The sequence below is a fragment of the Eschrichtius robustus genome, chromosome X, assembly GCF_028021215.1.
Source record: "Eschrichtius robustus isolate mEscRob2 chromosome X, mEscRob2.pri, whole genome shotgun sequence".
NCBI classification, from domain to species: domain Eukaryota; kingdom Metazoa; phylum Chordata; class Mammalia; order Artiodactyla; family Eschrichtiidae; genus Eschrichtius; species Eschrichtius robustus.
Genome location: NC_090845.1, coordinates 32,580,089 through 32,652,177, shown reverse-complemented (window position 1 = coordinate 32,652,177; position 72,089 = coordinate 32,580,089). Strand labels below are relative to the sequence as shown.

General features: G+C 37.2%; 1 protein-coding gene across 1 annotated transcript; it reads left to right on the top strand.

Annotated features, from left to right (window-relative positions):
• The first annotated feature begins 18,589 nt into the window (after positions 1–18,589).
• TMEM47 (transmembrane protein 47) lies at positions 18,590–48,245 on the top strand. Its single transcript, XM_068533051.1, has 3 exons — positions 18,590–18,901; positions 34,260–34,400; positions 44,853–48,245. The coding sequence occupies exons 1-3, from the start codon at positions 18,676–18,678 to the stop codon at positions 45,029–45,031; spliced, it is 546 nt and encodes a 181-aa protein (XP_068389152.1). The 5' UTR covers positions 18,590–18,675; the 3' UTR covers positions 45,032–48,245.
• The last annotated feature ends 23,844 nt before the right edge of the window (positions 48,246–72,089 follow it).

The following is a 72,089-nucleotide window of genomic DNA, read 5'->3' as shown; positions in this document are numbered from 1 at the left end:
AATTAAATGGAAAATTACAAAACCTCTATCACATTGGGAGACTTTGACACATCTGTAGTAACTAATGGATTAAAGAGATAACAACTTAGCAAGAATACAGAAGATTTGCATATCACAATAAATAAGTTTGATCTAAAGAATGTATATGTAACATTGTATACAATGACTGAAAAATACATGTTTTCTGCAAGAACTTGAGGAACATTATGAAAATTGACCACATTCTAATCTACGAAGTGAATGGCAATACATTTTTTTGTCTTCTTGCTTCCTTTTTGTTCCTATCCAATCTATTCTCAACTCTACCCCAATGATCCTTGTGAAAACCTAACCTGGATGAGTCATACCTCTGTTCAAATTTCTCCAGTGGCTTCACATCATGCTACAAGTGAAAGCTGAAATCCATAGTCATTACAGTAGTCCACAAGGCCTACACACCTACCCTTCCAAGCTGGCTTTGTTTCTCCAATCTCATCTCCTCCCCTCTCCCTCAGTGTGCTCCAGTTACACTGGCTGTTCCATTAATACAGTAAGCCTGATTCAACCTCTGAACTGTACACTGGTTGTTTCTTCTGTCAGGATCCTTCCTGAAGATCTCTGAACACTCACTCCTTCATCTCCTTTAGGTTATTTTACAGATATTACTTTTTTACTGAGGCCTCCAACACCCTATCCATAACTCATTCTTTTTCCCTCTTCCCTACTTTATTTTTCCTCTAAATCATTTCATGCCATCTAAAACATTACTTATTTTTTTACCTGCCTCCCTTGACTAGAATGTAAATTCCTAGGGTGCATAGTTTTTATTCTGCTTTATTTATCGCTATATGACTAATGACTAGAGCAGTTCCTGGTATTTTTGTGACAAATACTGGTAGGGTGAATAAAGAATGAAGGAATTTGGAGATTTAAAAGCACTTTTTTATGTAACCTTTGAGTCAGAAAAAAAATCATAATAAAATTATAAAATATTTCAACATAAATGACCAAAATCACACATATCAAAACTGTAGAATATAGCCAAAGTGGTACTTAGAGGAACTTTATAGCCTTCAGTATGTATATTCAAAAAGAAGAATCATTTAAAAATAATTAACCAGGCATCCAACCTAAGAATAAAAAAAGAACAACATAATAAACCTCCCCAAAATAGCAGGGAATAAATAATAAAGAACATAAATAAATAAAATAGGAACGAAAGAGGCCAACAAAGCCCCACAAAACAATTATTTGAAAAGACTAATAACTTGCACAAATCTCTGATCATATTAACAAATAAAACAAAATAGAGAAGGCAAAATGGACAATATTAGGAGTGAAAGAGATGACACAACTACAGATACTACAGTGATTAAAAAGATAAAATCATGTTCTGAATAATTTTGTTAATAAATTTAAAATATTAGATGAAATGGGAAAAAAGTTTTAGAAATATGCAACCTACCTAAACTGGTACAATTAGACAAATAGAAAGCCATTAAAATACAAAATCAATAGTTTAAGTTATCCTACCAGAAAACACACTAGAATCAGATGGCTTTGCAGGGAAGTTCCAGAAAATGTGAAATAACAAAGAATTCCAACAATAAATCAAATTTTCCAGTAGAGAAAAAGAAGGAATATTTCCTCCAACTCATTTGGTGATGACATAATAACCTTTATAGCAATTTTTAAAATAGTGTATTAAAAAGTTACAGAACTGGGATCCTTGGAGAAATGGCTGATTCTAGGACTGGGGCTGAAAACGTACACAATAAGCCTGGAGCAACTTTTAGTGCCAGAAAGAAAGCGTTTAAAAAAACAAAATGAAACAAAACAAAATAGTTCAATGGTTTGGGTACGTCAAAGAAACATAGGAGGCAACATTTGAGTAACAAAATAAATAACATAGCATTGAGTTGTAACCCAAAATATAAAATAAGTATCCATGAGTCCATAGTGATATTAATAAATAAATAAATAATTAAATGAACAAATAATTAGGGAATTCCCTGATGGTCCAGTAGTTAGGACTCGGCACTTTCAATGCCATGGGCCCGGGTTCAGTCCCTGGTCGGGGAACTAATATCCTGCAAGCCTTGTGGTGTGGCCAAAAAAAAAAAGTAAAGGGAGAAGAAACAAGTCTCTTGTGCAGAAGAATTCCAAATAATTTATGTAAATCCTCCTCCCTTAAGGAGAGAGAGCATAAGTCTCCACTCCTTAATTGTGAACTGTGCATAATAACTTCCTTCCAAAGAGTATACTGTGAAAAGTTACAGGAACAAATCATGAATACAGATGCACTACTCATGAACAAACAACAACCTGAATATAGTCTTGTTGAAAAAAACCCCATCATTACCAAATTGGTATTATCCAGGAATTATTTTAATATTACTAAAAATACTAGTAAAATTTACTACATTAAGAGACTATAGGAGAGAAAAAACACATGATCATATTAATAGATCAATAAAACACATTTGATAGAATTCAACATCCTCTCCTAATAAGAATTTTTAGAGAACTAGAAATAATAGGAAATCATTAACCTCTATCATTAACTATGGAAGGCAGATCAGCAGTTGCCAAGGCCTAGGTGACAGGGGCTGGGGTGGGGTTGGGGTGAGGAGGGATTGACTGCAAAGGAACATGAAGGGACATACTGGGGTGATGGAAGTGTTTTATATCATGATGATGGTGGAGGTTACACAACTATATGCATTAGTCAAAAATAAAATTAGTGTTTTCATGTTCTTTGGATAAATACTCAGAAGTGGGATAGTTGGAGATATATGCATGCCTATGTTCATTGCAGCATTATTTACAATTGCCAAGGTATGGAAACAACCTAAGTGTCCATCAACAGGTGAATGGATAAAGAAGAGAAGATGTAGTATATATACACAATGGAATACTTCTCAAGGATACAAAAAGATGAAATCTTGCCATTTGCAACAACATGGATGGACCTTGAGGGTATTATGCTATGTGAAATGTCAGACGGAGAAAAACAAATAGTGTATGATTTCACTCATATGTGAAATATAAAAACAAACAAACAAACCAAAAAAATAAAATAAATGAACAAAGCAAACACATAGATACAGAGAACAGAGTAGTAGTTATCAGAGGGGAAGAGAGAGAGTATGAAATGGATAAAGGGGGTCAACTGTATGGTGAAGGATGGAAACTAAATTTTTGGTGGTGAGCACGCTGTAGTATATACAGAAGTAGAAATATAATGTTGTACACATGGAACATGTAATGTTATAAACCAATGTTACTTCAGTAAAAAATGAATTTAAAAAATCATTAAGTTGCACACTTAAAATTGGTGAACTTACTTTATGTATATTTTACTTCAAAAAGCTGACAAAACTAGAAAAGGAACTATTAACTTGATAAAGGACATCTACAAAAACGAAAACTGACAAAAATTATAAAACTTCTTGTGTGTTAACTCTTATTTTATCTCCTGCTGCAGCAACCACTACCATGCTGCCTTTAATGACTTTGTTTAACAGTTACTTTCAGGAGCTCCCTCTCCTGGGGCTGCATCCTCTACCTCTCCCTTCCTGGAACCCATGCTGGCCAGGGTTACCTGCATGAGCCCACTTGCACTTATGCATGCAAAACCTAAAAATACAGAGTAGTTAACACCCAATGTCCCATCTTGGACAACAGGGTAAAAAAAAAAAAAAAAGTATCAATCAGCGCTTCCCTCCTTCTTCCCACAGCTGAACAGTTTTGAGATGTTTTTCCTAGATCTCTTCAGAAATTTCAAGTGTTCATGAAGAGATGGAGCAACAGAAAATATATTTCATTTTCAGTTTGCAAACTGGCCCCTGTACACGAAGGGCAAGGAGAGACCAAAGGGGTTGACCACTCCATATTGTTAGGTGGCTTGTCTTGGGTGGATGCAAGATGAGCAGATCTCTGCACCCAACCACCAGAATCTTCAAAGTCTATATAGAAGCCTTAACAGGGTTTAGTCACATATACCATCCAGATGGTCTCAACAATACATTACTCTCTCAAGGCTGCGTCCTTGGAACAGCTCCTAGCGTGGGAATGGTGGGTGTAATTCCAAGGACAGGGGGGTGGGTGAGGAGCCTTTCATTAACCGGGTCCAGCTTGCAGGTCAACTGGTGATCACGTCCAGTTTTTAATGCAGACATTAACGCACTGCTGGTGGAAGTATAAATCCAATAACGGTAAACAAGTGCATACTTGATGACCCACAATTCCACTCCTTAGCACGTAACACTTGCACATAGGCCTTAAGCAATGCTTGCAGAGTATTCTGAGCAGCACTGTTCTTAAAGGCATATGAATCAGTCCAAATGGTCTTCCACAGAAGAACAAACAAATATTCATTCACTGTATAAATATGCAGTGGAACATTATGCAAGAGAAAAAAATGAAAGTATAGTAGCTGCATGCATTGGCATTTATGAAGTTCAAAAAAGAGTCACAGAAAAAGACATGCTATAGGATTTTATTCATATAGCACTAAATGTGATAAAGCTAAATACTAAATTGCTTATGTGGTGAAAGTATAAAGTAAAAGCAAGAGAATAAATAAGAGAAATTTTTAGACCATGTGCACATCTAGGTTGAAGAAAGGAAGGGGAGATCAGTGAGGAGCATACGCGGGGCTCTGAGCTGCTAATATTCTATTCTAATATGGTTAACAAGCACTCATTAATTTGTTATTGGTTAAATTGATATACCTCCCTTTTGTAAATACGCTGTATTTCATAATAAAAAATGTGATTGTGAAGAAAAACAGCTTTAGGGTTGGCGGTTTGCTCAGAGGTAGACTCTGTCAGATGTAGACTTGCTTCTCTAGAGTAGAGGAAATCATTAACAGTATTTATGGTCATTTGGACATAACCCCTTCTAGGGACCTAACTACACTGTGCTCCAATACCCATCACCGCCTCACCCATGCTCAGTAGTGTCTCCACAAAGTTAGAACAGTGTACACAAGCCCAGTGGAAACTGAAAAATATGTTTTCAGCTGAGAAATAACCCACGCCCTTCAGGCCATGGGAGAGCCTGTGAAAGCTCCCTCCTAAACAGTGAGAGGCCTTGGATGCCTTGTGCCTCTCCCCTCTCCATCGTGAACCTCCTAAATATCATCTTATTCCCTCAGTTCCACTGGCTGCCACATCCCTGGATTTTACTTCTTGGTCTGGCACTTTTAGGGTTGAAAATCTGTTTATGTGGTCTACCTGGCTTCTCCCCAGGATGCAGGTTCATATATTAATCCTTTATCTGCATTCCTTGCACTGCCCATGAACAAGTAATGCTCCAGCCCAGGGCCAGAACCTGCCCTGCTCTTTCATGAGGGAGAAAGGGGCAGCATGTATCGGCTTTAGCTTAGCTCTTTTAACTGCATATTCACATCATTTTTGTGATGCAAAAAACAACTAACCTGGATGGAGCTGAGTGCAAATATTGGTCCAACTGCAATATCAAAACTATAAAGTTAGTATTAAAGCTATAAAGAATTTTTCTAGGATATGTACCTCTAAGTGAAATTATTGGATGAACCAAAAGCAAGAAAATAACTTTAAATTAAATGCGGAAATTATAATGCTTTTTTGTACAAATCAGAATTTCTCTAAATCTGTAGCTTTTTACATTTGGAAATAAATGGATATTAAATAAATGTATTTCTTGTCTTGAAAAGATAGCTAGATCATTTTATAGTCAATCTAACAATTTTTCCTAAAATGGGGTTTAATGTTTATGACCTTTTTCAATAGGTTGGGATGTAAACAAGGTCATATCTCTTTTATTTTTCAAATTGATTGCTTAAAACCTCACATGTTCTTACTAGCAGTATGTCGAATTTTTCCTTTTTGAGGGCTTTAGCTTGCATTAACCAAGGAAAAGAGAATTTACTTGGTCAATTCTTCTTCCAGAATCTATGCACACAGAGGGCTAGAGAGTCTGGTTCTAATACCATGGTGTTGTCATATGGAGTCACAGCTGGACCTTGGTTCTCTGAGGTCTGATGGTTCCTTGTCCACTGCTGAGGTGAGGCCTTTGGTGGTTTGGATCCTTTGTGGGACAAAGGAGTACCCTGGTCTAGGGTTTTAACTTTATCATTCTGTGTGTATGTATGTGTGTACACATGTGTATGTATCTTTAATGTTGCACTCACATTCTCAGCCCTTGTTCTTCCAAGTAAAATGGTACCTCCTCATAAAGGAGCACCTGTTTATGAATCTAGTGATATAGGTCCAAGACATTTCCTTTGAATAAGACTCCTTATTAGAAGTCTCCTAACATCTTTCATAAATAAATGCTTATCTGGGTTTTGTTTTTGCTTTTATTTTAAGTACAAAGAGAACTTAGACACTTAGGACTTATTCCAGAGTTGGACTGCAGCTAGATTTTTGTCTAATTATTTCAAACTTTTCACCATTGCTTCTCCCACAGTTAATTTGACAATTACTAAAACATGGGCAAGCACCATAAACAGATATCATAACAAACAAATAATTCCTAGTAAACACTCATCTCCACAGTGAGTGGGGCTACAATAGATTAGCCTAGTAGCCCTGAGTCTTGAGTATGCCCTGGGCATCAGTTGGCCTGCTTTACCCAGACAGTGGAGAGTGTTAGTTAATTTGGTTAGTTAGTTGGTTGTATAGAAATAGGTTTCTTACATGAGATCATGATACATTAAAATGACATACAGGGAATTCCCTGGTGGTCCAGTGGTTAGGACTCAGTGCTTTCACTGCCGAGGGCCAGGGTTCGATCCCTGGTCAGAGAACAAGATCCCACAAGCTGTGCAGGGTATGACCAAGAAAAAAAAGACATATAAAGTATGACGGTACAAAAGATATCTGAACTAGGAGATACTGTGTCCCTATATAATATCTTTCACTTAAGATGACATCACTCATCCCTGGTTAACACAATAGTCTTACAAATTTTTGGTCTGTATTAGTATTCAGATCATGCTTTGCACAAAGTGACCTTGGTGTGTGTTTTTTACAAATACTGCTTAGTCTGAAAGACTAAATTTCAAGGTGGAGAAAAAGGTGACTAGCAATGCCAGAGGAAGAAAAAGGGTGGGGTGGGGGGATGTCAGTCCTGAGTCGAAGTCTTCTAGCAGGGATAGAACAAAAGGCAATTAGCAGTGCTTGTCAACTCTTGTTCCTTCAGTATACCATAGCTTTAGGCCTCCTTGTAAAAAAATCATTAGTTGGGAATAATGCAGCGATCTTGATGTTCTATCAATTTCATATGACAGAAGAGAAAAATTTCAGCTTTACTACTTAACTGCATGGCCTTAGGTAAGTAACTCAAACCTTACGCAACTCAGTTACCTCACCTGAAAAGCGGCACTGGCACCTTCCTCTTTGTGTGGCTGTATTCATTTAAGAAATTTTAAAAGCATGGGTAAAACACCTAGAAAATGCTAGAAGTTGATAGGTGCTCAAAAATTATAATTAATAATAATATTAATAAAATGATGTGCAATGAAATCTGATTTGGAGCTACTTACATTTCTCACACACCAGGTTATTAATACTCATGTGTCACAACTTTCAAGTCTCTGACAGTCCTTGACCAGTCATCTGAGTGATGCCCACAGTATTTTCTCTCTTTCCCAACCTTCTAGCCAAACTTGACAGCACATCATAACAGGGTCTTATAATGGAACTCTCCTTCCCTCAAATTTAGATGAGACACCAAATAGAAAAGATATTGACATGCCAGAGTGAAGGTGACAGAGACTCCCTCTTCCCATTACTGAATTTACAAAGAAAAGAGTAGGATCAGTTCCATCTCTTGAACCCCTCAGCCTGATCAGCAGCATAAAAATAGACCTAGAATAGAAGCAGCACCCCTTTATAGAAGAGTGGCTTTATACGTCCAACCTACAAAGAATTAATGCTAAATGAAGTTTGGAGCTTTGATTAATATATCGCAGCTGGACTTTCTTTTTTTTAGGCCACACTGTGCTGCATGTGGGATCTTAGTTCCCCAACCAGGGATCAAACCCATGGCCCCTGCACTGGGAGTCTTAACCACTGGATCGCCAGGGAAGTCCCACAGCTGGACATTCTAATCGCTGAATCAAGATTATATTTGCCACCTAAATTGACATGGGACTCCCTATTACATGAAAGTGAACAGACACCTATGAGCTCTATAAGAGTTTTCAACAAAGAGTGGAGGAAGATTACTCTGCACTAAAAATGTTTAAAGGGACGTTGGAGGAAAGAAAAAAAAATGTTGCCTTTTATTCCTTCCAATGTTTTTATAGTGGTAAAATACACATAACATAAAATTTACCATTTTAACCATTTATGAGTGTATGGTTCAGTGGAATTAAATTCATTCATAATGATGTGCTACCATCACCACTATCAATCTCCAGAACTCTTGTAAAACTGAAACTCTAAATCCATTAAACAGTAACTCCCCATGCCTCCCTTCCTCCCAGCCCCTGGCAACCACTATTCTACTTTCTGTAAGTTGCCTTTTGAATCATATTTTTTTCAAACAGACTTAAATTGTGGAATCATTTTCAACTCTTCACTCTTTAGTATCACATACCTTGGTTGTTTCCAAACAGGCTTTGCATGTTTTTCTATATAATGCTTTTCCAAACTTTTTCTTCTTATGGAGTCGTTGTCAAATACATTATTGAAAGTATAGTCAACTCTAACTAAATCTAGAGAAATTTCTCTATTTCTGATCTCTTTCCATTTAAAGCACCATTAATGATTACCACCAACACTAACCTCGTTTATGTACACAATTTACTATCTTAACATTTGTTCTGATACTACCCAGAAGGGATGATGGGAAGGCAAGAAACCCCTTACAAGACCAAACATTGCAGCATTAGCGGATATGATGAGAAACTTGGACATAGTTGGAAAACCATTTGAAAGCGTGAAGGGAAAATGGAGTGGTGAAAAAGCCGCTTCAATAGTAAAGAAGTCTGGCTGAGAGCAGGGATCAAAGACAGAGTGAACATTTTGCACTACAGATTCAGCAATCCTATGTCTGGATCTTGCAGGGCACTCTTGATTTTTAATATTTTGCCTTGTTGTTCCTTTAGAACACTTAGTTGGTCAGACCTTGTGTCATAAATTTGGGTTTGATGACATGTTGATTGGCATGGATTTGGCTTGGTAATGGCAAAACCAGCCCCATATTCAGTAAAACAGCAGTAGGAATATTATCCCAAAATATGCAGACAGTTTTCAGTTTGGGGAAATTGCTCACACCCAAGTGAAATTTGACTGTACTTCAGCGAAAGAAGGTTCTACATATTTCCTGGGGAGAGACAAGGATATTCACCAGTATTTGATGTCATACAAATAATTGAGTATGGGCTGTGTGTGCTGTGTTGTGCTGTGTGTGTGTGTGTGTGTGTGTGTGTGTGTTTCAGACAATTTGATTTACTGCTTGCTTATTAAAAAAAAAAAATAAAGCCAGAATGTGGATCATGTGATAGACTAAATATGACAACAGCAGAAAAAGAAATAAAAAGAGATAAGATTTTTAAAATGGGAAAAGGTAAATCATGTACACATACTTTAGAAATGCCTTTTGATTGTTTTAACCACTTTCTCTATTTTTCTCACTGGACTTAGGGAAAGGGAGTAAACACCAAAAAACATCGGGAAAACACCATGAGTTTAAAAGAATATGAAAAATGAAAGTAGAATTAAGAAGCATGGCATAACTGAAGGGATTTTGCAGCAAGTCTATCAATATTTAAAATCACACCCTTTAAAATAATTTCTATTTTAGTTTTGCTGACTCCAAAGAACAACTTTAACGTATTTACTTTTTCTTACATTATTTGATCCTGTACTCAGAAACTTGCACAAAGAATGAAAACCAGATTTGGGTTTTCTCCTAAAAAGAAGCCTGTTTCTAAGAGAGAAATGTACTCCAGGAAAGGCCTGAGAAACAGCAGCACACACTAATTCAGTCAATGAAAAAATGTGTTAAAAAAGATTTAAAAACCCGAAGCACAGAAAACACACACAAAATATGTGCTCTCCCTCCTGGACACACACAAAGCATTAAAATGTATGACCAAAGAAATGTCCAGAGATTGATATGAGAGTGACAGTGAATTGGTAAAAAGGTTCAAAACATGTTGAGAAGAATTGCAAAAGATATTGAATAGAATATATTAGAAAAATGTACTTCTCTGAATGTGTTTAAGAATCTGCCTTATCTGTCTGGCTTTATCAAAATTGGAGATATCTTGTCAAGAAATAATAAAGGGTTATCAGAAATCACAGCTTCACTTAGTTCACTGTAGGGTGATGGTGTCATAACATAGAATGGTGGCGTCAATCACCCCAATTCTATGCCAGCTATGAAAAATTGGTCCCTACAAGGGTTACTAGCCTGTCCTTTCCATCTTAATTGTCAACTCTAATAATCAGTAACTTTTATTTATCTTCTATTTTTTCTCCTGACCTGCCAACTATTCATATATAATTGAGCTTTTATAATTTTTAAAGTAAATTTCATTTGTCTTTCACTTTAGTTTTCTCTTCATCATACTGAAAAATCCTGCATCCATTCACTCCACACATCATGTCCCCTGGATAAACTTTCCCAAATGACATCTTTAGCTTACTCTCGCCTCCACAGGCAGTTTATGTTCTCAACACTGTTCACTGGCACACCACTTTTTGTTTGTCAATTCAGCAATTAAGAATAGTATATGTGAGTTTCCCGAATCTAATAACTGGGTTGGCTAAAGATAAGGAATTTAAAAAGAGTCTGGAGATCAAATGTCAAAGTGGCCTGAGTTTGAAACCACGACAATGCAGCTTCATCCTCTTACTTTACCTACACATATCATTTCCAGGCCTGTGACTCTCTGCATTTGATGGTCTTTATCAGTGTCCTGCTGTATTTTGTTCTACGATGCTCTTTCAGATGACTAGGATAATTGAACTTTTGCCTTTTACTTCTTGATCCCTAGTAGTTTATTTATGTACTGTGAAGTTGCAATAAATGTCTCAAAGTGAATTCAGAAAAAGCCAGGGGTCACTCTTAGCGTTCCTCAGTCTTAAAAGTTGCTTTTTAATGTGCACTTGAAGAAGCATCATCATTTGTCTTCATCAGTCAGTTAACACATCTTCAGACTCTTGGGACTACACTGAGAATGACAGCTCTCAGAAGCAGGTGAAAAAACAACAAAAAAAGGTGGTTTAGAACTATTGAATCAAGAAAACCCTGATGACCCTTATGGAGTAATCATTGCCAATGGGATGAAAATCAGCGACAATTAGAGCCTGCTGAGAAGCGGACATGAAAGAAACTCCATTCTCCTGGTCACCACATAATGCATTGAAGAGTAAGGAAGAAAATGGTGATTTTTAAAAATTCTCTTAGCAGCTGCTTTCATGCAGCTACCTGCAGTAGAGGTTGAGCCCCAAGAGACCTGAGAAGATGATGTAGATCAGGCGCTTCCCAAACTTTAATTTGTACACTAATCACTATGGATCCCACTAAACTACAGATTCTGATTCAGTTAGTCCAGGGAGAGATCAGGAATCTGCATTTCTAGCAAATTCTGAGGTGACTCCAGTACTGCTGGCATCTGTGGACCACACTTCGAGTGGCAAGGATTTAGAGCCATTGGAATGAGCAGATGGAGAGAGAAGGAAGGGATGGGACTGAGAGTGAGAGAAGAGAGGACAGATGCAGGTTCTGATGAGACAAGCAAGATATGGAAGGCTTTCCTCTTTACAGTGTAGCACCCTTTCCTCATGACTCCTTAAGTCATCAGAAAAGTTTCATAAATTCAAAACTATACGGTGCTACTTGATGTGTTTTTTGTTTTTCCTGGAAATTTGGTGAGGGCTGACATTTGCACCTAGGTTGGTTAGGGGTAGAATTGAGCATTTGACTAGATGCAGAACCAGATACAGAGAAGAACAGAAGCAGCAAGGATTTGGGAAAGGATTTTGGATTCTGAAGGATCATGAAATTATAGAGTCAAACAAAGTTTACCTAAATCTCCTAGGGACCAGAAGGCCTTAGCTGACATCTGGCTTATGCTAATATAATAATTACGATTAGTGCTTACCATATGCCAGACATTACACATTATATAGATTACCTCATCAATCCTCACAACAACTCGATGACATAGGTATCACCCTATTTTATAAAGAAGGGATCTGAGGTTAATGGCAAGCCCAAATCCATATACTCAGTAGGTTCCAGAGTGATTATCTTAACATTGGTCTGGCTGAATCAAAATAATTCCCATTCTTGTTTACCAAAGACCAGAAAGCTTGAAAGGAAAGAGGGGAAAATGTGAAACAGGTAAAGGAAAAGTTGAAAAAAATGATTCAGGGAATGACAAAAAGCTCTGATCTTCATATTGCTCTGATATTTCTACCAATATCTGTTTGGACCTGAATGAACTGACATTTTGAATTTTGACAGACTACTGATGAATCATGCAGTACTCACTAACTTTACCGACAAATTTTAAAAGGTGAAATCTAGAGGTGAGAGTTACACTGGAATACAATTCCTAAGAGCATCTTTTCTCCACTAGCCTCAATCCCCCAGCATTGCTGACATTTAAGACCACCTTTTGGAAATTCCAGAGAGAAATAGCTTAGCTGCCTTCTTCTACTTGGAAGTGTGAATATCAGTTGCTCCAGGTACCCTCCTTTCTACTTAATCCTTTTTTAATTTCAGCCTTTCCTTCAATTAACTTTGAGCCATTGCTATACTTGAGATGTATGAATTGGGGTTAATTTTTTTCCATCGTGAGTGTGAGTGCTTCAGGCCTCAAAACAGAGAAGGGATCTACACTTACTAATGAAAGAGAACTTTCTTACACTACAGAGTCCCTATCAGGAGAGCGCTTGTAAGGGCTTCCAGTTACAACAATTTTGAGATCATCTATGTTACAAAAAATAAACACATGGGAGAGGATAAAACAGTGCCAACCATCATGGGTGAAACTATTTTTGAGATGAAAAACTGACACTGTTGCAGTCTAATTTGGGAGGGGAGGTTCTAAGCAGGCACCTCTTAGAATTTTTCCATCAAGTCACAGCTGTCTTCATTTAAATGTCCAAGAGTAAAAGGTCTCTATGAAAACCCAGCAAGAAGTGCACAAAGATGGCTTTAGACTGAAATCTAAAGTCACAGAGAAAGCTTAGCTAATGGCTCCAAAGAGAGCAATGGAAAATGTGAACAACTTCCCATGATGATTCCTAATGATGATGATCCATCTCTACTCTAACTTCCCTTGACTTGTGTTTAAGTCAAACCCAAGTCATGATTCAACACTAGTCCCCTTCGAGCTTCACCAAGCAAAATCTAAACCTGGTCATCCTACCCCATTATTTTTGAGGCTTCCATTGTTCCAATTTTGACTTAGTCCGCAAGTGTGGGGCACACCAGGAGAGATGTAGAAATGATGTATCCTGATGATGATGGCCAAGGATAACTGAAATGCCACCAGGATGAGACTATGTGGGTAGGCATGCATTTGCTTCAGGGTAACCGAAAGTTTCAATTTATAGTTGTAGAAACAAAGAAACCAGAAGTTTAAAAATGCAGTCATATACTCCAATAAAATGTTTTTTAAAAATGCAGTCATGAAGTACTAGAAGTGCTTATACTTGGTCATTTCTCCACAAAGCTCTAAGTGAATACAAATAAAATATAAATATGGAGGAAAACTTGTGCCATAATTGATTTTGTTAAGAAAATAGAAGCTTGAAAAAGAGACGGAAGAGGCATTTAGAATTAATCCCACTGGGACTATTCTGATTTTCCCTGTATTTCTAATTCCCGGGCATCTGACATACTTCTTTCATTACAATAAATATATTTACTTTAAAACTAATCATCCTTCAACTCCAGTGGCCTCTTGTGTTTTCCCTTTCATGATTTATTTCCTTTCTCTGTGGGCAAGTAAATTATTATGGTCATAGGTGCTATTATGAAATAAGAAGTAACTTGAAGTCAAAACTCACACATAATGTGAAACAATGAATGTGCTCTTATTGACTTAAATCTAACAGATTCAATATTATACATTTTTAAATCATAAAAGACATTAGAAAATGATTGAATATAGTTATTTGGATGTGGAATTCTTCATTTTCATCAATATTCTTTTTTTAAAAGAGCAGAAGTTGTAATTATTAGTCACAATTATTTGTGATAACTCTAAGCCAAGAATTTTGCGACAACAGAAGAAATCTCAATAATGCAATACAGAACACACCATAACCTGGAACTCTCTTGGACCTTATTAATTATCATAAATAGCAGGCAGGACTTATTATATCATGGTTTCACTCACATCAGAATCCTTCTAGCATGGACCTTGAGAATGGAATTATAGTAAAGAGAGTAAACCACTGAAGTAGTCTTTGTTTCTAATTTCTAAACTATTTTGCCAACATTATTATCTGTTACACTGGACAAACAGCTGGTGGATATTTCTAATCTTTTAACGGTTGCTTCATAATTTTCCCCTCCATTCTATTTCTTCCTCTCTATAGCAAACTAGTGCCTGCTGTAGGAAGACCTTTCCAGCAGCTGGAAAGAGAAGCATGACTTAAAATTGCAGAGCCAAATTGCCTTGTCCCTGATGGATAAAGCTTACTTTATATGGATGGTGACCTGGATTCAGAAAAACTGGATGACCCCTCCCCACTGCCTACCTAAAGAAGGGGCACAGGATTGACATTGACCAGAGGCTGCTGTGACAGTGACAAGTTTGGTGACTTGAACAGTGTATGAGATTTGCTGGGCTCATTCCTGAAAACAGTACATCATTTCTCCCTTCCTAACTGATTACATCCCTTCTGAGTTATCCCAAAGGACTGAACCTTAGTAGTTGTACCTTTCAACTGCTAAGCAAATGCAGAGATGGTGCCCTTGCTGACAGGCTGTGAGCAATGTGACATTTACTCCTCCTTATTCTCTCAAGACACATTCAAAGTCTGGACCGTGCTCCCCCCCCCCCCATCTCTTCCATATCCTCTACCTCCCACCATGACACTTCCCTACTTTTCTGAATAAACTTCCCAATCTCTTCCATCTGACTTCACCTCTCACATTGCTGCCCTGTTTTTTTGGCCTGACTGATGCAAGCCTGAGGCAGATCTCTTCCTTTACTTCGGAGTCTGGGAATGACTCCTTCCTGCCTTTCCCTGGCTATACAACTCAGGCAGAGTTCCACGTCAGAGTTCTATGACTCCAATTCTCACGGAGCTCCTATACCGTGGGATAGAATTTGGGTCCTTAGCCTTTGCCCCCGTGAGGTCCAGGGATAGGGGTGACCATGGTGATATGGTGCCCAGGCTAGGTTCAGGTGAAAGAGGGGGTGTCTGGCCTTTGTGTGGCACCATAATGAAGGGCCAAAAAGTCATCACTTCTAAGAGATCTCTAGTAAATTCGCCTAAGCAAGGGACTCTTTCTTCACAGTTCAATGTAGGCCCATATCATTTCTCAGTTATGGGTCTTTTTTTTTTTTTTTAACTTATTTGGCTGCGCTGGTCTTAGTTGCGGCAGGCAGGATCTTCATTGCCGTGTGTGGGATCTTCGTTGAGGCGTGCGGAATCTAGTTCCCTGACCAGGGAACCAACCTGGGCCCCTTGCATTCGGGTGTGGAGTCTTAACCACTGGACCACCAGGGAAGTCCCTCAGATATGGGTCTTTTTCAATTCTTGTTTCTACTCCCCTCCTACACACACACACACACACACACACACACACACACACACACCCCTTAGCTGTCACCTCCCATCCTACTTCTGGCCAGATACCTTTTTTGTTTTTTGGTAGGTTTTCATTCAATGTTAACTATGGTTAGAATCTCTGCTCCACCGTTTCCCTTTTTAGAGTAAATGCACGTCCACCATCCCTTATATGAAACCTCTGGGGCCAGCTGTATTGAGGAACTTTTTCAGATTGTTGAATGATGCTATGGTTCATATGTTGTAAATTAGACAACACCCAACAGGGTTTGTGGCTCCATATTTATTCACACTAAGTGGGATAAACCAAAACCATAAATAGCCTCACATCAGTTTGTAATTGTTTTTTGTTTTTTTGTTTGTTTGCTTTTACCAAATGAGTTTGCTACAAACTTATGAAAAGAAAAACAAAAAACAAAAAAAACCCTTCTGTCCTGAGAGCTTTTTGTATTTTTAAAATGAGGATTAAGGATTGGTGATCTGTATTATGCGGTGCAAATTCTAGACATATTAAAAGAGGAATGGAGTATTTTAGGAGAATTTGGCTTTTTTTTTTTTGTTAACAATGCCTTATTTTTCTAATTTTTGAGACAGTACAGAGACAATTTTATAGGTGGTACAATGAAGGATGGAGTTGTTCAAGTAAGCAGTTTAGTACAAGCCGGAAAAACGAAGCAAAGGGAGGGTGGGGCCGGAGGAGGAAGGAAGCCCAAACTAGACGGAACGAAGATAAAGAAAATACTGGCAGACTGGGACTGGAACTTATTAAAGGGCAAGTGATAGAACTTGGAGAAAAAAAAAAAAAGATAACTTTGAGGGCATAGTCAAGAAATATTCTTAAATATTATTTTCAAATGTACCTTATAAATCCACGAACACATATCCAGGTAAAAGAAAGATATCCCAAGCCTGGTCCTCCCTATTAATCGTCCTGGTTTATAACTTTGCAGTGTTCCATTAGGAACTGTTTTCAAGGATAAGCACGTAAGCTTCTTTCTCCTTGGAAGGTTGGGAGGCCAAGAATCCTGTTGGAAGTTAGAGGTTCCGGAGCTCAGAGTGCTCTAGCATTCTTTGTTAAGTGCGGTAAATATCACGATGGAGAGGTAGGGGAACAAATGTAAGAAAACCATGGGTTTTTATTTCACATTGGGTTGGTTCTTATTCTCGTCATTTGACACTAACTCAACTGTTTCTTGCATTCAAAATGTTGCTTCTGTCAAAATGTAGTCAGCCCTATGGAAAGATGGGATTAGAAGAAAAGAAACTGTTATCCGCAAAAAGTATGAACTCCTGCAGCGTTGAGGATGGTGTTTCATTAAAAGAGAGAAGGCATTTCTTCCATTCTTCAGATCTTAACCACTATTTCTGGGTTTCTCCCCAACTTTTTCAGACAGTGAAAGATCTGGGAACACCCCTACCCCCAATGAACTATCAATAAGTTGTTTCTTTTATAGGAAAAAGGGAAAGTAGTCAAAGAGATACAGGAGACAGATAACCTACCAATCACAAGCTGAACTAAAGTCAGTTACAAATTGCAAATTCAATTTCAATGGGAGTTTATTCCTCATGTACAGGGGGAAAAAATAGAGCGTCTCCTTAAAAACAGAGACAAGGACGAACTGGGCTTAATCCTTAGCCCCAAGCACACAGTAAATATGCGTAGATTCATTACTTAAAGATATGCCACTTTTCCTATGCCAGGCCCTGGGCTAGGTCTTCGGGGCACAGGAAAAGGTTAATGCCATGGAGGGATTCAGATCCCACTTGGCATAATGTAAAGCCGAATGAATAAAGGTTTTAAACAACGTGCAAAGAACACAGCAGCGGGGAAGCAAGTAAGGTTTACATCACATTTTGTGGGAGCTCTCATTCCCATTTTAGCTCCTGCGTTCTTTCGTTTCACGCCGCCCTTCCTAGGGGGCGCAAAAGGAGGCGAGCCCAGAGAATAGAAGCCGCAGTAGGCCGGCGGCGGGGAAAGTTAGGAAATAGGGAAAACTGGCGGGAGGGGGCGGGGGGGAAGAGATCGCGTCCAAGACTGGGTCCATCCTGAGTTTGAAAAGAGAACAAAATGCCTTTTGTCACTTTTCTCCACCTTCTTCCAAATCCCCCCGGGATGAGAAATTGGCGGGGCGGGAGGGGGTGTGTTACATCGCTGAGAGAGAACCTCTCTTTGCTCCAATGGCCACAGCCCAAGAAACCTAGGAATCTACAGCTGACGCCTTCTAGAAAAGGACCCACCCCAGCTCGCTAAGAAAAGGAAATCCACGTGACGGGAGGAGGTGGGGGCGGGAAGCCAGGCGACCCCGGAGCGAGCGCGGCCAGGGGCGGGGCCGGGGGCCGGGGACCGGGCAGCTTCGAGGAATTGCCCCGCGCAGCGGTTCGGGGGCGAAGGGCTCGCATGGGGCTCTGTGCGCGCAGAACACTAGGGTAGAGGATTCGCTGCGCGCGCACAGCGCACGCGGGGCAGAGAGAGAGCGGACCCACTCCGCGCGCACCGGGCAGGGGCGGGGCGGGCGCAAGCCTCTCGCGCCGGGAGCTTGGAGCCAGGAGCCGGAGCCTGACGTCGGCCCGGGTGCTGACCGCTGCCCCTCCCCGCTCGGCACCGCCTCCCGCCGCGGGGGAGGGGCCGGGGCGGAGCGAGCGAGCGGGGCGGCGCCGGGGCGGAGCGGGCGCGGGCAGAGCGCTGCGCGGGGCCGGCGACGAAGGTCCACGGCGGGATCGGCGTCGCTGCGGCTGCCCACGACCCGGTCCCCGGCCGGCCGCCCCGCAGATCCACCTTCGTGGTGCGGCGGAAAGCGCGTGGATCCCCGAGGGAGCGAGTCCCCGCGCGCGGCGGCTCGGCTGCTTCCCTCCGTGGGAGGTCGGGCTCCCGGCTCTCCGGACCCGCCTGGCGTCCTCGTCTCCGGCGGGGCGGGCCGGCTGCGGCGCCCGGGACATGGCTTCGGCGGGCAGCGGCATGGAGGAGGTGCGCGTGTCGGTGCTGACCCCGCTGAAGCTGGTCGGGCTGGTGTGCATCTTCCTGGCACTGTGTCTGGACCTGGGGGCCGTGCTGAGCCCGGCCTGGGTCACGGCCGACCACCAGTACTACCTGTCCCTGTGGGAGTCCTGCCGGAAACCCGCCAGCTTGGACATCTGGCACTGCGAGTCCACACTCAGCAGCGGTGAGGGCCCGGCGCGCCGCGACCCCTGCCTCCCGCCCCGGACCGCCCCGCGCCCCGCTGCCTGGACAGCTACCGCCTCTACCCGCCTCCCCTTCTGCCTTGTGTGTCCCCCACCCTAGTCCGCCCCCTCCATCCTGGCCCTTCGCGGATCCTCGGGCTCCAGCCAACTCCCTGATCTCCACCCCTCACCTCTCCCCAGTCCCGGTCGCCAAACCCAGTGCAATGTCCCACGCCCTCTCTTCCCGTGGCCATTCCTCGGGCTCTGGAGTAACACGTATGCTATTTTGGGTAATTGTTATCATTTAAGGCTAGAACCATGTGGCTGGTTGAAAATGCAACGCCTTCCACACCCGCGTTAAAAAAGACACAAGCAAAAGCGCCCCAACTCCCACCAGGATGCTGTGGGTTCTCTCTGCCTTCCCCACTTCTCTCTCAAGAAGGAATTTGCCGGAGTTCACCTCTGAGTGCCTCCGTTTCTGCCTGTTCTACTCCACTTTACCTGGGTTTTCCCGTGAGTTTCGGTTTGGATTTTAGTTCCTTAAATTTTTGAGGGATGTGAAGAGTTGGGAGAGGGACAGGCTTTAATTTCCTTGCCTTTTTTGGTGACACCGTCCTTGGTTGAGAGTTGCTCTTCTTTCTTTCCCACTCCAAATGCCTCTTCAGTCCTCCAGATCTTTCTTGCTCTTCTGCATGAGGTACTCACAGATGCCTGGAAAGTTGTGGCTTATTCAGCCAGCACTGGAAACAGCAAAGGGATGGGGTGGAGGACGGAGAATAAGGTAGTCACGGAGGGCCTTTACCGTTTTACTCTCTCCTTGAGCCCGGGTTGCCTTCCCCTGCCCTCCCAATGTTACGCCCTTAACAGAAATTTGACAACTTCCGATTTCTTGCTGCAAACCCCTATTCCTCGCTGATCTTGATTCTTCAGCTGCTGGTGTCAGTGCAGAGAAAGGGGAATAAAAGGCAGAGGACCAGGCTGTGATTTTACACACTTACACGCGGACCCCTGAGAAACTCATTAAATTCCTTCGTGACAGTTTCCTGTCTTCTCTGGGACTATTTATAAAGCTTTACTGGAAACGTGTCAAGTTCCAGGCAAGTTGAAATAGGACAAAGAGCCACAAAAATCAGATTTGCTTTTGTCTTTGGTTTCTTGTTATAAGAGAAATTAGTGCACTTGGTTTAGTTTCTTCCATAAATTTGTCTGTTTACAAAAGGCTTTTTCTTTGATATTACCTCAAAATGTCCATTGAAGGATTTCGTCTTTGTTTCTTAATTTACTGTGGAGGGGACTGGTTGGCAGCGGGAGGTCAACATTTAGGTCTTTTAATTCTTTCAGAGTTGGTTGTTTACAACTAAAGATAAAATAAATTGGTAAAATGCCTTTCTTCAGTAACCAGGGGATCCAAATAAACTTTGGAGAAAATATGCTTTCTTTCCCCTCTCCAATAGAAATGGAAATTTATGTAGGAATGCCAGCTCCAGCATGTCTCCTTAGCAACGTGAATCTTTTGCCCCTTTCTCACTGTCTCCTGAAATAATAGCCCCCTGATTGCATAAAGACTTTTCAGATAGGTAGGAGAAACAAGCTTCAACTCCCATTTTCTTTTCAGGCCCGTATCCTTTTCTCTGGGCCAGGAATGTGGGGAATGGGGAGAAGCCAGCTCGAGTTTGTGGCGCGTCTGCAGTGTTTGCTAATCTTCCCTTCATTGCCTCCATACCCATTTATCTCTGCTATTTTCCTCTCTAAGCAAGGAAATAGGGAGACAAAAGCTTAATGCAAATATAGTTGTAATAGGACCCTGCAAGGTAAAAATCGGAGGCTGGTACAGCTTCTGATTTTTTCCTCTAAACCCGTTATTCAACCCTCTTGCTGAAACTCATACTGCAGCATTTATTTCTTGTTGCGTTCCTGAAAATTATATAGTTTTCATCCTAGAAAAAGTATACTTCAGAAGCAAATTGGGCTGGTGGAAATGGTTTTGTTGGAGGCTATCTGGAACAAGTTCTTGACTTTCTTTATGTAGTAGCAGTTCGTTTTTCCTCCCCAAGGTGGTGGTGGACGGGGAGGATGCAGGAGGAAAGGAAACAAAATCTGGAAAATCGCTCATCTCCCCACTTTACAAAGTCTATTTTCTTACAGTGTTCGGTGCACTTGAAGCTTCTGTGCACCAGTATTCTGAAACAAGGGGGAAGCTTGAAGTGAAACGAGCAATGTTTTCCTTGCCCGTTCCAAAGGGCAGGCAGCTTTTCTCAGTCTGTTTGCTGTGTTGAATAGCAGAAAGCAGGGAGGGAAATGTCTTCTCTGAAGATTTTAAGAGATCCACTTCTTTGTCTCTCGAAATGAATTACTTCAGGAGGAACCACCAAGGACAGTTTTACTGAAGGCCCTTTACCAGCATCTTCAGGGCTTAATTAAAAACCTTTGTCTTAATTAGAATTGAAACTGCCGTGAAGAGGCAAGCTTGTAAATACAGAAGGGAAATTTCAGGAATGTTTCTACCGATGACGATATGTCCTACTTAGGCCCAGTTCCTACGGAAACTTTCCCCTCAGCCATTATTTTTAAAGCCGCATTTTAATTTTGGTACCAAATGTGCATCGTTTGCCGCTTATAACCTGTTTTATGGTTTTAAGCAAAAGCAGAACCATTCCTTTTGTGTCCTGGTGTATTGCAGGTTGCGTCAGCACTTCTAGTACGAACCAGTAATCCGGGTGTCAGTCAACCGTAATGCTTTTCTCCGGTGTCCCAATTCAGTGTATGGGGGACTATCCAGGCATTCATCTTTAAGCTGTAAATTTCCCAAAAAGACAAATGAGAAAATGGCTAATAGACTGTCATTCGCGGTGGAAACCGGAAAAAAATAAATAAATAAAGTATGCTTGTTAGGAAGTTTAGAATAGGTAGTACTCACATGGCTGCTGGCCACAGAATTTCTAAGGATGATTTTGGCAGCCTTTTAATACGTCTTAAATATTATTTTTAAATGATAGTAATGTTTTAGACTTTTGCTTAGTCGCATTTAGTTTTGATAACTTTTTTCCTAGAATATAATTATAGGGTTTCACAGCCATAGCAATTATAAGAGAATCCTTAGTACAAATAGGATTACTCAAGTGTATACAGAAAGCTGACACCCTAAACTTGACTCAAACGTACTGTATAACCTCTAGGGTAATTTTATGCTTCTTCTTTAAAATTTATAAATATGTAGCTATTTCACATAAATCAGATTGCTTTTTTGACGTCTGTGTTATTTACTGACTAAGCAAAATGTAAGGGTGTGCAGATGGCCAAATGAACACAATTTACTGAGAGTAATTTTGGAATATAACAAGTGGCATTTATCCATCTTTCCATCCACAAAATACTTGATTAAATAGTTGGTTGCTTTTTCAAGGAATATTAACATTCGCGCACTGTCCTAAAAATAGCTGCATTTGTAATGAGTCACTGGCAGTTTTGAAATGGCAGTGCGCTGTAGGCTAATAACAGGTGAATATTATTATTTTCAGTTGACAAGGGGTTCTTTTAAGAGTGCTTTGTATGTAGCTCATTTTTTAAAAACTGTGATATAAAAATCCACTTTAAAAGGCATTATAAGAAAACCTGTCTTGGGTGGTAGTTTAAGATAAACAGAACTGCCTAAACACCTGCAAATCTTAGAAAATCTGAGATACAGGGATTCTGAGTTCAGATGTGTATCATCTGTGCATATTTTGAATCCATATCTTAATTGGGAAACGTAATTTCATTGGAAAACTTTGCAATGTGATTTACTCCAGGGAAAGTTCAGCTTGTTGCTTGAAATTAGTTGATATTGATGCATGTTTACAAATAGCTCAGCAAGCCTGGAGGTCACAACAGTTATACTCTATTCTGGCTTCCTAAAAAAGAACAGAAGTAGAACAAATGGAATTTTATTTAACCTATACAGCGTAGACTGGTAGAAAATTATTCAAAGAGCAGCACTTAGCACCAAAACTTTCTTGATTAATAATCCAGAGAAAACCCAGTATAACATTTCAAGATCTTGATGATGATTTCCTTTTAAGGTCTCCTAAGACTCTGAAGTTCCCCAGATTGACTTTTACAAAGGACATTTTAATTTGTGGGCAGATATAATTCCTCTTTTGTTCACATTTGTAGAATGATTGTAATCTCCAGGGAGCCATTTAGATCAATCTTTGTCAGCTAAGGGATTTGATGAGTATGTGAGAAGCCTGGCCTTTCATAAAACCTTTCAAAACAAAACCAAAACAAACAAAAGCATATCTCAAGCAATAGATTTTGCCCGCTGTCAGGAATAAATTTGAAGAATCACTTTCAGTTTTCTGTTTAATACTAAGCCCACTTAGTGAGACCGCAAAGTACTACTGGATATATTAGTGAAAAGGATTGTAGGTGCTCCAAAATAAGTCCCTGGATTATATTACCTAAATATCACAGTAAACTTCTTTATGAACTCTGATAAATTATAACATAATCTTCTAGGAGGGCAGAGTAGTGTTGTGAAGAATATATGAGGCTTTGGATTCAAACTGCCCTGAACTTGACCACTTACCAATCATATGACCTCATACAGTTACTGTCGTCAGATGATTTGTCATGAAGATTAAATATGCAAACATACCTGCTCATTAGGGTTGCGTTTCTTCCTTATATATTCAGAGAAGCAAACCCAAAATGATAATTTTTTTCAATAATTGAGGGCTTTTTCCTCCTTAAGTGGTAAACTTTTTTTTGCATTGAATGAAGTATGTTGTTAGTCTCAAATTTAAATTTTGATATGTACTTCCCTGCATTTAACAGTGCTCTTGGTAAATCATGATCACAAAATTATTGTCTAATAGCTACCTTTTATTCAGTACTATTCCGGGCCAGACATCTCTATTATTCCCAGTGTTGAATAAACTTGCAGTTTAGCTAATGTTATCTCCATATATTATTGAGGAGACCAGGTATTTTTGTAAGTTTACCAAGTTCTCAATCAGTGGTGGGGACAGGTTTTCTCCAAGAGTGTTCCAGTTATTAATGCTGGAAAACAAACCACCCCCAAAGTTAGTGGTGTCAAATGACAGTTATTTTATTATGCTCATGACTTTTGTGGGTCAGGAATTCAGATAGGGCATAATGAGGATGGCTTGTCTCTGCTCCAGGATGTCTGGAGCTGGAGCTGAGGGTGATTTGAATGGCTGGAAACTAGAACATCTGGAACTGCAGGATCCTCTTCCAAATGGTTTCACGGGGTTAGACTTATTGTTGGGAATGGCTGGGAGGCTGGACTCAGCTGGGACTGGCCTTTCTCGCATGGTGGTCTCAGCGTAGTTGGACTTCTTACAGGATGAGTAGTTTTGCTGAGAGCAAGGGTTCAAAGAGAATCAGTCTCTGTCTGAACCAGCCTGGGAAATCACAGAGGAGCCATATGTATAGTCCAGATTCCAGGGGAGGAGAACTGGGCTTTGCTTCTTGATGGAGCAGTGGCAAGGTCACATTGTAGAAGAGCATGTAGGATAGGAAATGCTCTTGGGCCACATTTGCAAGTATAGTCTGACACTGGAGTCTAGCCAGAAATCTGCATTCTTTCTTTATTGCCTCTGAAGAACCAAGACAACTACATAGCTTCTTTCTTTAAGAACTTTGAATCAATTGTATAAATAACATTTGGCTGGGGCAAAAACTGCCCTCAACCAACACATGGCTTTAATGATTAGTTGCTTGTATGGGGCTACTCTAGATTTGGAATCAAATGAGCTCAAAAACTTAACCTGTCTACAAATAGAGAACGTTTTTCTCTCTATATATTCAACCTTAGGTCATTTTTGGTTTATAGTCTCAAATGATCAAGGATCAAACTGATTAAGAATCTGAACTCTTAATTTGCTACTTCATGTTTCATGATAAAATTTTAGCCTTTCTTAGAAGGTTTTGTATGAGTCTGACGACATGGTTTGTACATGAACACTAAAATGTAACAATTCCATACCGGAGCCAAGTTTTGTAGTGCTAGAAAGGTATGAGAGTTGCAGGGATGTTTTTTGTTTGCTTGTATTTTCATTATTTTAATAACATGATTCTTCTCTTGATAATTGCCCATATGGTGAATCACAGAATCACAGCACATTTGGAGTAGAAAAGATTTTAAAAAATAATCCTGCCCGATTAAATTTATTGCATGGACAAGAAAAATAAGGCAAGACAGAATATTAAAGACTCAATAGAGAGATTGTACTTAGCCATAGTATTTTTGCAGGGCGGGTTTTCAGAATTTCCAGTAATATTGCAGATAACTATCTCTTGGTATTTGAAGGATTGTTGAATACTATCATGTATGGAACTTTGGATGAAGAAGTTAAGGACTACATGTGAAACAGCTGTCTACTTTTTAGAAGATTATTTATCATCCAAGATTTGATTTCCCATAGAATTTAAAGAGTCTTCAAATAGACTCATTTATGATGATAAGTCCATTAAGTTTTAGATGTTTATTATCATCAAATTTTACATTGTTACCGTGGCTAGTCCTTAAAAATCAACAAAAACTTCTTTTTCTTTAAGTTTCTCTATGATAGGGTTCTTTAAAACAACTGCTTGATTTTAAGTTGAAAAACACTTCCAAAAGTCTGTGGAAGCCAGCCATGTAAGTTTCTTAAATTGATTATATGCATATAAATTTCACTGGATCAACTTATGACTGCATTCTGGCTTTATTTTTTTAAAAAAGATCCATTTATTTATCAAGAGACTGATTTTTCCTATCAACTTATTCCTGCATTCTGGGGGACTTCCCTGGTGACACAGTGGTTAAGAATCCGCCTGCCAATGCAGGGGACACAGGTTCAAGCCCTGGTCCGGGAAGATCCCACATGCCACGGAGCAACTAAGCCCGTGCACCACAACTGCTGAGCCTGCGTGCCACAACTACTGAAGCCCATGCGCCCTAGAGCCCGCATGCCACAACTACTGAGCCCATGTGCTGCAACTACTGAAGCCTGCGCGCCTAGAGCCCGTGCTCCACAACAAGAGAAGCCACCACAATGAGAAGCCCGCACACTGCAATGAAGAGTAGCCCCCACTCGCCGCAACTAGAGAAAGCCCACAAGCAGCAATGGATTCCCAACACAGCCAAAAAATAAATAAAGATTAAAACAAAAACAAAAAAAAACTTATTATTGCATTCTGGCTTTATTTATTTTTTTTAAAGATACACTTATTTATCATGAGACAGATTTTTCCTTAAGCAGAATTTCATCCTCACATGTCAAAGGCATGGACAGTTAAATCTTACCAGTCTTTTCAAAGTATTGGATCATCTCCCTTGAAAATTAGACAAGGACACCTTCCTTACCCTTTTTTGCTCCTATATTTGTTTGGGATTTTGAGACATTAGTAGACCATCAATTTTCTGTTCTATTGTAGTCTTGCCTTTGGCACCAAAGACTCCCATTAATAAAACAAAACAAAACAAAACAAACAATAACCCCTACAAAAATGAAGCATCCATGGTTTCCAGAAAACCAGGAAAAAAATATCTAGATCATTTTTATCTCTACCAGCTTATTAACTGTTGTGAGATTTAAAATGATAGTTTTAATGAGCCATGTTTCAAGATAAAGTCACAAATATTGATTGATTTTACAAAATATATGCGTATTAGGCAAAAAGATGTTAAAAAAATAGAAGTTGGGACTCCGATTCACATATTCTCTATGCATGAAAAGGCACCCCCTCAAAAGGACTCAAATTTCCATCAGAAGGAGTTTTATTTCTGTCATGTTTTATGGTCCTGAAACCAAATGTTCATCATAATGCATAGTGCTTTGTGAAGGCAACCTGGAGTCTTTTCCTAGCACTAGTAGGTGACTTAAAGAGAGATAGAAATGTCCCGGGAGGGTCTTTTCTATCTTCTCCTGTGTATCCAAGTAGTTAACTTCATTGAAACATATTCATTGATTTCCTAGCAGGGAGTAAGCATTGTCCTGGTACAAAGTCAGCTAGTCATTCTGGTGGTGAGAGCAAGGTGATGAAGGAAAGTTTCTTTTAAACAAATTAATGAAATAATACAAATGTACGAAGTACTATAAAAGAGGAAATAAATATAAATTCACCTTCTGCAGGTGGGTAGAAGAAGGGCTCTCATCTAAAGAAGCTTGCTAACAGGGAACTGGTGGGGGCACTAGCTTGCCAAATTTATCCCTCCATATTTACTGGGGGGTGTTTTAATTCTGATCGTGGGTGACTGGCTGGCTGTCTTCCATCTGCTCTTTGATTATTATTAGCTACGCTAAACCCATCACAAAAGCTTTTTAGTTGCTTAGAGGCAGGTCACCCACTCCTAGTCTTGGCATGGGTTTTCTTCTTCTCGTTTTTCCAAATAACCAAGATTTCCAAATTGTAACCTTCTTAGGTTTTTTCCAAAGAGTGGAGAAGGAACAATGTTTGATGTAACAAACATCACAAATCTATATATGTACTATGATTAGGAATTACTATTGAGAAATACCAGTACCCATTACATAATACTAGTTACCATCAAATGCTAACGAAATCTTTCTAATAGAATACTTGGTAAGAAACAGCAGCCATTAGCAGCGATGGTGTCTTTCTTTTTTGTCTAAATACTGAAACATACTTTAATAGTAGGGCTTTGGCTAAGCAGTGTATACAATGGTTTTATTTGGGAAAAAAACCACTATGTTATGGTGTTTAGATGATAAATTACATGTCCACCAAATTTTCTGTGATAGAATTCTGTGAAGCAGCTAAAGTGCCCCTTTATTTGTAAAGAAAAAAGTATGTGTATTCTTCAAACATCAACACAAAACAACTCAAAAGTCTTGAACAAAATTGTCATGGCTTGAAAATTAATAACCTGTTCGGCACTCTTGGACCACCAGAATTTTCCAAAATTTTGGTAAAATTGACCTGCACTTTGGTCATTAAAATTGTTGCATTATGTATTTGGATGGTTACCTGAGGTCATTTATGTGCTTAAAATCGGGTTGGCGCTGTATTTCTGACACATTTTTTATCCATAAATGGTCCTAAAGAGTGAGACTTAAATCATATTGTTGCCAGCTTAACATGGGTTTTAAAGTAGGTGCTTCTCTGACATTCCACTTGACTTTGTGCAGCTCGGTGCACACAGTGTCTATACTATTTGTCATTTTATGAAAGACGTAGTTGTTTGCCATAAATATTTGTTTGCATGTGAATGTTAGTTTTGATATTAGTTGTTTGAAAAAAGAGATGGTCATTTTAATTATTGAAGTTAGAATCCGGATTCTTCTTTTGGCTGCCTTTGTTTGTGTCTGTATCCCATGGAACAGTGGAAAATTAACGCAATGCTGATGGATTTAGGTCAGGATGCAACTTAGCCAAGAAAACAAAGTTTAAACTCACTCAGAAATGGTTCCGATTTTCCATTTCATCTGCCACATGCAGAGTAACTTTAAGGAGAACTTGTGGATGGCTTGTGAGATAGCGTCAAGATGACAGAAAAGATTACTCTTCTAGGTTGAGTAGTGAATGATTTTGATTGCAGTTATGGATATCATTTTGGTTAATATTCTTCTGGAGAATTCAAAGGTAAAAATATAAGTGCCTGTCTGGCACATTTCAGTGTGATTATAAAAGTTATTAAAAGCAATATTTTACTTTCTGATGAGAATTATAGGAATAGTGAGAATCGTGCATTAAAATATTAGAATACACTCGGGGAAGTACCACCCACTCCTGCTGTGGGAGTTGAATTTATAAGGTTAAAAATGTGTTTCTTCATTGCTTTTTAATTATATCTAATTTCCTAGAAGAAGTGACAATTGTGTGCTCAAGGATTTACATACAGTAGAACTAATCTCAGCGTATAAACAATACCTACAGAGGTAAATAAATTAGCCAGTGTCTGATGAGTTAAAGGTTTTGAAATGAGACGGGTGGAGGAAAGCTTTAGGCACTGGTGTGGTACACTGAGCTTGGCTCAAAAGTGTGGAAAATGTATCATCATTTAGATTTTGCTTTTCCTGAAAATCGGAAGTAAATTTTGACCGTGAATTCCCCAAGGGAATGTGAATTCTCCAATTTGGCAGTTATAATGTGGCCCATAGAATTTTCATAATGCAGTAGCAATTTCAGGCCAGTCTCATGTATTAGATTGTAAAGTAAGTCAGAACAGTTCTGCAGAATACTAAAGCATTTATAGACATTGGAAACTCTGGCACCCGCTAATAAAAATACTTTGAAAGAGGATTTGAATTTAGTTCCTGAGTTGCACATTAATGTTGGACTTGATGTTTTGACGTATGGACTGCCCAATTTTTGTTCTGTAGCTGCGGGGGAAAGCATAACATTGTGTGTTTGTCTTTTATATATATATATATATTTTTTTTTAAATTATTTTTTTCCTTTTTTCTTTTATCTTTTTTCTGTTAGAGAAAGCTGTCATAGGGAAGCACATACTTATCTTTAGCCTTGGCTTTTGTAGGTGCAGTTCCAATGCATCTGGTGTGTCACTGTGTCAGTTTTGCCAAAATACTCTTAAGTGGAACCTGACATATACTATGCCAGCCTCATTTCAGGTTTCATTTCCAGATCCAAAACATCCCTCCCAGCCCATTTGAGACCTAACCAGTTTATGGACCAAGGTTGTACATTATTTCCTCCAAACCTATTATCACTTGTTCTCTCAGGTCTTAGAAACCAAACTCAGATTTCAAATCAGGTGGCCCAACATTGAACAATGACCAATTTTAATTGTGCAGAGCACTGCAATGTGTAAAACAGAACCATGGCCACTGATGTTCTGCAGAGCTGGTTTACGTTCACTGCTCCACTACAGTATCAGTATATCATTTATAGAAATGTATAAAACTAATGCCGAGTAATAAATCTCTAAGGACTCTTAACACTTCATCTGATTAAATACTGTGAGGGCTATAAAATAGGGGAACTAAGATTGATATAGAAATTAACCAATTATGAGAACTTAAATGATTTTTTTTTGAAGAAATGGAGCTGAAAATTGAGAATTTTATGACATTTTGTTTTGCAAACACTGAATATGGGATAGCAAGTATTTGTGGCATGCAAACCTTCTAATGGAAAAAACGATTCGTGTATAGTTTTCCAGTCATTTATTATAGTATTAATGTAAAATTGCCCGAGTCCTGTAGTATATAACAAAATATTTTATATGTATATATTCTTGTTAAATCTACATTTGGTAGATAAGTAAATACATATCCTTGTAAACATGTATCCCAGCCTATTATTTTAATGGCCATTAGTGGGTATCTGTAAAAGTATTTTTGACTTGTTTATTCCCCCATCTCCTAGTCTTGTTCAGTAAGAAAGAGGAAAATGGTATCAGACCTATCTACATAGTCCCTGACTTTAACTCATCTGTGAGGCAGGTCCTAATATTTGGACAGTGGATTCTGTTGCTGTTTACTGAAAGAGACACAATGCCACGTGCACTGTTCTCAGCTCCAATATGCCTAGTGCTGAACCTTGAAAACTACCCTGAGCCTCCTTGACTATGGTAGCCATTTCAAACCGCTTTTTCAGCTTACTGATTGATGTTCAACTGGTCAGCGAGTTAAAGCTTTGGTCCTGGGCAACCTGCCCAAGTGAATCATTCCAAATGGATATAATGACAACAATCCCCAAACTTGGCACCGTCCACCAGAGATATAGCCTCAATACTTCAGTCTAAGCCCCAGCTTCTGGCCAGGACAGTGGCAGACATATGTGGCCCAATTCTAGTCTCTTGGAAAATAAAATGGCTTTTCTGTTTGAGCAGGCAGAGCTATGGTTGTGGACCAAAGGGAAGGGTAGCAATATCATAACTGTGGAGATGCTGGTGATTGGTGCTCCTTTTTGACTTTATGTCTAAAGTGACTTTCTCATTAGCCACAGCCTCAATACTTAAAATTAAATATAGGACATATAGAAGAAAATCAGAACTGGTTGTATTCATCTACTTTTTAGAACTATTTCCTTTGCTACAAGAGGTTCCCCTCCTAATTAGGTTCTAGTCCCTTTTAATACTTGTTATTCTCCTGTAGCTTCTATTGCATTTTATTGGTTTTCGGTATGAAATAAAGTATTACTATTTTAAGGAAATTCAACATGTGAAATTAGGAGTTTTTTGCAGTTTTCCGTTGTTATGCTGGATATGCATCACTTTGCACTCCTGTATTACTCATTAATCAAATTGACTTCATTATGAAATTATTATTGTCTGAGAGGCCTTTACCTAAACGAAAGTTCAACATTTTAAAATGGTACGTGAGGACTTCCTTGCGGGGCACAGTATTTAAGAATCCTCCTGCCAATGCAGGGGACACGGGTTTGATCCCTGGTCTGGGAAGATCCCACATGCCACGGAGCAACTAAGCCCGTGCGCCACAACTACTGAGCCTGCGTGCCACAACTACTGAGCCTGCGTGCCACAACTACTGAGGCCCATGCGCCTAGAGCCCGTGCTCCACAACAAGAGAAGCCACTGCAATGAGAAGCCTGCACACTGCAACGAAGAGTAGCCCCCACTCACAGCAATGAAGACCCAATGCAGCCAAAAATAAATCAGTCAATAAATTTTTAAAAACACATTAAATAAATAAATAAATAAATAAAAATGGTACATGAGGTATAGACCAGGGGTCAGCAAACTATTGCCTGACAGCCCACCACTTGTTTTTGTAGATAAAGTTTTATTGGGATACAACCATGCTCCTTTTATTTACATACTGCCTAGGGCTGTTTTCACACCACACGGCAGAGTTGAGTAGTTGCAACAGAGACCATGACCCACAAAGCCGAAAATATTTTAATATCTGGCCCTTTAGAGGGAAAGTTTGCCAATTTTTTTCTTAGTCTTGTTCTTTACAAAATGCAAATAAATACATATATTTTAGCTATTCTTTGAGGATATTTAAAGTAGAGAAAAGTGATCAAAATTCCTGTTTTATTTTGGATTGAAAAGTAGAAATAGTCAAATGTATGGCATTTTATGCCTTTTGGGCTATGTGAAAGAGCTTATTGGAAAAAAGCAATCTATTGTGCTTTTATTTTTAAGATATTTTTAAAGTGAGTGAATAAGTTGTATCTTGATTTAAACAAAATTGATACTTTCAAAATTCTTATTTATTTAAAATAAATTGGAGTAAGTTGCTAAAAGCAATAATCATTTTATGAAAGTAATACTCCAAAAAGAAAATGTCCAGCATTGGCTCTTAAAGCCTCTAGGAATTTGATTGATGTCTGGATGGATTGATTTTATTATTATTATTTTTTGTACCTCAAACATTTAGATATAATGAAAATTTGATTTATTATTCAGAAATTTCAACTTATAACTTTTCAGAAGGATTCTTATTATGTTAAAGTGTAATAAAATTGTGCTATGCATAAACTTTTTCAAAAACATTTAGAGACTTCCAACCGTAAGGATTGTTCTTTTGTTTTTTTAATTCAAAGCTACATGCTTTTATGGAACAACAACAACAAAAAAACCCATAGTATGGCTATCCTTTTAAACTCTAGTTGAAAGCCAGATATACTTTTGTTTGAAGTTATATTGCTTTGTTACAAATAGATGGCATAAAAAAATGCTCTCCACTTTTTTGTGATTCATCTTTATATTTTAAGGAGTATGGATTTGTTCTGTTTTCTCCCTTGTTTGTTTGTTTCTTGAATGCTGTGTGAGTTCTAGTTCAGTGCCAGCTGTATTTCCAGAATTTATTAGGAGGATAGGATGTGGAAGAGGATGTTTGAGGCAGGGTTATACAAGTGTAAATAAAAGAAGAAAATCTTAGGGCATTGTAGGTTCCTCTACTTGTCCCTTATCCTGCAGTGGTAAAGAGTGCACTTTGGGAGCTCTCTGGAGGGATAATTTCAGAGTGCAGCATCAAAATATCATGCGTTCTTTTTTTTTTTTTTTTTTTTTCATGAGTTCTTGACTTTGGATAGACTGCATTGCAATTTAACCATGGGTTAAAGTCTATTTTTATTTCTTGCACATACATTAAAGTGAGGACCAGAAGAGGCAGCCTGGGACTTCCAAACAAAACCCACGAAAGAATGTTCTCCACAGTATCATTTTCTGTGATGCTTCCTAAGCTGGACGGTGCTTTTATATATTCACTTTACTTCTTAGAGAACATTCTACTCTTGTAAAATGGAAAATGGGCCAGTTTTGTGTCATACTCTTTCTAAATCTTTATTTTATAAGAAATAACAAATATATTTCAGCGAGGTTTCGGTTTCATTCAGGGCATGGGAGACTCAAAGTATCTGTACAGAGGCCTGCACATAGTAAGTGGTCAGTATATGCTTACTGTTAACGTGTGTGAATGAAGAAAGGAGCCAAGGAGCCACTTAGAGTCCATTCTGGCACCCTGGGAATACTTACTTTCAGAAACCATCCCTATGGTGGTAAATACAACAGTAAGATTAGAATGAAAGGAAAGAGAAGAGGAAAAAACAAACAACAAATCTTCCTGATGCTAATTTGCTGGGGGAGTTGTTTTAGTTGGGGGGGGGAGAGAAAGGCAATTTAAAAAGTTGAGGTTTTTGTGTGTGTGTGTGCAAAGGAAGGCTTTCTAAGAAAGCACAGCAATTAAAAAACGAAGTATGTACTACAGCCACATGCAACAACATGGTTGAATATCAGAGACATAAAAGTCAGACAGAAAATAAATACAGACTTAAAAGCCAGACATCAAAGAATTGATACCATTTATATAAAGTTTAAGAAAAGGCAAATCGAATACATAAATAATGTTTGTTCGTAGCCTGGGTAGGAAGGTAATTATTGACTGGGGAGGGGCACGAGGGAACTTTCTGGGTGATAGAAATGTTCTCTATCTTAATCTGGGCGGTAGTTACGTGGGTGTGTAAATATACATGAAATTCATCAAGTTCTCTACTTTCTATACTTATGATTTGTGAACTTTATAGCTCAATAGAAAATTAAATAATAATAATAATGACAGTAGGTTGTGCAGGGGGCACCAATTTAGCATGAATGCTTAATAGAGTCCTTGGAAGAAAAGCATGGCAAACCTGTGGTCTAAAAACTGTGCTTAGCGAAGATTTCAAGGTGGGTCTGGAAGGATAAGTGAGAGTTGGGTACATGGAAAAAAAAGATTAAAAAAAAAACCAACTGTGTTTAGCTTAATGTAGGAGACTTTTCTGAATAAGGACATTTATAGTAATTTTTGTTGCAAAACATCTCAAATCCCAAAGGATGCTTGGTATGCAGTAAAATCACATCTATTTAGCTGCAGCAAGGTGACTGCTGCTGAGCATAGTTTACTGCTTGAAAAAAGCAATGCCTTTCTTTTTTCCTTCCAGACTGGCAGATTGCTACTCTGGCTTTACTCTTGGGCGGTGCTGCCATCATTCTCATTGCATTCCTGGTGGGTTTGATTTCCATCTGCGTGGGATCTCGAAGGCGCTTCTACAGACCTGTTGCTGTCATGCTTTTTGCAGCAGGTAAATATATTCATTACTTTCAAACCAGTATTAAAGTTTCATGAACCTTTCTACCATCCTCCCTTCTCATGCAGAAACAGTAATGTGGTTGCTGTATTACCTACAGATCAAGAGGCATTTGTTATATTTTAAGGTAAATTGGCTACAGGTTTATCATAGTATCAGTTTTCAGTGTGTTAAGCATTTCACAGAGCACAGTGGCAATTTCTAAACTTCGAACTAAAACACGAATAAATAATGGCTCTTGACAAGGGCTGTTGCCTTAGGAATTGCAGCAGATGTGTTTACCAAGTCTTTCTTCACATCCAGTACTTTTTTCCTCCTTTTACTGCCCCCTTGGTGATCTTAAGGCAAAATTGTTTTTTTCTGACATAAAACTGAAAAAAAATTACAATATGTGTACCCTTAAAGGTATAAATCTGTTTTGAAATAAACATGGTTATACTGAAAAATCATAACGTTTAACATGACCCGCCAGACAATTCAATCGTGTGAGTTCAATGGCATATTCATTAATTTAGCAACCCATCTTTCTATGAAGCACAGCTTGGATTAAAATATCAACCCGGGTAAAATGGAAGTTTTACTAAAAGTCAGGGAGCTATTTAGAAAAGGGGCTTATAAGACTAAAAGCCCAGTACATTATTTGATATGAGTTTAATCTTCATATATAAGGATCTCCTTAAATATTCTTATAAATGACCGAAACTGAAATATTCTTGTTGGTGCCTTCAATTTACCCTGTCAGTCATATCTGATTTGAAGACTGCAAAACAAGCCCCTGTGACTGTCAACAATGAAGACACTGACAGAACCATCTAGCCTGTTAGATGGATTTTTTAAAGCTGTTTAAAGATGGGAATAGATGAAATTTCTCAGGATTTGAAGGGTCATTTGGTCTAAAAATATAAAATCAGAAGTGTCCTGCTGCCCCCTGCTGTTTGTGTTCATCTTCTTATACCCATGAAGACTGGTCAGAATGCAAGGGTCATAAAAACAACGGTCCACAGGGCTGAAAGAATGTAGAAATAGATCTAATTAAAATCTCTTAAGTGATGTGCTCAAGATCACATAGTAGTTACTGGTGGACCTGGGGCTAGGAGGCTACTGAATCCTAAACAGGTGGTTCATTCACTACTGAATCCCTCATTCATTCATTCACTCTTTATTGGGTACCTATTATGGACTGGTCATTGTATTGAGACACCTATAAAACTGGCTAAATAGCATGACAGATACTTTCTAATAGAGTAGAAAACACTACTACAAAAAATATTTTGAAGTCTTAGGCGGTGACCACAATATCATTATATTGTTGATCTCGTGTAATAAAGGTCTCTATTGTGAATCATTTAGTATAACGTGAAGATTCTCCTAAAGATTCCATCATTCTCCAGTTTATTTCTCAGTTCATGGATTTGCCACGGCTCTTTTCCTATTTTTACAATGAAATAACTTAGATATTTTAATTATAGTATAAGTTTATCTTTGCAGCTAGGATTTATTAACATAGTGATTAGAGAGTCAATTATAATAGAATTTCTTGATAAATTGTTCTGAAATGATATACAGTTCTTTAAAACTGGAATTATGTTTTGAATAATTTTTAGAATACTCATATTTCTGATTTATGAAGATATAGAGACAGTCTAGACATTCTCTTATAAATATCCAGTATTATTGTGCTACCTAGTTACTATCCCATTTAGCCTTTAACTTACTCTATAATGGCATATGCAGAATCTATAAAGAAATCTGTTGTTTAAAGCACCTGTTATAAACATTCTTAAGAAATAACTGGAAGTTCCAGTTTTTTCTTAAAAAGTTCTATAGTTTTTCCCAAGTATAGCAAAATTTGTGAAAATGTGAAAACAAGCACTGGTTGTAACAGAAAACATATTGTAAATGAGTATAAGTTAAAGGTAATGGATTTGGTCAAAAAAAGATTTTGATTTAACTCTCGCTGCCACAAATATTAGTAAATTATAAAATAACGAGACGAATCCCTAAAGCAACATTCATACAGTATTATTCTACCTGCCAAGACCGAAAATGAGCATTATACTGCTACATTTTAAAACTGTACATGTGCTGAGATTTAATTTTACTCATTCTCTTTTGAGACTGTGCTTATGGAAGCTTTTTTTGAAATAACCATTAGTTTAGTGTTCACTTTGCATATAAGCAAGGTAAAACTTACTGGTTATTTGAAACATGTCATGAAAAAGTTTCTCTCTCCCATCTGCAAAAAGCCATTAAAGAGTTGCCTGTAGCTGACTTCTGGAAAAGATATTTATTAAACATAATAATCCATTTATGATTTGGGTGTAAGATTAACAAAGTTGGAAAATCTGCCTACTTGAAACAATGCTAGCTAAAAATCATGGTTGTTTTATCTTGCTTGCTTCTTAGGAAACATACTTATTCTAGTGGTTGGCTTGTCTCACCAGTTTAGTGATTCTTTGTAAATGTGTATTTGGGACTATTTTCCCTTTTTACTCATCCTGGTCTGCTTGAAAATGGTCTGTATTTCTCCGCTTTTCTCACAATATTTTCTTCTCCAAATAACATTAAGCTTTATCTTGGTATTCACACACATAGGGAATGATACTTATCTCAACTAAGAAATATTCTTTTTTTTTTTTTTGCTTCTGCTGAAACTTGCAGTACATAAAATCAAAACAGACATAGCACTACCACTTGGAAACATCTCTACACAGAACTACATCATTAATTCAGTACCATATGCAGTGCCTGGTACTCTGGGGCACTCAGTAAATAGCTGAATGAATGATGGAAAGAAGACTGAGGAATGTGGCTTATAATCTGATAGGGAAAAACAGGCATGAAAACAACTAGCTAACTGTAATTTGGTTTTTCTTAAACCATTTCTCTGTTGGCAATTTATGAAGCAGCAAGTTCCCTGTGACCACAAATCTAAGACCAAAACAGCTCAAAAAAGTAACAGTTGTAAAGATTATTTTTCATATATCCATATTTTCATTCATTTATTTAACAAATATATGTTGGGTGCCTATAGTATGCAACTACACTATCTTGGTGTTAGATAATATACTCTTAAAGGGTTTTTACTAAAAGCTGATGATTAAGTCTTATAAACACAGCCAAACAAATTTTAAAGGTTTTCTTGTCTTCTCTTTTTCTCTGAGGTCCTTGATTTAGGGTGGGTTTGCTACCTGCTTGAATAATTGCTAGAAGATCTAAGAGCTAGCCATCGCTGCAACCCATCTAAAACATTGTCCTATGTTCCACAACTCTTCTACCTTCAGTCCTACAAATTTAGACTTCAGAATAAGATGTTCTCTATAATGATACTGTTGATGATAATAATAATTAACTGAGCACCTACCATGTGTCATACTGCTAGACCTGTAGCACACTGCTGTCTCTGCTATAACAGTCTTAAGATTAGGTATTTATTTTCCTCATATTATCAGTGAAGAAGCAGCCTCAGAAAGGTTAAGTAATTGTCCGGTGTTGTCCAGCTAGTAAGTTGCAGAGCCAGGGTTTCAGTTCAGGGCAGCTATCTAATTTGAGAGCCCAAGTGAGGTTTCACGAGTTATCTGTACTTGGATACATATAACACAGAAAAATAAGAGCCGAATCAGCCTTGAATTTTTAATTCAGCTGCCAACTGTGTACTACAGTTGGAGTCCATCCTGTAACTCCAGTTACCCCATCTCTTGGGAGCAACACCTGAAGGATGGCAGCAACTCAAGGTGTCATAAAGACCACAAGCTGATCAGTACAGCATGACCGAAACATAGCACATCATGAAAACTGTGCACATGTCCAGTACAGTTGACTATAGCATGTTTTTTATTGTGTAACTGACAATGACAGATAATGCATGAGGAGATTCTGTTACCTGACATCTAGTTCTCACTAAAGACTTGGTGAAATTAGAGGGGTTGCCTTTTTCTGGGTCCTTTTCTTTTATTGTCTGGTTTTGCAGATCTTTTTATGCCCCACTGGGACTTAGGATGATTGCTTCCTTTTTTTTCCCCCATGGCCTTTAAGACAAGTTGCAGAAAATTCTGAGTCTTTCATAATTCAGATTTTAAATGACAGAATCCCCACTAATTGTATTATTGAGGATGTTCCTTTCTGTTATACCTGCAGAAAGCCTCCTCTAAATGATTGTTAATGCAGAATGGGGATATTTTGGGAGGGGGTCCTGCACCTGCTTTCCATCTCTGATTAGAGGCTTGTGTATTGCAGCACTGCTCTCCATCCTGTCAGGCACAAGGAGGTGGCTGGAGGTATTTCAAGTCTAGATTTTGACAGAAAAGTCAGTGTCCAGCTTATATTTCAAACTAAAAAGTTCTATTCACAGATCTTTATCCATATCAAACTGCCCTTTGGTTAGAACAGTTTACAGTATCACCATCAAGAATTCATTTCATATGTACTGCTTAATTTTAAGTAGTTATAGATTAAATTAAAAAGGAGAGAAATTGATAGCTTCATGTTAACCTTTCATGGGCAAATGTTTTTTATTCTACAAATATTGTTTCCTTTATGTGAATTTGATATTTAGGGGACTTGGCTGGATAGTCCTATCAATTTTGTCTTTAAATTATCTTCTAAGTCTGTAGCTTCTTTTTATACACCACCATTACTGAGTTAGTTGAGGATATAATTCCTCCTCAAGTGGAACATCTCAGTTCCCAAATTTGAACTTCCCCCTAATTTATTTTTCTGTGGTAACGTCTGAGTTAAACTATGTGACTCCTTCCTTTCCCTTTCCTGGAATCCAGTTACTCAGTTTTTCTTTTATAGTCTTTACTTTCCCTGACCTTTCCCACTGATGTTACCTTAGTCATCACTGTGCACAGGTATCCATGCACTGACTAACCTCCTAGGGGCCTGTCCTCCTCCAGTCTCCTCCCTTTTAGGCTGTCTTGCATACAAACACATGAGATGTAGTTCTGAAATACAAATCTGGTCTTGTCACTTGTTCCTTTGGTTTCCCCAGAGGCAGAATCTGAAGCAAGGAATCAAGTGCAAGTGCTTAATCTGGGAGGTAAAAGAAGGGATATGGAAAGAACATGAGGCAGGGAAGAGAAGGCAGCCAATAAAGAGTACGTTATCAAACCAGTAGTCACTGTAAGCACCTGGAGCTTAATCTTCCTGGAAAAATTTTGGAAACCAGTGCAGAACACACCCCTCAGAGTTACCTCACTGGAAGGACTAGGGAATTGGAGTATTTATAAACCAAATGCTGATAGTCATTGGTAAGGGCCGTTGGTGATGATGGGGAAACAGCAATGGTAATTTCCCAGAACACTGTACCTGCCTCAGAGTCAGGCAAAGTAGCTTTTGTGGCCAGAGGAAAAGTCAGGCAAAGAAGTGCAGGTGCTGACAATTGAAAGTCAGGCTGACATATACTGGAATTATGAGGATGAGAGCATAGGGTACCAACAGCATCTACAATTCAAATAACCTCTGAAATGTCTCCCTATAGAAACCAGTCTGTATTTTTATGACATGCTAATAAGTCTTTTATAGTCTAAACCAAACATTTCCATGTGACTGTGCCCTTCATTCTACCCATGTGAATTTTCTATGGGCACAGCCTCTTATATCTCTAAGCTTTATGGAAACTGCTTCTTCTTCCTAGAGGTCTTTTCGTGTTTCTCTTCTGACCGAGTACTGTCCATCCTTCAAGAACCAGTTCAAATAGTGCTTCGTCTCTGAAGCCCTCCCTTCTTTCTGCAGGCAGAAGTGGTACTTGGAATACCATTAGAGCTCAATAAACATGATGAATGGATTATAAGTGAACATGCCTCTACTATTACTGTTGAACACATTTGTTTGTATCGGTGTGTCTGTCTCCACGATAGAGTATGAAATATCAAAGGGCAAGGGCTGTGTCCTATCTGTCTTACCTCTTTCACCTAGAATGCAGTGGGCATCCAATAAATGTTTGTTGAAATATTGAAATATCCCCATGTTAGAAAATATTGACTATTTGAATATTGAATATTTCAATATTGAAAACATTGAAAAATATCCCCTTAAAGAAAACTAGAAATAACACAAGAACCTCTAAGTTCTTGTCATGTTTCTGTCTGCACAATTTCATGGCTGGTAGTTTTTTTTTAAAATTAGTTTATTTATTTATCTATTTTTAGCTGTGTTGGGTCTTCGTTTCTGTGCGAGGGCCCTCTCCAGTTGCGGCGAGCGGGGGCCACTCTTCATCGCGGTGCGCGGGCCTCTCGCTATCGCGGCCTCTCCCGTTGCGGAGCACAGGCTCCAGACGCGCAGGCTCAGCAGTTGTGGCTCACGGGCCCAGTCGCTCCGCGGCATGTGGGATCCTCCCAGACCAGGGCTCGAACCCGTGTGCCCTGCACTGGCAGGCAGACTCTCAGCCACTGCGCCACCAGGGAAGCCCCGGCTGGTAGTTTTGTTGCCTCTTTTCCAAAAAGTAGGGAGGGGGAATAAAATGAACCTCAAATTCCCTTCAAATTCTAAAATGCTATACAACTTGACTTATGCCTCTGAGATAGAGCATAGACAATACCACAGCCAATGCCTATTATGTTTCATTGATTGGTGGTAAAGTAGAAACATAGTATGGTGTTATTTTCTTGAGTTCTGGACTCTAGGTGTGTTTGTTAGTTTCCTTTGCAGCATCTGTGAAAGGCAAGGAGGCATTTTAACCTGCACCTATATATTATATTAAATGAAGAAAATTATTTACAAATGCAGGATTATATTTTTTTCTCAATTTTGCTATTACATGCATTTTTCTCCGTGATTCCAAAGAGAGTAAAATAATTCAGAAGCATAAAGCGTTTTAGGGTCATTTCATCTGGCAAACAACACAATAAAGTTCCATCTCTAAGAAAGCCTCTCAAGAGAGAGAAGGAAGCCAGTGGAGCCTAATGGAGTTGTATTTCTACTTTTCCCACTAGAGGGAAACTATATCATTATATTATACCATGAAGACCAAATATTTGCTAAATAAAACACATTGAAATGAATATTAAAAGCAGTCTAAGGGGGCTTCCCTGGTGGCACAGTGGTTGAGAATCTGCCTGCCAATGCAGGGGACACGGGTTCGAGCCCTGGTCTGGGAAGATCCCACATGCTGCAGAGCCACAACTAGGCCCGTGAGCCACAAATACTGAGCCTGCGTGTCTGGAGCCTGTGCTCCGCAACAAGAGAGGCTGCAATGGTGAGAGGCCCGCGCACCGCGATGAAGAGTGGCCCCCGCTTGCCGCAACTAGAGAAAGCCCTCGCACAGAAACGAAGACCCAACACAGCCATAAATAAATAAATAAATAAATAAATAAATAAAATTAATTAAAAAAAAAAAAAGCAGGCTAGGTGAACACCTCACTCCAGGAACTGGCTGATTCACAAAAGAAGCAGTATAATCCTTTTAGAATATAATTCAGATCAGTTTTTACTTCTCTGCTCGCATTCCTCTTGCAGTTGCTCATCACACTTAGAATGAAATCCAGACCCCTGACCATGGTTCACAAGGCTATTCCTGAATGAGCCTCTGGCTGTCTTTTCTATCTCATCTCATGCTGTTCCCTTCCTTGCTCTCTGTACCGCTGTACTGCATCCATAGCATCCTTACTGATGTTCCACTGTACCCAGTGTGCTCCTGCATCAGGAGTTCTGCACTGCCTGTGCCCTCTACCCAAGATCGCTCACTTCCCACTATATTGACCTGCACCCCTCACTTCATTCAGGTCTGTGCTTTAATGACTCCTCCCCAGAGAGGCCTTCTTCAGCTCTCATTTAAAAGAGCAGCCTGCATCCCTCTGTCTTGTTTTCTTGCTTTCTTGTGTTTTCACGTCTCTTAGCAATACCTGCCGTATTCTGTATTTATTTACTGATAATGGTGTGCCTAGCCATGAGGGTAGCAACTTGTGTTACCAGTGCCTTAAACTGTGACATTCAAGTATTTGTTGAATGAGTAAATGAATTTTACTGTTTCTAATTCACATTCATATTTCAATCATATCCTGGCAGGATCAGTCATGATTTGACTAGTGACCAGAGTATAGAAACCAAAGGAGAAAAATGCCTTTCTTTCTTTTTAACTTACTTAGTAACTTTGGAATTTTTTTTTTTTTCTGTAGTTCATGGTTGATAGTAATTGACTTCTTGTTAGTTTTAAGACATTTAAAACATGAAAGCACCTTTTCCATCACAAAGGCACAGAGCCAGCCAGTTTTTAAATTAATACACATTTAGCACTTACTGGCTGGAAATAGAAGTGTGGATTATATAATATGCTGTTGTTCTAACAACGACTTAAAACTTTTTCTGAGATTTTTAAACTATAAGCAAGGTGTGATTTCTGTTTTGAATGTTGAGAGATTCTCCTGTTATGTGGACCTACTTATCCATCCACTGTCAGTAGTAATGTGGAAGTATGGTAGGCTAGTGCTGGCCCAGAGCAGTGTTGAGCTACATGGCAAAAATGTTTGGAATTCTTATATCTGCTTCCAGAAAGGTCATTTCACCCCTAGTCTGAGCGTTATCGAAAGTAATAATTTTGAGGAATCATGCCCCCTCATGAGTTTTCTGTAGTTCATCAGTCTTATGCCAGAGACAGATGACTGTTATGTAGACTTTCTAGGAACATTAGCCATATTGGTACTAATGATATTTTACAGGTACTGAGAATAGATGAGAGTAGATTTTAAAGCACGAAATTCCAGTTTAATTAAACACACTATCTATTCTCTTGCTGTTTTAAAAAAATGTAATAAGCTGTATTATTTTTACTGTGTCAAAGTTTATTCTTGTCTCCTACACCTTAATTATTCACATTTTTGTTGTTGCATTTTTGGAATTTACAGTATTTTTAAGATGAGTTAAATAATAATTATTTTAACCCAAAATTTACGTTATATATCAGGCGTTGGTAAACTTTTTTTTATAAAAGGCCAGATAGTAAATACTTCTGGCTTTGTGGGCCACATGGTTTCTGTTGCAGCTACTCAACTGTGCCATGGTAGTGTGAACAGTACATAAATGAATGAGCCTGGCTGTGTTCCAGTATAACTTTTTTTCAAAAACAAAAAGCAGGCCAGATTTGGTAGTTTGCCAATCCCTGTCACATATTACTATATCTCAGATTTTTCAGGGTGAAGATTGTCTCTTGAGGGTGGAAGCCATCATATAGTAGAGAACAAGGCAGGTAAGGCAGAACAAGGCAGAACAAGGCATCCCATAAATTCTCATTAAATTGATTTAAATAAAATAGAAGGGAATTCCCTGGTGGTCCAGTGGTTAGGACTCTGTGCTCCACTGCAGGGGGCATGGGTTCAATCCCTGGTCGGGGATCCCACAAACCGTGCGGCGTGGCCAAAAAAAAAAATAGAAATTATATAATAGTTGATCCAATAGAAAGTTATGATTTTGAATGGAAGACATCACCTCATGTATAATCCAGTGTCTCCCATATAAAAATATCCACTGGATAAATACCAACTGCATTTTAGATATTTTTTTAAAAAGCACCTCCCCCTTCCTGATTAACTGGTTTCTTTTATTTTATGAAGTATGACTCATCACATTTCCCCTTTAGCCCTGCCTAAGAACTAAGATTTAACTAAGAAGTAAGAGCTAAGTTTTGTGCCCTATTGTGGTAGACATCATTCACTTAGGTTTTCTAGTACGATTATCTCCCATGCCTTCATAGACTTAATTCTTTTTTGAAAGTAGGTGAGGAATAAATATATAAATGTCATCTGTTATATCTAATAGGGTGTAAGTTGGTGTGGCTTCTTGACAAAGATGACTTTTGAACCCATTTTAAAAGATGAGAGGTATGGACTGGATGAAAAGAAAAGAATAAAAATAGTTTTTGATCAGAGTAAGGACATCAAGGTAGGACTTGGAATATTGGGCTGAGTTAGATGATATTGAGAAGTGACAGCAACAAAAGCACATCTTGAATCACAGGTACACCAGTTTCATCAGTACAAATGAATTCAAAGTCCCCAATTTCTCAAGAGTATAAATAAATAACAAGGGTTTTTAGCTGCTATTTGGGGTCACTATTCTTGGGAAGCTATTTACAGGTGTTGTATAGTGAAACAGTTTAGCTAAACTAGTACTGCTTGCCATAATAGTGATAATTATATATGTGTTTGTAAAGTGAGAACCATTACTTTGTATGCTCATATAAATTATATTACACTAATTATTTCATCAAATACTATTATAGTGATTTGCTAATTATTAATAGAGTAATTCTTACTGTACTGTGAAATAGTGTTAAACAGAAAAAGTTGTCCATATTTTAAAGTGTACCATCTAGAATAAGCAATGCTTCAAATTTTTTGGCTTTTTTGTTTATTTGATTAAAGTGTAATTCTCATACATATGTATATTTGTATATCATTTTATTTCCTGTAAATAACATTTTCCTAATTTTGATTTGCTTTTTTTTTTTAGTTGTTTTACAGGTTTGCAGCCTGGTCCTTTACCCAATCAAGTTCATTGAAACTGTGAGCTTGAAAATTTACCATGAGTTCAATTGGGGTTATGGCCTGGCCTGGGGTGCAACTATATTTTCGTTTGGGGGTGCCATCCTTTATTGCCTGAACCCTAAGAACTACGAAGACTACTACTAGAACCAATAGTCTCAAATTAAAAAAAAATCAACCATCCAACAAAAGGATTACATCTGCATCTTTTCTAACTCACTATTTTCTAAAACACTTGTGGAGCATCAAGCAGTTTGCTCAGTTGATTTAATATCTTTTGCCTTTTGGCTGTCAACATCATAACCAGCTTTTACATCCATTTTAGGGACCTGCACAAATTAAGACAGCTGATTAGACATAGGCAAATGCTGCAAACTTCCAATATGTTCATGTCGCTTTTCTTGACAAGCGAAGGGTCTATATGACAGCAACCATTGTGAGAAACTAGTTGGAATGAGAAATGCCTGAATCTCCTATTGCCTGCAGGGGAGCAGCTGTCATAAGCAACGTTTAGAAGCTCCTTTGTGCTGACAAGGATTCCACTGTTAGAGTCCTTATCGCCTGCTTATCCCACCCAGTGACTACATTGGCCGTTGGTTATTTGCTTGAGTGAACTCTTGAAAAGTGAACTTCCCTTCAGCATCTAATGGGGGTTCTGAATGTAACTGGTTAATGATACATGTTCCACCTTCAAGAATACTTGTTTTAAAGGGAGGTTATGCTTTGGCAATCAGCATCTCCCTGGGAAGGAAGTCAAGACTTGGAGACATGTGCTTTTCATTATGTGGTTAGAAATTTTGCCTCAGCCATATCTAGAATGAGGAAAAATTGAGTCTCTACTTTCCTTGGGGCAACTAGAAAGAAATATGCATGAGTTGCTTTTGTCCTAAGTACCCTTTAAATCACTTACCAAACATTACGGCAAACAGTTGTGCATATGTAACAAGCTTAAATATTTTTGTAGAAGGTGAACCATTAGTATAAATGGTAATAAGTTGTTTCCTAGGCCTACACATGCATTTGCCTTTTGCATATAAAATAAATGTTTGCTCTAGTGAAGTGATTTGAACACTAACCTTGTACACATTTTTAAGAGGCTTAGATCGGTATTCACACTCATTTACCGTACAAAAGTGCATATACCCTAAAGCTTTTGCTCTATGTTCTCTACTGTTTCACTGGAAAGTGTTAATAGAATTGTATAAGAAGAAAAATTGAAATGGTGTTAATCTGAAAATTAATGATTCTTCTGTAAGCCCTGTAGTTCAAAAGAGAGTAGCAATTAGGATGATCATTTTGTTTAAAATTCATTAAAATAGAAGGCTGCTTTTTTTCCAAGTATTTTAAATGTCTTCATTAAAAAATAAAGGAATAGTGATAGATTTCTATAAACCTCTAAATGTCAATAGAGGAGTAGAATTCATCTGGTTATCACCTGGTCCTCTGAAGTTAACTAATGGGCTAACTGATTTGTGCACACAATTATGATGGATTTATGGTAAGGGAATCATTTATTGACTGGTCAAATGGAAGGAAGTATCAATAATAGGGAATAAGCTTGCAATGAGTCTTACACTGCAAACTTGTGTTAATCCTGTTTAATATACAAATTTGGTTAGTTTAATTGTAAACATATTTTTATATCAAATATACAGCTCTAATATAAAAATTATAAATAATTATTTTTGTCAACAAAGACACTATTTGGCCCTCTTGCAGAAAGAAGCATTGGAGAAATCATTTAAAGTGTACCTGTGTTCTGTTATATTGCAAAATCTGTTAAGAGCAGGACCACATCAATAGTATTTAATAATTTGCTTTACCTCCCAAAGCAGAGTTCTGCTTTCAGCTTGTCTTAAGAACTGTTGCCAAAACAACAGGAAAAAAACAAAACTATTTTATTATTCAAAGGCTTAAAGAAACCCCTCTTATCTTGTGACTTTTCTATGGAATCACAAAGTAAATTTGAAGAACCAGGCTTATTCTTATTTTAGCAATGACAGACAAAAATGATTAAATGCATCCTAGAGAGAAACCTTTATAAAAGTATATAATTCTGTATAGAATCATAAGAAACTATGAGTGGAAATTTTCCAGAAAGATATTACTATTATAGAATCTTTTGAAGCAATTTTCTTGAGAAATAGTAAAATGTGGGCCAGACTATCTTGCAGTTAATTGCATATTATCAGAGCAGCCTGAGAAATAACGGTATTTGTTGGAAAGGGATTTCAGCTACTAAACACTCTTTATTGGGAGAGAATCTCTTTATTCCTGAATAATGGAAGAACAGTACTTTGGTGCTGACATCAATGAGGCACTTTTCTTAGTCCTAGTAGAGGATGCAGTGTGCTGTTAGACCAATATCATATCTTGAGTCTTAACAAAGTTTTCATTCTCTGTCAATATGAAAAGCTGGAAAGTGACAGAATATAGTATAGGCTAAGGCACACATATTTGCAGTTTACTGAGAAGTAGATTTCTTATATAACTTTTTTCCCCTTCCCAGTGAAGAGCCCTATGCTATATTTCTACCATCACTAATATTTGAAAGTGTTTCATTACTAACAAGTTCAGTATAACATGAAAGTTGTCATTGCTCATCCAAAATACTGTTTTGTCTATCAGAATCAACACAAGTGAATTTTTCACCCACAATAACATTATGTCTTTGCAGCTTCAGGTTTGTTTAATGTTTTCTTACAAGCCAAACTATTAACTACAATCCCATTGTTTATCTTAGACAGAGAGAGATATACATACATACATATAGCATAAAGTACTCAGCAGGGCTAGTTATTTGGATTTCTTGCACAACAATTTAGCTTTTTGTAAGTTCAACATGTAAATTTTAAAGACATAAATATAGAGAGACCTATGTGTTTGAAATATAAATGATATATATGGATTAGCATGTACCTGTATATTATTAAACATGCAATGAACTGACTGGTAAGTGACGTCTAATTGTATGGCTAGCAATGTAATTTATTCAGACTGTATTTTTGTACAGAGCAGCGCACACTAACCTATGCCTCTGTGTCCTCTTTAATGCCTAAAACTGTGCCTAGAAATTTCATCTGTCTTAAATAATAAAATATACTCCATGCTGTTTATGCTATTAGTTTCTCTACTGCTGTTATATATTTATTATTTTAAAATATATGACATGTTTAATACTTAGATATGAATTCATGCTATTCTGGTTATTTTTTTTTTAACAGTCCTCTGGGGGGAACCTGTTTATCACTCCAGTGGTTTTGAGTTTGCAGTTTCACGATCAGTTCTTCATTTCATGATTTTTGTAGCTGACATGAAGTTATCTATGTGGAAAAAATAAAAATAAAAGTGGCTTCACTGATGTGGTTTGACTTTGTGTCTTCTCTACTGTGTGGACTCTTTAACAGGTTTCTAAATTACATGTCTTCCGTTCATTTTCTCTTTTATAAAGTATATGTTATTTAGAAAACATAGCTTGATATGACATGTTCATTTTGTGTAAAAAAATTTTTAACTATATTTTGTTTCAAATTATCTCCCAAATCCTTTCTATCTTCTGCAGCTGAGTTATATGAACAATAAAAGAAAGAATATTAAGTGTCTTTTTTAACTTTCTATCTTAAAAGGCACAGAGAGGAGATATAGTGTAGGCTCTCCTTTTTCCTATTGTCTAATCACACAAGTAGAAAGAGGAGTAGTGAAGGGTTTGATACTCTATTTTGGTTTTTGTTTAGTTTTCAGTAGTTGCAAGGTATGTTAAAGCAGGCTTTCCTGCATTATTTCCATTTTGTAATTAGACACTAAATTTTCAATGTGCGTATGTGTATGTGTAGAAATTCATAAAGTCCACATGTCCCATCACCCTTTGTGTATTAGATAAATGTTAAGTATACTCGGAAAGAAATTTATATTAGAGCAAAACATTCACTTGTGTGATTGTCAGAAAATTTTCTGGAAGGTAGAAATAGAACCATACATAATTGAGCAAACTTTCTTGTGTTGATAAAATCAGTTTGAATATAAAATATGTATTTTTTGTCATGCCTTTCATTTCTCATGAACGCTCAAATCTTGACAGGTTCACAGTATATTTTTCTGCTGAAAAAAAATATTGTAAACCATTCATAAATCTATGAGGTATTTAATATCAAACGTTCAAAAGTATGCACATTTAAGTTATGAATTCTAACATTTTCACACATTTTCTGTCGTAGAAATTTTCCTTCTCAATTTGTTGGAGTAGCATCATTCATTTGATGTATTATATTTTCAGTATAAGGTACTTTCATTTTCATACAGAATTCTCACGGGCAAAACACCTTTACAGTCATGTGCTGCCTGGTAATTATCCATGACCCAGATTCTCTGAATTTGGAAGACATGGAGAGAGAACTTCACTAGCATTAGACAAGGGAAAATCCATTGCCTTCAGAGATTTCACTGTGAACAGGAAACAGGAAGACAATTTTAATTTGCTTTGCCATAGTGGCCATATCGTCAGTTTGTGGTTTGTTTTATTAAGTCAGGCCCATGCTTTGTCAACGCAATGTTCCATTTTGGTGGTCTTTAAGTCACTTTGCTTAGAAAATTAACTGATAGCGAAATTATTTTGTATTCTGTAGAATAATCCACTGAATACCTGGATTTTTAATTCATTGGTCAAATTTTCATGTTACGACCTTCTGTTAATAGCTTTTCAGAAGTGCAACCTTAAATGAGATAAGATTAAAGGAGCAAATAAAAATGAGAATTAAGCACTTAGTATTTTCACAGGAAGCACTAATTTATTTGAATAATTTAACTGGAATAACTTCTGTGTCAAGTATTGGGAACACAATGTCATAGATACTTAATGTCAAAGTTAAACTCAGACTAACAAAACTCTATCAAATAAAATGCCAACAATTTTTCTGATATAAGGCAGGTTTGCAGACTGGGAAGTCCTCACATTTTTAACAACTACTAGATGTTGCCACGAGCAGAGGGTCCATATATCCATACTTGGAAAATCTGTTTTCAAAGACTCACCAGCTAGGTGACACACATTTATATTCCAGCCGTAAGTCTAATGGTTCCAAAGTATAACTAAGAGAACAGGAGCTGAACTGTTCAAGTGGGAAGGATAATATGTGGTGTTTGTAAGCCAAGATTAACAGCATACAAAGAATGGTGTGCTTTGTAAAACTAAAGCTGTGTTGAGTGGTTCACCAGAGAAACTCAGTTTTGGCAAGCAATTATTTCCAAGTTGAATGACTTCATAGAAATAATGATTATAAAAGAAGCTTGGAACAAATACTGGAAAATCATGTCATCAAACCAGCAAAAACCTTGAATACTTCAATTTCTGCATGTGACATGGATTAATGAAGAAAATAGTATCTAAACTATATATATAATTTATATACTAATTTTGGCATGGGTGAGGATGTTCTGTGTGACCGGAAGGCATTTCTTATACACAGAAGAGAGACAGGCATAGACTTGAACTTCAAACACTGCATATACATGATGGTACTGAAGACGGCCCCTTGATTGCTTTGAATTTATCATCAGAAAGGTAAAAGAAGAAATTAATATCATACAACCTATTTAGTTTTTTGATTAAAATGTAGTTCACAAGGAAGAGTTCAAAGAAATTGTTTTAAAACTGAACAGAAGACATTTCTCTTAAGATTACTAAGGAAGGATAAGCTGGGACGGAGTGAGAGAGTGGCATGGACATATATACACTACCAAGCGTAAAATAGATAGCTAGTGGGAAGCAGCCGCATAGAACAGGGAGATCAGCTCGGTGCTCTGTGACCACCTAGAGGGGTGGGATAGGGAGGGTGGGAGGGAGGGAGACGGAAGAGGGAGAAGATATGGGGACATATGTATATGTATAACTGATTCACTTTGTTATACAGCAGAAACTAACACAACATTGTAAAGCAATTATACTCCAATAAAGATGTTAAAAAAAAAACCCAACAACAACAACAACAAAAGATGATTATGAATGGGGAATTAAATTATTAAGGGTTAAATGGAGGAGAAACACTGCTTCGCTGGCCTTTGATACTGTGTGTTAACTGAAAATACAGATAATGCTATCAAGCTTGGCAGCCTCTCTCTGGGAAACTTGTGGATCAAAACATTTTTGGAGAGTAAGTTCCCCTTTGTGGCCATTTCACTGCTCAGTGGTAATGTGGCAATTCCTGATATCAAGAACAAGTTTTAGCATTTTTAACTTTTAGGTGATTCTTCTTCTTAAACATTATCTAGCCATTATGGTTGTGTTACTTATTTGAGCCATGGTGTGTCTGAAAGAAGCAAAATGAGATATTGTAATAAAACATTTAACACTAATGATCATGAAAAGTATGTTTTTTAAAAAATTTACTGAAGTGTAGTTGATTTATAATGTGTTAATTTCTACTGTACAGCAAAGTGATTCAGTTATACATATATATACATTCTTTTTCATATTCTTTTCCATTATGATTTATCACAGGATATTGAATATAGTTCCCTGTGCTATACAGTAGGAATGAAAAGTATGTTTCTCATTCAACTCCAAGCTATGGGTGCTGTTCACTATTGGAACAAATTTGGCATAAATTTGATTTAATACAGAAATCCATATGGAGGCATAATGTTTCATATAAAATTTCCAGTTATATTTTCTGAAGACCTTGATATTTTTAAGTGCTTCTTAATGAAGCAGAATTCGAAAATCCATTCTTGGAATATTTCTTTGCAAACCTCAATATTTAGCACATCTTTCCAGACAACTTTAAAGACATGGAATGCTCTGAGTTTGTTTCCCACATTCTTTTCAGGCATGGATAAAATTATTTTTCCCCATTTGTATCAGAAAGTCAATAAATATTAGTACACATTTGGGCAGGTATTTGAACTTTAGGAAGTTCAAGTATGAGCCTAAACACAGCAACCTCCTCCTGCTGCTGCTGATTGCATGACATGTTTGAATCACAAATGCTCTAAAAGTTGAGGCAACAATTAAGACTTCTTATGCCCATTCAAATCAAAAGCACTGTTTGACTTCAGTTAGGCTTGTTGGACTATTGTGCTCTTTGGATGGGGAAAACACATGTGACATGCTCTTTTCCTAAAGTTAGGCTCGTTTTGATTTACGAGTATAAATATGTACAAATTTTGTGCATTTTTATATTTAGAATGGTTTGCGTATATGTTTTTTATTTTGGAACCAGAGCATTTTTAGAATTATTTACAATCTATGGAATACAAAGTTAAAGTGAGCATAAAGATTGGAGAAAAATATATACAGAACAAGGAGATCTAACAGTTGGATCTTTCAAGTTTTATCATTTAGTCATAACTATGTGGTATAAGACTGTGCAGTTATGAGAGTAGAAAACTGACAGGTTGATGTAATTGATTAGCTTTGGAGTCTAGGCTTCACCCATAATGATTTTTCTGAGAACAATAGAGGACTTGGCAGGTAGCCATATTTGCACCACATGACCCTGCACCCCTGGTCAGAGGTGATTACATACAACAGAGATGGTTCCTGCCTTAAGCTAGTCCCCTCTGTTTCTCTTGCCCATTGATTTGGAATTGGTCTCTGCATGTAGCTAGTAATAAAATGCATAAACTATGGAGTTTTGGGGTATGTGCAGGGAGGCAAAGAAAAACTGCAGAGAACAAAGGATTGAAATAGATATGCAGAGAGAAACAGTCAAGAGGGACCCTGTAAGACGAAGAGAGAATAAGAGTGGGTGGTCCCAGTTCTTAGTAAGGTCAGGCTGCCTTGTGTTCCCTGAAATATTCCTGTGTCCTTCCAATAATTTCCTGTTTTGATTAAACTAGTTTTAGTTGGAGCCAATAGAACCTTTTGTTAGACAAAGCACCCTTTGTTAGAGGATTCAATATTCAGGTTGTGCTAAATCTCCAAAAAAGAATTGGGAAGTACATGAAGATTTCTTGACATACTTCCCATCCCACCCCAGCGTGCCTAACACTCTTATTTCCCCATCAGAATTTCTCCCAGTTCTCTCATTCACAGTAAAATATAACGAAGTGAAAATATTTTAGTGTAAACACTCCCTTCTGTGTTTATATTTTTCCCAGGATCAAAGTCATATGCTAAGGGGGAAAGATCAATAATTATCTGATGGCATGAAAACTGTCCTGGAATCTCTGAAGCCACTCATGGTAATTTCTCCCCCATCTTACATCACAAATGCACTGGCAATCTACCTTAGCCCATAAGAGCTGTCTTGCTGCACAACTCCAGAGAGCACCATTCACATGCATTCTCCAAGAATGCTGGTCCTGCTGATTTTGCCTGTTTCTCTGCACTTAACGGCTTCTCTTGAGCATTTCAGAGTAATATCTCACACACACAATACTATCAACCAAGGTTTCTATTGCCTCCACTCTGGTGCTTTTTTCGCTCAGGTGAATCAGGACCAATTAGAATCAAGCATGCTGGAGTGTACGCATTAATTGTATTTGGTAAAAGAGTCTACTCATCCGACTCTTCTGGAGACCTGATCTGTATGGCTGCTTAAGCAAGTCAACCTAACAGTTCCAGTTATTTCTGGATCATCCTTTGGCTAAAATGGTGGCTCCACACATGAAAAAGCACAGAGAACTGAGCCCAAGGTCAAGGACTTAATCTCCTCCACATTTGTGTTCCAACTCAACCTAGAATTAAACAAGAGATGGGAAGAAACCCTGCTGCTTCTTGCTATTGTATCCTCCTAAAGGCAAATGTGTGTGTGTGTGTGTGTGTGCGCGTGTGTGTCTGTGCATGTGTGTGTGTTTTAAGAAAAGATCATTGCTTGTTCATGAAAATTCGCTGATGTAATATGTATTTCAATATCAGATGCACTGTGACAGATAAATACCTTCAAAAAGAGGATTATTCTTTCTTGTGATGAGACCAAAATATTTAGGTGTTTAAATAATACGCTAGCATAATTTTTTTTTAGTTCTTAGAGCAAAGTGTTATAGGCAGTCAAATTATCTGTCATCTCCACAGCTTTCATCCAGGGGCTAAGTCATCCACTTTCAGAGGTTTTTTTTTTTTTTCCTATTTAATTTCAAAACAAAGTTCTATTGATTGGTGTGGATTTTAGCTTTCACATTTTTCTGTGATTCTGTATGACAGCAGGTGGCCTCGAGCCCTTAAGACAAACTGATTCATCACCAGAAGCATCCACTGGTATAACGCAGGATCCTTGCTTTTTGTGAACAATACCTTCAAATTGTCCAGAGAAGCCACATGCACACAGAACATAAAACAGAAGAGTGGTTCTGACAACTGCTACTACTGAAAGAAAGGTCACTTAAGACTTAATTGATAGAACACTCCAGAGATATGGTGTGACTTCTGGGCCATTTGAGTTGTTTTAGTATTTGATATCACTAAATATTCTGCATCATTATTTTCTCACTTATTTAAATTTCTCAGGCCTTTAAAGACCCTTAAACACATTTAACAAAAAGTCCAGTCCTTTAGCACATTCTTTTTTCCTGTGGCCTGAGCAGCAAAAGCCATTTGTTTTTGAAATACCAGGCAACTGTCACATATCCTGGGTCAAGGGAAAGTGCATGCCTTGTTATTTCCATTCTTATTTGGGTCTAACAGTGCAAGGCAAAATAATTTTGCATTCCTGACTCCTTCATCAGGAAAATGACATAAGAATCCGCAGAACAAACATAGCATGAGGCATTTAGGAGTGCTGTATTTTACACACTATATTTAAATGCTGCAGGAATAAGAATAGAGTCTTAAAAATACATCCGGTCAGGACTTGCTTCCTCCTTTCTCCATTCTTTAAATGCAAACGCATGCATATTGACAGCTCTCAGAAAAATAGCCCTAATGAGAATTTCTCCCTTTCCCAAGGGGTGCCCTCTGCCACGATCTATTTATGGAATAATAGCGGGCTCCCTACTTCATTCTCACATTGTACGTTTAAAAGAGCAATTTCCATTTTTGAAGTATTGCTAAAAGGAAAGAAGTCATCTTTTATCACAGTCAGGAAAGGTCGGCAAGTCAGTAATCCTCCATTCACTTACTGACAGAAATATCCTCTTTCCTTCCACAGCAGACCAGAAAAGTGATTTATTTGAGATTGGCATTAATACATAAAATGGCCAGTGCACCTAGCTATGCCTGGGCAATCCCTTACATGGTCCAGAGGCAAAGTTCTTTCATTACCTGCTAAGGCTGTGAATTGAATCTGTTGGAGCAAGTATTGTAGATAGGAGTCCCAATCCCCTCCCAAGCACTCTTCCATAATATCTAATCCTGACAAAGCTGAAATATTTTCATAATGAAGACCAACAAAGAAGCCTTCTTTGATTCTGTGCCCGGATGTTTACTTTTACTTTGCATTCAGGTGCACACAGACACACACACATACACACACAGACACATGGACACAGACACACACACATCCCCTATTTATAGAAGTTTTGTTTGTTTCTTGCTAACCTCATGTTGTTTTTCAGCCCCCCAAACTAAGTTTTATTGCATCTTTAATATGGGCCCAATAACGTGCAAGGCAATAGGACATTACTAAAGGTATAATTTGAGACTTCATGGGTCTTATAATTCAAGTAGGGAACACAAAGTGTGCACATAGAAACAATAATTCTGCCTCACATGGTGATATGATTTACAGTTCTCAAAGTAAGTTCATTAATTTTAATTGCAACCTAATATTTTACTAACAATATAGAGTATGTAGCAAGATTTTGACCAAAATTAAAATGTGGTTAAACAGAATGATACATGGAAGAATCAGTCTGGGTTTTTCTATGCACTTGTAGACTAAATATTTTCTTTTGGAAAAAAAGAAAATCTCTACCTGTATAATCTAAGATACCAGGGATTGTAAGAATTTACGTACTTTAATAAGAAAGGAAAAAACACAACGAAGTTTGGGTGGAGGCATGGTCTAACAGGAGTCCTTTGAATAAAACTGGGTCACCAAAGGCTATATTAGTTTCAGTTTAAAACTAGGCTACTCAATAGAGTGGCCACAGAGAAAAGAACAGCAAGGGAAGCTTAATATTTCAATCTTGGCACTGGGTGGAGAATTTGAACAACTAGTTGGTACTCATGCAAGTTTGAGGTCTGAATTCACAATTCCAGTGTGGTCCAAAAAACTTCAAGCAGAGAATTTAATTTAAAATGGTCTCAGGTGGGTAGTGCTGGAAGTTGGCTGGCAAAAGTAAGTGAAAATTCTCTCTGGAAGACCTTAACTTTGATCTAGGCTGACAAAGATTGAGGATGCAGTTGATTATAAGATGGACCTTGATTTCATAGGTGTGAAAAAATATGTTTTAGGATTAAGGAAATATGGTTATTGCTTATTTGTAAGTGATTAAAAGACTTTCACTTCAGAATCAGCTCTTAGTTATGATTAAAATATCTGAGATTTAAGAAGAGTTACTTGTCATATGTCATAGTCATTATTTTTCAGCTTCTTTAATTTTTGGAGACTTATCTATATATCTTCTGAAATATGTTTCCAGCCTAGCAATTCCAGGCTAATACGTCACTTATTTACAAAATAATAATGGTGACAAATATTAGAGAAGACTTTAAGCAGTTTATTTGAAAGATCTGCTCTATAAAAAAGCACCCATTAAAAAAAGTATGATGCTTAATGGCAGCTTAGGCTAAAGGAATGGAAATGAACCAGAAGATGATCTTATAGGGGTGCGTCCAAACATGACTTTCTAATTATAATTGCTTGTTTGTTTGCTTAACTTTTTTATTGTCAAATAAAACACACACAAAAATGTACAAATACGTATGTAGAGCTCAGTAATTTATCACGGAGAGAACAACCATATAATCATAACCAAGATCAAAAAACAGAACTGCCAGCATTTCAGAGGTCTTTCATGCTCCTCTCATCACTGTCCCCCGAGTTCCTCCACCCTAGAGACAATCATTTCCTTGTGCCCTTTTTTTTAAAGTAGCTTGACCACCTAATGACTCACTCCTATATAGTTTTATTTAGTCTGATTTTTGAACTCGGGAAAGTGAACTTATGCAGTATTTGCTTTGTTTCTGTCTTATTTTGCTCAACACTGTGTTCTTGATATTTGTTCAAATTGTTGCATATAAGCTGTACTTTGTTCAACTCATTGCTGTATAATATTCCATTATATGAAGATGCCACAATTTATTTATCCATTATACATAAATGGATATGTAGCTGGACATACAGTTTGCTCTCAGTTTGGACTATTACAAATATTTTGGTATGATTATTCTTGTACAGGCCTCTTGATAAAACTGTGCACATAATTCTGTTGTGTATTTATAACTTGGAACATAATTGATGGGTTATAGGGAATTCACATGTTCAACTTAGTAAGTACTTCCAAGCAGTTTTCCAAAGCAGTGGTATCAATTTCCATGCCCAGCTGCCACGTAATAGAGTGCCAATTTTTTTTTCAGATTTTTTTTTAGTCACCTGGCCTGTAGAAAACTTTTTCAATGACTTTTAAGAATACATAAAAATGTGCAAATAGCATTGTAGGATTATGGTGTCAGGATTCAAAACTATTGACAGGCTAGGACAATGAAGCAGTGACAATAAGGTAAAATTAAGCAGGAACTGTACAAAGCTACATCTTCTGAGCAAGCACAGTATAAAGAGACTAAGTATTACAGAATTTTACATGAAAAAGATGGTGGGATCTTATGAAGGTGTAATTGTCAGGAAAAAATAAGTGCTATCCAAATCTACATCAAGCGCAATCAGTTTTCTCTTAGCAGAATTGTGTATGTCCTAACAAGGAGTCATCATTTTTCTCCCTAGATGTCTGTTAGTTAATGAATAAGTGAATAAATGAATGACTGAATGGTTTGTTTTCAAAGCTGAATACTAGAGAAAGTAAACACACTCAAGAGCAAAACTCTTCTGAGTGTTCTTTCTCTTTTCCCTCTAAATTTCCTTTTTATTCAAAAAAGGACCAAGAAAATTAGAAGATAATCATCAAAGGAGAAGCAAATGATTAAAATAAGAGCCAGTTAAATCAAACCTAGGATTTTGGGGAGATATTTATGAAACAACAGGTTTTGTATAAATCATTTAAGTCTTAGTTATGCTTTCTAAAGCAGAACTCTTTTCCTATTCTGTTTAATCCATTTCTTTGGGGTTTCTTTTTATTTTTCTTCTCTTTTCTTCTATTAAGTTCATTTTTTTTTCTTTCTCTTTTTTTAAAAGTGTCATCTCTGTGTTTTATAAAAAGAGGAATCCTGCAGACAAAAGCCTTCCAAATCAAGAAGTCCCTCTTCGGGTCATGCCTTACTCAGCTTAGGTGCACACTTCTACGCAGAGTCCTGTTTCCCTTCAATTCTCCCCATTATTCATTTCACCCAGTGCAGCATCTAGTTTTATTTTATTTTTGAAGAAAATAATAACTTTGGGGGGTTCAATATATGTAAAAATGAAAAATTAATGGAATTTTAAAAATTCATGCCCATAGAAAATATTCCATGTAAATAAAGTCACACCCCATGAACTTAATGCCTATTAACATCTCCAGACTTTTCTTTTTTATGTTTATTCCAATTTCTAGGCATAATCATCTTCTTGTTTTGCACCATTTATACTTGCATGCATCCTCGAAGCTGAGGAATAAATGCCCTGTTTCATTGCTATTTCCTTAGGTTTTTTGGTTCAGTGGTCTGATGTGTATAATGCTTCATAAAATTAAGAAATATCTTATTAATGCCTTCATTTCCCCTTCAGGTTTTTTGTCTGTGTGATCTATGCTACAGGTTACATTTACTGTAAGCTTAATCTATTATTAATGACACTTGCCACGAAAACGGTGGCTTTATTTTTCTGTTTACTTGGTGGTTGCCTAGCAAATAGCAGCAGTCTATCACTGATTCAGAAAGAAGGTGGCATGTTAAATTTCACCATTTATCAGTTTTTTCCTATGTAACTGGCATATCAAAGAACAGTGCATTTTAAATCAGCTAGTGCTTGCCTGGGGTTTTTAAAATTTTTTTATGAGACAAAGGAAAACTTAGCTGGAATTTTACAGCATCTTTTGAGTTTCATAATAATGACTTATATTTTTAGTGTGCTTTAACACTGACAAAGCACTTTCAAAAAATAATCTCATTTCATCTTTACAAGAACAAAGCTGTTCTGTGTACTGGTTGGAATATGTCCTCTGGAGTGAGGCACCCTAATTTCAAACCCTTCTTCTGTCATTTACTGTCTGTTAATATGACCCAAGACAGTTTACTGAACTTTTCTCTGGGTCACAGTGTCTTCTTTTGTTCAGTGAGATGATAATAGTGCCTATAGATGTGTTGTGTGAATGAAATGAGATCATCGTTTGTATCTGTTAGTTATTGCCACAGTAATATGTGCACTGATATAAATCCTCAGTGGTATACAAGTGTAAGTTTATAGCTGCAGGTTGGCTAGAGTTTGGTTATACTAATCATACCTGGCCTCCTGAGCAAGTCTGGGAGTTGGCTGGATGTCAGTTGATCTAGGATAGTCTAGACTGGAATAACTGGGTGACCTTGACTCTGTTCTAGATATGTCTCATTCTCCAGGAGTCTGTCCTGGACATGTTCTCACGGCATAAGAGGGAAGCCCTGTTGCTAAAGTTAATTGCAAGCCTCTGTTTGCTCACCCATGCTGACATCCCACTGGCAAAATAAGTAAAGTTGTTGGACCCAGACTCAAGAGACAGGGAAGGTCAGCCCACTCGTGATAGGAGGATACTAAAGATGTATATTACAAAGGGCACAAATACAGGGAAGGGTAAAAAATTGAAGCCATCATTATAATCTACTATAACGTGTAAAACATAGCAAAGAGCATATAAGACAGAGGATTCAATAAATGTGAAGCTATTACTATTAGGTTGATCTAAATGCAATTATCATTTTTGTAGCTAAAAATGATCGATATCAGCAATTTTATATGATTCAACCTCAAATTACTATTACAACATCCTGTAAAAGGGAATTATCATCTATAATTTTCAGTGGAAGAAACTGAAGCCTAATTAATTTTCAAAGTTAATCAGCTAGTAAATTTTAGCTTTTTATTTCAATGTAGTCTTCCGAATTTAGTTGTCTTCTTTTATATTACAGCTGCATTTTGAGATGCTTGGTGATAGATAAACAATTCTGTGACATGACTTTATATATAACACAGAGACATAATTTCCCAACTCTTTATCCTCATAAACCTCATGCACTGCCAGTGAGTACTGATATCTGAAACACCTGGTCTTCTGCCAACAATAACCCCGTAGCATTCCATCTCCTGGTTACTAGCTCCCAGAAATAGAAATGAAGCTGGTAGTAGCTAAATGCTATATTAGTACTCTCAGAAAAGCCATCTCAAAAGCACTTTAGAATTTCTGAGTTATAGCAAAATACATCATTTCATGCTCATCTTGCTTGTATTTTCCTAAACACAGTGGCCATGGTATTTTTTCACATATATTTTGTACTTATATATCATTATATTTGAGCCAGTTAAACAGATATATTATGTACAAATATACATTTGGATTATTTTTACATATTTAACACTAAACTGTGCATCACAATGTTTCTAGAGGTGTTCCATGTATTGTCTTTCAGATGGCCTCTATTCAATCTACTGACTAGATTAGTAAATAGCCATATGGTTACAATACAACTGATTTCCCTATGTGTGTTCAGATGAGTCAGTTAAATGAACATTGAAATGAAATTATTTCTCCAATTACAAATAATGTTTCATATAGCTCAGAAGGTGAGAATATTTATAAAGAGCAATAAACTATTGAAGCTGCTCATTATCATATATTGCTGCTAAATTAAGTCTCCTTACCTGTTAGCTAGTATCTTATTTACAGTAGACCCAATTCCGTCCCCCCTACCTATTTCCACTAAGGTCAGGAGTATCAAAGGACTCTTCGTTCTCCGAAAAACTGATCATTTTGAGACTGCAGAACTCTGTTACTTAATGCTTTTGAAACTGAATGATTGCATTTTGTTGGTGCTGTCAAATCAGGAAGGACATACGTTTATTAGTAATGCAAAAAGCCTTAGCACCTTATCAACACCAGCAACACCCTAAGGACTCGCATTTCTTAAGCATCCTGTTTCTGCTCTGAACCTGAAAGCTGTGTGTACATGGAACACTTGCCGTATGCCATCTAAAGGAAGTGTGAGGAGAAGGGGACATGACACCACAGAGTCCAGAGTTGATTCCTATTTCTGTCATGTACTAGTTGGATGACTTTGGGGAAGATATTTAAGTTCAGTGTCCTTGTCTTTAATATTTGTATAAGCCCTAACACACTATTACTTGTCATCAAATGAGATCTGTGTACACTGAAACTCCGCAGAGTTGTTGCTCAAGCTCTGATTTGCAGAAAGAATCCAGAGAACCATCTGAGAGATATCTGCTTATATATCTAGTGAAACAAAAAATGAAAAATAGCCCACACAGCCTCTAAAGCTGAGGAAGTTACCAATCACATCTCCCAATTATAGTACTTTATTTTAGGGTTTTCCTTTTTTGCATATTATAATTGCCAAAGATTATTTTGAGTCGAGAGTATAGACCTCATTAGTTTTCAAACTTTTTTTTTCTGTCATAAAGTAAGAAATTCATTTTAATTTTAGCTTATTATACACATGCTGCACACATACGCACACACCTGAAAGAAAAGTTTCGTGAACTGTTGTTACCTCTGTTGCTGTCTAATATTTTCTACTCTGCTTTGTTCTATTGTAATTTATTTTATTTTTTAAAAAGTTTGATCAGTATCCCAGCAATAATGTGTCACAACATACGTTTTAAAATACTTTGGAGTAAAACAGATCTGAATTTAAATCCCAAATCATCCACTTACTAGCATAGTGACTGTGAACAAATTAAAATCTCAGTTTCCTCATAAGTAAAATGGGAATTATAATAGAAGTAAACCTTATTTCATAGAGACATAGTGAGGATTCTATCAGATAATTAATCGTAAAGCACAAAGTACAGTAGATGCTCATTATTTGGGGGTTTCAAATCACTATCTTTAGTTGCATTAGAGAGAAAGTTTGAAAAACATATTGACTGTATTCCATCAAATTCAGAAAAGTTAGATAATAATCTGGACAATCCAGATTCTTACATTTATTTCTCCCTTGACTATTTCATGTAGAGAGAAATAAAAGATTATTTTAGGATGTTTAATATCTATGAAAAAACAAACTCAATGTCCAAACACCACTGACCTAGTTTTGTGAGAAAGGCCATGAATGCTTTGGAAGCATCATTCTGGAACTTGACAAGTGCCTGACTGCACAAAGCCATTCAGGGCACTGGCCTGGTATAATTTAACTCTGTTCCCGAAAGCTCTAAATCCAGGCCAACATTTGTAAACACCAATGCACAATTGATTGCAAAGTCACCTTGTTTGTTCTCTTTTTTCCCTACTCACCCTACTTCATTTCCCTATCATGACTCAAAGTTTAAACTTATCTGAACCTTCCAAGTATGTCTAAGAAAATTGTATCACTGTTAGTCCCTTACTTCCCTTTGGGCTTAGGATACTTGGCCAAAATCAAATCTCATACTTCAAACCAGACCTCCTTTTGTTTACTACTAGTGTGAGGAGCAGAAATTTAGCTTAATTTAATTTGTATTTTCTCCCTAATTCAGTAATGCAAATTATTATCTTTTGCACTGTAGAGGCTACAATGCACAATGCAACTGGGACCCTGTTGGCTAGCAACCCAGATAAGTGAATCGTGGAGATGTTTACAGGGAGGAAAATAACATGCTTACTTAAAATTTATTTCTTTTTGATGCTAAGAAAATTTCTTTTCAAATTGCAATCTACAGGTGTTTGCTAAAAGACCTTTTCAGTCATTACTGCTTTTCTTCTCCTCCATCCTATTTTGCCATGCCTGGTTAATATTGTTGACAATGGGTTTCAAAACATTCTGCTGGTATGTTATATTTCTATGTCCTGTGGATTGCTTATCATGTCCTCTTAATATCATCTGAAACATAGTGTGTTTTTATGAGGAAACTTGATGATTACCTAATTGCAGTGTTTCTGTTTTCACTGGATATGCTGCTGAATAGAAATGAGAGGAATATGGTCTCCTAAATAAAATTCCCCAGCTAAAGTAGAAATCTGGTTTTCATATCTCATTCATCAGGTGAATCTAAGCCCCCCCAAATCCTCCTTCTGAATGGAAATATTTCATGCCTAGTCTCTGATGGAAGGTGAAGTTTATTTGATCTAACCTATTTCGGTCACTTTTCCACTAAGGAATCTTTAAAAAAATATTTTTGTGACCTATAAATGTTCAGGCAGTCTTAAAAATGGAATAACCTTAAATTAGCAGGAAATCTCATTAATAAAATCACTTACATGCTCTGTGTTTAATTGCAAGCCCTTTGAAAAAAAATGTCGCTGTGGAGTGAGACACACACAGAGATATTAATGATATAGATTTTAGGCTTTGATATCTTTATAAATTTAAACTCAGAAATAACCAGGAAAGTTTAATCATCCATAGTGTCTTCATTATGCACAGGCAATGTGTATTTTTTATTATTTTATTACATCTTTATACCTTTATAAAACGTATAATGACCTGCCTTTGCTTAGGTCCACGGCATATTTTATCAGGTAAACTTTGGGGTCTGTCATTTCAATGAGACTGCATATGTGCTATTGGTATGTATGTGTAATCTCAGGATACTCCCAGTTTGTCCAAATACAAGGACAACAGTCACATTGGGAATAAGGACTAGAATTTAGACCAAAGGATCTAACAACAACAGAAAAGCCCTAAATGAATGAAAGGGATAAGACCAGAGTCATGGATTCTAGGCTTATGTAAGACTGTGGGTTCAATGTTTCTAGGTTTTCCCATTTTCTATAAAAAGAAACACAGATTTCTAAATTGAAAATGTTGGCTGTTATTTTAAAAAATCACTTAAACATTAATTTATAATAACTTTTAGTTTTTACCTTAGAGTCCTCATTCCTCCAAATTTTTAAGGTATAATTTACATAAATTATACATATTTAAAGTATATAATTTAATAAATTTTGATAAATGTATATACTCATGTAACCTTTACCCCAAACAAGTTATAGAATGTTTCCATTACCCCCCAAAAGTTCCCTTATTCTCAGTTTCAGTCAATTCCCCTCCCCCAGAGGGAACAACGACTGATTTCATTCACCAGAACTTAATTTGGTCTTTTCAAGAATTTAATATAAATGGAATGACAAGGCCAATTTGGATTTGGCTCCTTTGGCTCAGTATAATATTTTTGAGATTCATCCATGTTGTTACATTCATCAGTAGTTTGCTACTTTGAATTGCTTAGTAGTATTGATATTATATTCAATTCATTTTAAAGCGTGATGTGCACTAATTTTTAAGATAAACTTGGCCTGCAGGAAGACAGTTGGTTGTTTCTGGATTGAAGAGAAGATAGTGGGTGAAGGCAAAGAATCTTAAATGCAGAAAAGATGGGAGAATGATCATTGTGCTCTGGAGAGTGTTAAAATAAAACAATGTAAAATAGTACAAATAGAAGAACTGGAAGGCAGAAGAAAGCAAAGGAATTTTTCAGTAGGACTTTCAAGGGTTTTAAGAATTTGGGTGTAAGAGGCACATAAATGTGACTAAAGGTGTAAAGAAAATAGCTAATGAATGAATCCATGATTTGAAGTTTGAATTTTAAAAAAAGTAATGTGGCTTTTGATACATAAAGTTATTTAAATGCAAATGTTTGAAATATTTTTAAAATAAAAGGGCACAGCACACTTTTTGTTGTACTTAAATGACATATTTCTCCCGTCCTATTTTCTTTTCATTTATTTCTCCTATATCTTATTTCTTTCTCTTTTTTCTACTACCTCACTGATTTTTAATAAATTTTTTATTTTAGAATAGGTTTAGATTTATAAAAATCATTGCAGAGATAGCAGTTTCCATGCATCGCATACTGTTTCCCCTATTATTAAAATCTTACATTAATATAGAACATTTTTTATAATTAATGAGCTAATATTGATACATTATTATTAACTAACATCCGTACTTTATTAATATTTCCTCAGACTTTTGCTAATGTCCTTTTTCTGTTCCAGGAGCTCATTCAGGATACCATGTTACGTTTAGTCATCATGTTTCCTTAGACTCCTCATGTCTGTTACAATTTCTCATATTTTCCTTGTTTTCAATGATCTTGACTGTGTGAGGAGTACTGATCAGGTATTTTGTAGAATTTCCCTCAGTTGGGGTTTATCTTATGTTTTTCTCATGACAGGGCTAGGGCTATGTATTTTTGGAAGGATGGCCACAGAGGTAAATTGTCACTCTCATCACATCATATCCAGGGTACATACTATCAACACGACTTGTCACTGTTGAGGTTAATCTTGCACACCTGGCTGAGGTAGTGCTTGTCAGGTTTTTCCATTGTAAAGTCCAAGGAGAAACTGGGAGATAGGCTTTTTTGCCTACTCCCTCTGTACTAGGCCCAGGTGTATAGCTGTGGGAAGGGGTGCTTCTGCACCCATTAATTTTTTTGTCTGCTACAGTTCCGCGCGAGTCGTGAATGCAAGCCCCATTGGCTATCAGAGATAGGTGATCCAGGGGCCTGTCTCTTGAGCAGCAGCCACAAAAGCGGGTGTACCAGATGTGCATACAACCTCCTTTCAGGAGGATATTGGTGATTTGTTGTCAGCTCAAGTGATAAGGCAAAGGTGGTGTCTCTGGCCTTCCTGTTCAACAGGGAGGATCGTAGTCAGCCCCCAGATGTGTGCTAAATTATAAGCCTGATCCTCAGGGGGCAATTTTTAAAGTATGCAAATAGGTCTCTTTCAGGGAAAGACTGGGAAATGTGATTTTTTTTTTGCCTGCTCCCTCTGTGCTGAGCCCTGGGAAACAGCAATGGCAAGTTCACAGAAGCCTGTCAAGAAATGTTTCTTTTTGACTATAGTCTTCCGGGTCTCATGGATGCAAGCCCTACACGTTTTCAGGGTTAGGTGTTTTGGGGGCCTGTTCCACATGCGGGAGTCTTAAAAGTTGGGGCATTAGGTGTGGGATCCAAACCCTTCACTCCCCAGGGAGAAGCTGGGAGTTGGAAGATCCCTCCAGATTGTATGGTTCTGTGCCAGGGGTGGGGTTTATTGTGCGAGAGTGTCTCAGCCTTTCCTATACACTTCAATGTGGGTGATGTGGGTATTTTCTCATTTACCCAGTGTGTAGGAGTTGTTCAGCTAGTTTCCAGATCTCCTGCAGAAAGAATTGCTCCGTGTGTAGCTATAGATCGGTATGTCCGATGTCCATGGGAGGAGGTTGAGTTCAGGAGCCTCCTATGTCACCATCTTGTACTGTACTGGAAAGCTTCTTATGGCTTTAATAATAATCTTGATATTCTGCTACATGGATCATAAAGATTGTGCTTTTTTTCTTCAGGATTTTGTTTCTTTCCCATCTTTTATTCTTCTGTACATCTCACAGTAGTCTAAATCCTTTCCTATTTAGCATTGACTGATTTTCATTTTCCTGACTTGGAAGGTTAAGTTCACATTGTAAAATTATCTCTGTATTGATGATACTTTAAGCACAGGTTATATTTTCCTACTTCTAACATTTAAGAGAAATAACCTCCATTCTGTTTTTCATCACTATCTCATGCTCTGCAGTGAAACTGAATCACAATTCCCCAACAGCACAGAAAACTTCAATAAGGCCATTGCCATCAATGACCATTCAAAAATCAGAGAGCAGATATAATAGAAATTACTTCTTGAATCTCAACATTCTAAAATTGCTATATTTCAGTCCAACCCTCTTCAATCCACAGTTGTGTTTCTTGTGAGAAACTTTAACATTTGAGGCTTTTTCTTTGTCTTGAAGTTTTCCATAATTTAGAGGATTTTAGAGTCTCTCAGCTACCGAAAATGCTATCTTCCGATATTCCTGGAGGTGGTTTGGTAAACCACTTCAGAATTAGATTACAGCATATGAAACAAAACATATCCACTTATTTTCTGTTGCTTGTGATGTAGACAAGAACCATGAACTATGCATATCCTATTTTAGCCTGAAACTCAGTGGAATGACAAATTATTTTACTGTGAATCAAGGCCTAAGTACAGATAATGAGATGCTTCCATGTTGCTTAGAAAAAAAAATTTTTTTTGGTAAAAAAACTAAAACTTTCCTAAACAATAAGGAAATGTATATCCTTGCATACCAGGAAGACTAGAGGTAGTGCAGGGTCAAGTACAGAAACATCAGTGATTTAATGATTCAATAAAATATCCACCTCTCTAGTTTGCTCTCCTTAACAACAACTTCTTTTCAAGAGAATGCCAATGGCAACCAGGGGTACTTATTTTCTTGTTCACTAAAACAAAAGAGAGTAACTTCTCCTGAAAACATGGAATAAAATTTATTCTGATAAATCCAACTTAGGTCACACGGCCTATATGGAGCAAGAAGAATAACCAAGAGAAATTCTTTGCTCTTATTCCATTGGCAAAAAGGAACTCCTTCTGGAGCTAGAAATGGAGTAGGTACCTAAACAAAACTGAGGTTCTGTTAGGAAAGAGAAAGTGTGGCTTCAGCTGTTTTCCATTCTGTTTTATTTTCTATTCTAATATCTTCAGGGGAGTTCCCTGGTGGTCCAGTGGTTATGACTTGGTGCTTTCACTGCCGTGGCCCGGGTTCAATCCCTGGTCAGGGAACTGAGATCCCAGAAGCTGCGTGGTGCAGCCAAAATAAAAAATATAATAATAATAAAAAATAATATCTTCAAGATTTTATTTACAACACATGGGCATTTAATAGTAGTTCATGCCATTCAACATGTGAAAAGGCGAGTACTAAAAATGCATTGGAGTCCAAGTACAAAGTGGTTCATAAAATGCAGACACTGAATTTTTATACTGAAGAAATTATTCATAACTTTCAGAAATAAAAATCTTTCCAAATTGTTTGTTTTAATTGGATTTGTTTCCTGGCTGCAGAAATAAAAACTCCTTTTAAATTTGTGCAATACGCCTTCAAACACTAGAGATGTGCTGAGTCACTGATAAATAATTCACTTAGCCTGGAAACAGATGAACCAATTTCTGAAAGCTGCAGACATCTAAGTTTCCCCATACCTTTCCTTGTTGAGATTAGCGAGAACAGATGAATGATGGCATTCTAATCAGGACAAAAAATGGTATCCCCTTTAAATTTTCAGCAACCTGCCATGCTGAATTACTGATGTCATGCCTAGTCATATTATTTGTGTCAAAATCCTCTGATCTGCTGTATCTAAGTACTGCAAATAGTTGTGAATACTTGGTATTTCCTCCAGAAACAGCCACATTTGCAAATTATCACATCTTCTTCAGGACATGTTAAATGGAGAGGCGTGGGATAATTCTCCAAGTAATTTTTCTTAGATCCCTGACCAGGGATTGAACCTGGGCCATAGCAGTGAAAGTGCCGTGTCCTAACCACTGGAACGCCAGGGAATTCCCTCTCCAAGTAATTTAAAAATAAGTTTGAATTCATTTTACCCAAACCACTAACATAGTTCAAGGATTTTTCTCTGATTTTTATCCAGCACTGCAGATTACAAGGTATCTTAGGGAGCATTTATTCAATAACCTGCATGGTCTATTCTCCAATATCCCTGATTAAAATAAATTGAAGAATCTTCCCCACCCCTGCAAAAGCAATAACTTAGATTCACAGGAATAATAGTAGTTATATGGTTTATGTACAATTATTTAAAAGCTAACGTTGACTGTGGAATCAATAAATGTGCTTTGGTGACCTTGGATAACTTTTAACAATAGAGCAACAGAACAGAAGGTTGTTTTCACTGAGATTTCACAAGTACAAGTCATAAAATATTTGTGGGTCAAAGAAACTAATCAGAGAAGGAAAAACAATATTGCATGCTGAGCAAACTTCCCCTTGTATTATTCAATTTATATATCTTTTCTCAAAGAATTAACTTGTAACTTTTTTTAACTACTGAAGTTAAATTTACATACAGTGAAATAAACATTATCCTAAGTGTACAGTTCAATGATATTTGATTGTATACGTGCACATTCACATGTAATATAAGCACGTGTGATCTATAGCCACTCAAGATAAAATCAAAAGATGCTGGTGTTTCCTTATTCCAATCATATCTCACCCCCAGATAAGCAATCACTGTTCTGATTTCTGTCACCATGGGTTAAATTTGTATATCCTAGAACTTCATCTAAATGGAATTATAAAATAGGTAGTGTTTTGTGTCTGTCATCTTTTAGTTAACATTATGTCTATGAGATTCATACATGTTGGTGTGTGTTTTAACAGTTCATTTTCTATTGGTAAATAGTATTTCATTACATGAATATGCCACAGTTTACTATCTTGTTGGTAGACTTTTTGGTTATTTCCAGATTTTTCTCATTGTGAATAAAACTACTACAAACATTCTCATACAAGTCTTTGGACAAAAATTTTTATTTAAGTAAATACCAAAGAGTGAAATCACTGGATCATAATGGTGGTGTATATTTAACTGTTGAGGAAATTGCCAACCAGTTTTCCAAAGTGGTAGTATCACTGTGGTTTTAATTTTCATTTCCCTGATGCCTAATGACATTGAGAATCTTTACATGTACTTATTGACCATTCACATATCTTCTTTCGTGTAGTATGTGTTCAAGTATTTTGTCCGTTTTTTATTAGTTATTCTTTTTTTTTAATTTTTACTTTATATTGGCGTATAGTTGATTAACAATGTTGTGTTATTTTCAGGTGTACAGCAAAGTGATTCACTTATATACATATATGTATCTATTCTTTTTCAAATTCATTTCCCATTTAGGTTATTACAGAATATTGAGCAGAGTTCCCCGTGCTATACAGTATGTCCTTGTTGGTTATCTATTTTAAATATAGCAGTGTGTACATGTCATTCTTGAGAGATCTTTATGTATTCTGGACACAAGTCCTTTGTCAGGTATGTGTGTTGTTAATATTTTCAACCTCTTTGTGGACTGAATTTTTATTTTCATAAAGACAATTATTGAAAAACAGAATTTAAAAAAATTTTGAAGTCTACTATATCATTTTTCTTTAAGTTCAGTGTTTCCTTTTGTGGCTGCTCTAAGAAATATTTGCTGACTCCATGTTTACAAGGATTCTGTAATGCTTCCTTTTAAAAACTTTTATAGTTTTAACTTTAACATTTAGATCTTAATCCATCTCAAATTAATTTTTGTGTACCATGTAAGGAAGGAGTCAGGTCAATTTTTTCCATGTTTATTAAGTTTATCCAGCCCAGTTTGTTGAATATATTTTCCTTTCTCCTTTGAATTGCATTGAGTTCTTTCCTGAAAATCAATTGGTTGTATGTGTGAGTCTTTTTCTGGATGATGTATTCTGTTCATTTGAGGTATTTGTCTATTTATAATACCATAATATCTCAATTACTGTAGCATAGAAAACCTTGAAATTAGGTAGTCTAAGGCATTTAAAATGGAAAGTTAGTCACTGATTTTAAATCTTACTTATTTATAAAATAAGCATGCAAAGGTATAAATTTCCCTCTAAGTATTGCTTTAGTAGCATCCCACAAACTTTGACATGCTATGTTTTCATTAGAATTCAGTGTGGTATATTTTCTAATTTCCTTTGTGATGTATTCTTTGACCGATGAGTTATTTCAAAGAGTGCTGATTAATTTCCAAAGTTTGGGGCATCTTCTAAATATTTTACTATTATTAATTTCTAATTTAATTGTTATGTTCAAAGAATATTCTCTGTGAGTGTTTAGTCTTTGCAGATTTATTGGTACATATTTAGTGCCCAGCATATGGTCTAGCCTGATGGAAATTTCACGTGCATATGAATAGTGCGTTCAGTGGTTATTAAGGTGATATAGAAAAGTCAGTAAGGTTGAGTTGGTTGATAATGTTGATTAAATACTCTGCAGCCTTATGATTTTTTGGTCCACTTGTTTTATCAATTACTGAGAGAGGGGTAATGAAATCACCAACTATGACCGTGGCTTTTTGTGTTTCTTATTTTAGTTCTGTTAGTTTTTACTTCACCTATTTTGTAGCTCTGTTACTTGGTGCATTCACTTTTAGGATTGTGATGTCTTCCTAATGAAATGACAGTTTTTGCTGTGGTTTAACTTAAGTCTACCTTCTAAGCTATTTGTTTTCTATATAATTTCTTTTTGTGTATATGATTTTTATTTTTTTAATTTTTAATTTAATTTTTATTTTATATTGGAATATAGTTGATTTATAAGCTATTTGTTTTCTATTTGTCTCATATATTGTTTCTTTTGTCCTCATTTACTGCTTTTTTGTGTGTCACCTGAATATTTTCAGTCTTTTATTTTATAATCTCTATTGGATTTTAACTGATACCTGTTTGTCCTACTTTTTCTTGGGATAATAATATGTATCCCTAATTTACCACAGTCTTCTTAGAATTAATATTATACCACTGACTGTAAAATTCAAAACATTTAAAAGAGTATAATTCTATTTTCCCTCCTATACCTTGTGCTATTTTGTCAAACATTTAGCTTCCACCGTATGTTAAACATCCCACAGTAAAATGTTATTATTTATGCTATAAAATTTTTTCTCTTAAAGAAATATAGAAACAAAAAGAAAGAAAATGACGGCCTTTATATTTACCCACATATTTACAATTTCCATTACTTTTCATTTTTTTTTGCTGTAGATTTGAATTTTCCTCTAATATCATTTCTCTTTAACCAAAAGAACTTTCTTTATCATCTTTGAGAAGTCAGGTGTGCCGGCAACAAATTCCCTCAGTTTTTGTTTATCTCAACATGGCTATTATACCCTATTATTTTTCATTTTTTAATAAATTTTAAATTACATAAAGTTTATCTTTTTTAATGTAAACTTCTGTTAGCTTTGACAAACTCATACAGTCAAATATCTCCTTAGTCAAGATATAGAACACTGCCATTACCCAAAACATATTTTCATGTAACCCTTTAAAGTTAACCCAGCCTCCTACTACCAGCCACTAGCAACCACTGATCTATATTCTGTCCTTATAGTTTTGCCTTTTCCAGAAGACCAAGAAATAAAATCATGCTCTATGTAGCCCTTTGAGTCTAGCTAGCTTCTTTCACATAGC

Bases quoted from the DNA above. Each gene is read 5' to 3' on its own strand.
- TMEM47 (XM_068533051.1), top strand. From the start codon at position 18,676: ATGGCTTCGGCGGGCAGCGGCATGGAGGAGGTGCGCGTGTCGGTGCTG. The intron at 18,902-34,259 runs GTGAGGGCCCGG...TTTTCCTTCCAG, and splicing joins CGAGTCCACACTCAGCAGCG to ACTGGCAGATTGCTACTCTG. The intron at 34,401-44,852 runs GTAAATATATTC...TTTTTTTTTTAG, and splicing joins TGTCATGCTTTTTGCAGCAG to TTGTTTTACAGGTTTGCAGC.